Genomic DNA, 72089 nt, shown 5'->3' with positions numbered 1-72089 from the left:
TCGCTTGGGCTGGCGAGATGCAGACGTTGGGATCGGTGGCTACTACGCTGTGTCGGCTGCAGCGCGGCGGCAGGAGCTTAGCGGGCCCGATCTGGGCCCGGCTGGGCAGGGGGGTCCGGTGTGCTCCTGCTCCTGCGTCCGGTCTGCTACTGCTTATGTCATTGGAGGTTGTCCCCTCCCTCGTGGCCGCAGTACTATCGGTCCCTATCGTCGGTGGCCTCGTTTGATTCGGCCGGTGTCGTGGAATTGTCACGGCAGATATCCTAGTGTGAGGACTTAGTCGTGAGGCCAACGCATCTATGTGGTAGATTGAGAGGGGTTGATCGGAATCGAGAGACGCAACACAAGACAAGGATTTAGACAGCTTCGGGGCCCGGGAAACATTATCCGGTAACAACCCTACATGTTGTTTGTGGCTAGGTCTCATTATGATGTGAGGGAGTCGCCGGTAAATCGGCTCTTTGTGTCTAGCCCTAGAGATTGTCTCTTCTTGCTTATTGCTTGTCCCTTTTGGTGAGCCCTACCCCTCCTTATATAAGTTGAAGGGGCGGGTTACATATGGAGTCCTATTAGGATTAGGTCTAGTCTACCTTCTAATACAAACCGGATACAAGTCCGGGTCTTAACTCTTTGTAAGGTAAATATTCTTCACGCCTTTTCTCTTAAACCGGCCCGCCATTAATATAAACCGGCCCGCCATTAATATAAACCGGCCTTCTAGGCCTTGGGCCTTATCATCCGTCTGTCCCGCCCGCCGGGTTACCAATGAGTTATAATGTTCAGGCAGGTTGCTTGTAAACCGTCTGGTCAGGGCGGGTCCCAGTGAATCACCAAGTGTCAACCGGGTCTTAATTAAACCGCCAAGTCCGGCCGGGTCATACCGCGGGGTATATCCCCGACAGCCGGCCTCGCAGCGTCTGTGGTGGAGATATGACGGTGGTGTCCTCGTGACTGTGGTGGCGCATGTTGGTGGGCGGTTTGCACGGTGGAGTCGCCGGTTGGTCCTGGATTGTGGGTATGAGGGGTAGGGCGAAATTCCTCTCAGGTTTGCCAGGCACCGACGCGGTGACGCCTGCGGGCGCCATCAACCTTCTTGAAGGGCGTTGGGGGTACCTCTCCTCCGCTTTCCTCCGTGTACCGGGAGAAATCCTAGGATTCGTCCAGGCAGTAGCAGCGTCGTCGTCGTCGCAGTCCTTCTTGAAGGTGTTGCTTGGTGAAGGAAATATGCCCTAGAGGCAATAATAAAGTTATTATTTATTTCCTTATATCATGATAAATGTTTATTATTCATGCTAGAATTGTATTAACCAGAAACATAATACATGTGTGAATACATAGACAAACAGAGTGTCACTAGTATGCCTTACTTGACTAGCTCGTTGATCAAAGATGGTTATGTTTCCTAACCATAGACATGAGTTGTCATTTGATTAACGGGATCACATCATTAGGAGAATGATGTGATTGACTTGACCCATTCCGTTAGCTTAGCACTTGATCGTTTAGTTTGTTGCTATTGCTTTCTTCATGACTTATACATGTTCCTATGATTATGAGATTATGCAACTCCCGTTTACGGGAGGAACACTTTGTGTGCTACCAAATGTCACAACGTAACTGGGTGATTATAAAGGTGCTCTACAGGTGTCTCCGAAGGTACTTGTTGGGTTGGCGTATTTCGAGATTAGGATTTATCACTCCGATTATCGGAGAGGTATCTCTGGGTTTTGATGTACTGAAGGTTGTTCGGTGTCCCGGATGTGATCACGGACATGACGAGGAGTCTCGAAATGGTTGAGACATAAAGATTGATATATTGGAAGCCTATATTTGGATATCGGAAACGTTCCGGGTGAAATCGGGATTTTACCGGAGTACCGGGGGGTTACCGGAACCCCCCCGGGGGTTATTGGGCCTACATGGGCCCTAAGGGAGAAGAGGAGTTCCGGCCAGGGCAGGCCGCGCGCCCCTCCCCCCTAGTCCGAATAGGACAAGGAAGGGGGGGCGGCGCCCCCCTTTCCTCTTTCTCCCTTCCCCCTTCCTTTTCCAACTAGGCAAGAGGGGGGAGTCCTACTCCCAGTGGGAGCAGGACTCCTCCAGGCGCACCCCTTGGGGCGGCCGCACCTCTCCCTCTCCCTCCTTTATATACGGGGCAAGGGGGCACCCCATGACACACAAGTTGATCTTCATGATCGTTCCTTAGCCGTGTGCGGTGCCCCTTCCACCATATTCCACCTCGGTCATATCGTAGCGGTGCTTAGGCGAAGCCCTGTGTCGGTAGAACATCATGACCGTCATCACGCCGTCGTGCTGACGAAACTCTCCCTCAACACTTTGTTGGATCGGAGCTCGAGGGACGTCACTGAGTTGAACGTGTGCAGAACTCGGAGGTGCCGTACGTTCGGTACTTGGATCGGTCAGATCGGGAAGACGTACGACTACTTCCTCTATGTTGTGTCAACGCTTCCATTGCCGGTCTACGAGGGTACGTAGACAACACTCTCCCCTCTCGTTGCTATGCATCACCATGATCTTTCATGTGCGTAGGAAATTTTTGAAATTACTACGTGCCCAACTGTGGCATCCGAGCCTGGTTTTATGCGTTGATGTAATATGCACGAGTAGAACACAAGTGAGTTGTGGGCGATATAAGTCATACTGCTTACCAGCATGTCACACTTTGGTTCGGCGGTATTGTTGGATGAAGCGGCCCGGACCAACATTACGCGTACGCTTACACGAGACTGGTTCTACCGACGTGCTTTACACACAGGTGGCTGGCGGGTGTCAGTTTCTCCAATTTTAGTTGAACCGAGTGTGGCTACGCCCGGTCCTTGTGAAGGTTAAAACAGCACCAACTTGACAAACTATCGTTGTTGTTTTGATGCGTAGGTAAGAACGGTTCTTGCTAAGCCCGTAGCAGCCACGTAAAACTTGCAACAACAAAGTAGAGGACGTCTAACTTGTTTTTGCAGGGCATGTTGTGATGTGATATGGTCAAGACATGTTGAGATATAAGTTGTTGTATGAGATGATCATGTTTTGTTGAAGTTATCGGCAACTGGCAAAAGCCTTATGGTTATCTCTCTATTGCATAAGATGCAAGCGCCAAATAATTGCTTTACTTTATCGCTATGCGATAGCAATAGTTGCAAGAGCAATAGTTAGCGAGACGACCATGTGACGACACATTGATATAGATCAAGATGATGGAGACCATGGTGTCATGCCGGTGACGATGGAGATCATGACGATGCTTTGGAGATGGAGATCAAAGGCACAAGATGATGATGGCCATATCATGTCACATATTATGATTGCATGTGATGTTTATCTTTTATACATCTTATTTTGCTTAGTTCGACGATAGCTTTATAAGATGATCTCTCACTAATTATCAAGGTACAAGTGTTCTCCCTGAGTATGCACCGTTGCGAAAGTTCTTCGTGCTGAGACACCACGTGATGATCGGGTGTGATAGGCTCTACATTCAAATACAACGGGTGCAAAACAGTTGCACACGCAGAATAATCAGGTTAAACTTGACGAACCTAGCATATAACAGATATGGCCTCGGAACACAGAGACCGAATGGTCGAGCGTGAATCATATAGTAGATATGATCAACATAGTGATGTTCACCATTGAAACTACTCCATCTCACGTGATGATCGGACATGGTTTAGTTGATTTGGATCACGTGATCACTTAGAGGATTAGACGGATATCTTTCTAAGTGGGAGTTCTTAAGTAATATGATTAATTGAACTTTAATTTATCATGAACTTAGTCCTGGTAGTATTAGCATATCTATGTTGTAGATCAATATCTCGTTATGTTGCTCCCAGTTTATTGTGTTCCTAGAGAAAAATTATGTTGAAAAATGTTAGTAGCAATGATGCGGATTGGATCCGTGATCTGAGGATTATCCTCATTGCTGCACAGAAGAATTATGTCTTTGATGCACCTCTAGGTGACAGACCTATTGCAGGAGTAGAGGCAGACGTTATGAACGTTTGGCTAGCTCAATATGATGAGTACTTGATAGTTTAGTGCACCATGCTTAACGGCTTAGAATCGGGACTTCAAAGATGTTTTGAATGTCATGGACCATATGAGATGTTCCAGGAGTTGAAGTTAATATTTCAAGCAAATACCCGAGTTGAGAGATATGAAGTCTCCAACAAGTTCTATAGCTAAAAAGGTGGAGGAGAATAGCTCAAGTAGTGAGCATGTGCTCAGATTGTCTGGGTATTACAATCGCTTAAATCAAGTGGGAGTTAATCTTCCAGATAAGATAGTGATTGACAGAATTCTCTAGTCACCATCACCAAGTTAGTAGAACTTCATGATGAACTATGATATGCAAGGGATAACGGAATCGATTCCCAAGCTCTTCGTAATGCTGAAATCAACGAAGGTAGAAATCAAGAAAAATATCAAGTGTTGATGGTAGACAAGACCACTAGTTTCAAGAAAAGGGCAAATGGAAGAAGGGGAACTTCAAGAAGAATGGCAAGCAAGTTGCTGCTCAAGTAAAGAAGCCCAAGTCTGGTCCTAAGCCTGAGACTAAGTGCTTCTATTGCAAAGGGAGTGGTCACTGGAAGCGGAACTCCCCAAGTATTTGGCAGATAAGAAGGATGGCAAAGTGAACAAAGGTATATTTGATATACAGATTATTGATGTGTATTTTACTAGTGTTCGTAGCAACCCCTTGGTATTTGATGCTGGTTCAGTTGCTAAGAGTCATAACTCAAAACGGGAGTTGCAAAATGAACATAGACTAGTTAAGGGTGAAGTGACGATGTGTGTTGGAAGTGGTTTCAAGATTGATATGATCATCATCGCACACTTCCTATACTTTTGGGATTAGTGTTGAACCTAAATAAGTGTTATTTGGTGTTTGCGTTGAGCATGAATATGATTTGATCATGTTTATTGCAATACGGTTATTCATTTAAGTAAGAGAATAAATTGTTGTTCTGTTTACATGAATAAAACCTTATATGGTTACACACCCAATGAAAATGGTTTGTTGGATCTCGATCGTAGTGATACACATATTCATAATATTGAAACCAAAAGATGCAAAGTTAATAATGATAGTGTAACTTATTTGTGGCACTGCCGTTTAGGTCATATTGGTGTAAAGCGCATGAAGAAAATCCATGCTGATGGGCTTTTGGAATCAGTTGATGCTTGTGAACCATGCCTCATGGGCAAGATGACTAAGACTCCATTCTCCAGAACAATGGAGCGAGCAACAGATTTGTTGGAAATCATACATGCTGATGTATGTGGTCCGATGAATATTGAGGCTCGCGGCAGGTATCATTATTTTCTGATCTTCACAGATGATTTGAGCAGATATGAGTATATCTACTTGATGAAACACAAGTCTGAAACATTTGAAAAGTTCAAAGAATTTCAGAGTGAAGTGGAGAATCATTGTAACAAAAATAAAAGTTTCTACGATATGATCGCAAAAGTAAAATATTTGAGTTACGAGTTTGGCCTTCAGTTAAAAACAATGTGAAATAGTTTCACTACTCACGCCACCTAGAACACCACAGTGTAATGGTTTGTCCGAACGTCATAACCATACTTTATTAGATATGGTGCGATCTATGATGTCTCTTACCAATCTACCACTATCGTTTTGGGGTTATGCATTAGAGACAGCTGCATTCACGTTAAATAGGGCACCATCTAAATCCGTTGAGATGACACCGTATGAACTGTGGTTTGTGAGAAACCTAAGATGTCGTTTCTTAAAGTTTGGGACTGCGATGCTTATGTGAAAAAGTTTCAACATGATAAGCTCGAACCCAAATCGGAGAAGTGAATCTTCATAGGATACCCAAAAGAAAATGTTGGGTATACCTTCTATCACAGATCCGAAGGCAAGACTTTTGTTGCTAAATTCAGAGTTTTTCTAGAGAAGGAGTTTCTCTCGAAAGAAGTGAGTGGGAGGAAAGTAGAACTTGATGAGGTAACTATACCTGCTCCCTTATTGGAAAGTAGTTCATCACAGAAAACGGTTTCTGTGACACCTACACCAATTAGTGAGGAAGTTAATGATGATGATCATGAAACTTTAGATCAAGTTGTTACTGAACCTCGTAGGTCAACCAGAGTAAGATCCGCACCAGAGTGGTATGGTAATCCTGTTCTAGAGGTCATATTAGTTGACCATGATGAACCTACGAACTATGAGGAAGCGATGATGAGCCCAGATTCACGAAATGGCTTGAGGCCATGAAATCTGAGATGAGATCCATGTATGAGAACAAAGTATGGACTTTGATTGACTTGCCCATTGATCGGCGAGCCATTGAGATTAAATGGATCTTCAAGAGGAAGACGGACGCTGATAGTAGTGTTACTATCTACAAAGCTAGAATTGTCGCAAAGAGGTTTTCGACAAGTTCAAGGTGTTGACCACGATGAGAATTTCTCACTCGTATCTATGCTTAAGTCTGTCCGAATCATGTTAGCAATTGCCGCATTTTATGAAATCTAGCAAATGGATAAACAAAACTGCATTCCTTAATAGGATTTATTAAAGAAGAGTTGTATATGATACAACCAGAAGGTTTTGTCAATCCTAAAGGTACTAAGAAAATATGCAAGCTCCAGCGATCCATGTATGGATTGGTGCAAGCATCTCGGAGTTGGAATATACGCTTTGATAAGTTGATCAAAGCATATAGTTTTATACAGACTTGCGGTGAAGCCTGTATTTACAAGAAAGTGAGTGGGAGCACTACAACATTTAAGTATATGTATGACATATTGTTGATCGGATGATGTAGAATTATTCTGCAAAGCATAAAGGAATGTTTGAAAGAGTTTTTTTCAAAGAAAGACCTCGGTGAAGCTGCTTACATATTGAGCATCAAGATCTATAGAGATAGATCAAGACGCTTGATAAGTTTTTCAATGAGTACATACCTTGACAAGATTTTGAAGTAGTTCAAAATGGAACAGTCAAAAAGGAGTTCTTACCTGTGTTACAAGGTGTGAAGTTGAGTAAGACTCAAAACCCGACCACGGCAGAAGATAGAGAGAGAATGAAAGTCATTCCCTATGCCTCAGCCATAGGTTCTATAAAGTATGCCATGCTGTGTACCAGACCTATTGTATACCCTCCCCTGAGTTTGGCAAGGTAGTACAATAATGATCTAGGAGTAGATCACTGGACATTGGTCAAAATTATCCTTAGTGGAATAAGGATATGTTTCTCGATTATGGAGGTGACAAAAGGTTCGTCGTAAAGGGTTACGTCGATGCAAGTTTTGACACTGATCCAGATGACTCTAAGTCTCAGTCTGGATACATATTGAAAGTGGGAGCAATTAGCTAGAGTAGCTCCGTGCAGAGCATTGTTGACATAGAAATTTGCAAAATACGTACGGATCTGAATGTGGCAGACCCGTTGACTAAACTTCCCTCACAAGCAAAACATGATCACACCTTAGTACTCTTTGGGTATTAATCACGTAGAGATGTGAACTAGATTATTGACTCTAGTAAACCCTTTGGGTGTTGGTCACATGACGATGTGAACTATGGGTGTTAATCACATGGTGATGTGAACTATTGATGTTAAATCACATGGCGATGTGAACTAGATTATTGACTCTAGTGCAAGTGGGAGACTGAAGGAAACATGCCCTAGAGGCAATAATAAAGTTATTATTTATTTCCTTATATCATGATAAATGTTTATTATTCATGCTAGAATTGTATTAACCGGAAACATAATACATGTGTGAATACATAGACAAACAGAGTGTCACTAGTATGCCTCTACTTGACTAGCTCGTTGATCAAAGATGGTTATGTTTCCTAACCATAGACATGAGTTGTCATTTGATTAACAGGATCACATCATTAGGAGAATGATGTGATTGACTTGACCCATTCCGTTAGCTTAGCACTTGATCGTTTAGTTTGTTGCTATTGCTTTCTTCATGACTTATACATGTTCCTATGACTATGAGATTATGCAACTCATGTTTACCGGAGGAACACTTTGTGTGCTACCAAACTTCACAACGTAACTGGGTGATTATAAAGGTGCTCTACAGGTGTCTCTGAAGGTACTTGTTGGGTTGGCATATTTCGAGATTAGGATTTGTCACTCCGATTGTCGGAGAGGTATCTCTGGGCCCTCTCGGTAATGCACATCACTTAAGCCTTGCAAGCATTGCAACTAATGAGTTAGTTGCGGGATGATGTATTACAGAATGAGTAAAGAGACTTGACCGGTAACGAGATTGAACTAGGTATTGAGATACCAATGATCGAATCTCGGGCAAGTAACATACCGATAACAAAGGGAACAACGTATATTGTTATGCGGTCTGACCGATAAAGATCTTCGTAGAATATGTAGGAGCCAATATGAGCATCCAGGTTCCGCTATTGGTTATTGACCGGAGACGTGTCTCGGTCATGTCTACATAGTTCTCGAACCCGTAGGGTCTGCACGCTTAAAGTTCGGTGATGATCATAATTAGGGCTTTTGTGTTTTGATGTACCGAAGGTTGTTTGGTGTCCCGGATGTGATCACGGACATGACGAGGAGTCTCGAAATGGTCGAGACATAAAGATTGATATATTGAAAGCCTATATTTGGATATCGAAAACGTTCCGGGTGAAATCAGGATTTTACCGGAGTACCGGGGGGTTACCCCCCCAGGGGTTATTGGGCCTACATGGGCCCTAAGGGAGAAGAGGAGGGCCGGCCAGGGCAGGCCGCGTGCCCCCTCCCCTCCTAGTCCGAATAGGACAAGGAAGGGGGGGCGGCGCCCCCCTTTTCTCTTTCTCCCTTCCCCCTTCCTTTTCCAACAAGGCAAGAGGGGGGAGTCCTACTCCCGGTGGGAGTAGGACTCTGTCGGTGTCAAAACCGGCGGATCTCGGGTAGGGGGTCCCGAACTGTGCGTCTAGGCTGGATGGTAACAGGAGGCAAGGGACACGAAGTTTTACCCAGATTCGGGCCCTCTTGATGGAGGTAAAACCCTACGTCCTGCTTCATTAATATTGATGATATGGGTAGTACTGAAGGAAATATGCCCTAGAGGCAATAATAAATTTATTATTTATTTCCTTATATCATGATAAATGTTTATTATTCATGCTAGAATTGTATTAACCGGAAACATAATACATGTGTGAATACATAGACAAACTTAGTGTCACTAGTATGCCTCTACTTGACTAGCTCGTTAATCAAAGATGGTTATGTTTCCTAACCATGAACAATGAGTTGTTATTTGATGAACGGGATCACATCATTAAGAGAATGATCTGATTGACATGACCCATTCCATTAGCTTAGCACCCGATCGTTTAGTATGTTGCTATTGCTTTCTTCATGACTTATACATGTTCCTATAACTATGAGATTATGCAACTCCCGTTTATCGGAGGAACACTTTGGGTGCTACCAAACGTCACAACGTAACTGGGTGATTATAAAGGAGCATTACAGGTGTCTCCAAAGGTACATGTTGGGTTGGCGTATTTCGAGATTAGGATTTGTCACTCTGATTGTCGGAGAGGTATCTCTGGGCCCTCTCGGTAATGCACATCACTTAAGCCTTGCAAGCATTGCAACTAAATGAGTTAGTTGCGGGATGATGTATTACAGAACGAGTAAAGAGACTTGCCGGTAACGAGATTGAACTAGGTATAGGAATACCGACGATCGAATCTCGGGCAAGTAACATACCGATGACAAAGGGAACAACGTATGTTGTTATGCGGTCTGACCGATAAAGATCTTCGTAGAATATGTAGGAGCCAATATGGGCATCCAGGTCCCACTATTGGTTATTGACCGGAGACGTGTCTCGGTCATGTATACATTGTTCTCGAACCCGTAGGGTCCGCACGCTTAAGGTTACGATGACAGTTATATTATGAGTTTACATGTTTTGATGTACCGAAGGAGTTCGGAGTCCCGGATGAGATCGGGGACATGACGAGGAGTCTCGAAATGGTCGAGACGTAAAGATTCATATATTGGATGATATGGTTAGGCCAAGGGGTCTAGCCCATGAGGCTTTAGGTCGGTGCAAAAGGAGTTTTGCGGAGGCCAGGGGGCCAAACGCCGGAGACCCTGGCGTCTGGCCCTGGGCCAGACGCCAAGGATTGTGGCGTTTGGTCCTGGAGTCCGAGTGGGACTCTTGCCTTTCGGGCAAAACCGACTTTGAGGAGGCTTTTGCTCCAAGTTTTGACCCCGGGGCTCAACATATAAATAGAGGGGCAGGGCTAGCACCAAAGACACAACAAGTTGATCCACGTGATCTATTCCTTAGCCGTGTGCGGTGCCCCCAGCCACCATAATCCTCGATAATATTGTAGCGGAGTTTAGGCGAAGCCCTGCTGCTGTAGTACATCAAGATCTTCACCACGCCGTCGTGCTGACGGAACTCTTCCCCGACACTTTGCTGGATCGGAGTCCGGGGATCGTCATCGAGCTGAATGTGTGCTCGAACTCGGAGGTGCCGTAGTTTCGGTGCTTGATCGGTCGGATCGGGAAGACGTACGACTACTTCCTCTACGTTGCGTCAACGCTTCCGCAGTCGGTCTGCGTGGGTACGTAGACAACACTCTTCCCTCTCGTTGCTATGCATCACATGATCTTGCGTGTGCGTAGGAATTTTTTTGAAATTACTACGAAACCCAACAGTGGCATCCGAGCCTAGGTTATTTATGTTGATGTTATATGCATGAGTAGAACACAAGTGAGTTGTGGGCGATATAAGTCATACTGCCTACAAGCATGTCATACCTTTGTTCGGCGGCATTGTTGGACGAGACGACCCGGACCAACATTACGCGTACGCTTACGCGAGACTGGTTTCCCCGACGTGCTTTGCACATAGGTGGCTTGCGGGCGAATGTCTCTCCAACTTTAGTTGAACCGAGTATGGCTACGCCCGGTCCTTGCGTAGGTTAAAACGGAGTCTATTTGACAAACTATCGTTGTGGTTTTGATGCGTAGGTGAGATTGGTTCTTACTTAAGCCCGTAGCAGCCACGTAAAACTTGCAACAACAAAGTAGAGGACGTCTAACTTGTTTTTGCAGGGCATGTTGTGATGTGATATGGCCAAGACATGATGCTAAAATTTTATTGTATGAGATGATCATGTTTTGTAACCGATTTATCGGCAACTGGCAGGAGCCATATGGTTGTCGCTTTATTGTATGCAATGAAATCGCGATGTAATGCTTTACTTTATTACTAAGCGGCAGTGATAGTCGTGGAAGCATAAGATTGGCGAGACGACAACGATGCTACGATGGAGATCAAGGTGTCGCGCCGGCGACGATGGTGATCATGACAGTGCTTCGGAGATGAAGATCACAGGCACAAGATGATGATGGCCATATCATATCACTTATATTGATTGCATGTGATGTTTATCTTTTATGCATCTTATCTTGCTTTGATTGACGGTAGCATTATAAGATGCTCTCACTAATTATCAAGAAGTGTTCTCCCTGAGTATGCACCGTTGCCAAAGTTCGTCGTGCCCAGACACCACGTGATGATCGGGTGTGATAAGCTCTACGTCCATCTACAACGGGTGCAAGCCAGTTTTGCACACGCAGAATACTCGGGTTATACTTGACGAGCCTAGCATATGCAGATATGGCCTCGGAACACGGAGACCGAAAGGTCGAGCGTGAATCAAATAGTAGATATGATCAACATAGTGATGTTCACCAATGAAACTACACCATCTCACGTGATGATCAGACATGGTTTAGTTGATTTGGATCACGTGATCACTTAGAGGATTAGAGGGATGTCTATCTAAGTGGGAGTTCTTAAGTAATATGATTAATTGAACTTAAATTTATCATGAACTTAGTCCTGGTAGTATTTTGCAAATTATGTTGTAGATCAATAGCTCGCGTTGTAGCTTCCCTGTGTTTATTTTGATATGTTCCTAGAGAAAATTGTGTTGAAAGATGTTAGTAGCAATGATGCGGATTGGATCCGTGATCTGAGGTTTATCCTCATTGCTGCACAGAAGAATTATGTCCTTGATGCACTGCTAGGTGACAGACCTATTGCAGGAGCAGATGCAGACGTTATGAACGTTTGGCTAGCTCAATATGATGACTACTTGATAGTTTAGTGCACCATGCTTAATGGCTTAGAATCGGGACTTCAAAGACATTTTGAACGTCATGGAGCATATGAGATGTTCCAGGAGTTGAAGTTAATATTTCATGCAAATACCCGAATTGAGAGATATGAAGTCTCCAACAAGTTCTATAGCTAAAAGATGGAGGAGAATCGCTCAACTAGTGAGCATATGCTCAGATTGTCTGAGTACTACAATCGCTTGAATCAAGTGGGTGTTAATCTTCCAGATAAGATAGTGATTGACAGAATTCTCTAGTCAACATCACCAAGTTAGTAGAAACTTCGTGATGAACTATGATATGCAAGGGATAACGGAAACGATTCCCAAACTCTTCGTAATGCAGAAATTGACGAAGGTAGAAATCGAGAAAAACATCAAGTGTTGATGGTAGACAAGACCACTAGTTTCAAGAAAAGGGCAGAGGGAAGAAAAGGAACTTCAAGAAGAACGGCAAGCAAGTTGCTGCTCAAGTGAAGAATCCCAAGTCTGGTCCTAAGCCTGAGACTAAGTGTTTCTACTGCAAAGGGACTGGTCACTGGAAGCGGAACTACCCCAAGTGATTGGCAGATAAGAAGGATGGCAAAGTGAACATAAGTATATTTGATATACATGTTATTGATGTGTACTTTACTAGTGTTTATAGCAACCCCTCAGTATTTGATACTAGTTCAGTTGCTAAGATTAGTAACTCGAAACGGGAGTTGCAGAATAAATAGAGACTAGTTAAGGGTGAAGTGACGATGTGTGTTGGAAGTGGTTCGAAGATTGATATGATCATCATCGCACACTCCCTATACTTTCGGGATTAGTGTTGAACCTGAATAAGTGTTATTTGGTGTTTGCGTTGAGCATGAATATGATTTGATCATGTTTATTGTAATACGGTTATTCATTTAAGTAAGAGAATAAATTGTTGTTCTGTTTACATGAATAAAACCTTATATGGTTAAACACCCAATGAAAATAGTTTGTTGGATCTCGATCGTAGTGATACACATAATCATAATATTGAAACCAAAAGATGCAAAGTTAATAATGATAGTGCAACTTATTTGTGGCACTGCAGTTTAGGTCATATTGGTGTAAAGCGCATGAAGAAACTCCATGCTGATGGAATTTTGGAATCACTTGATTATGAATCACTTGATGCTTGCGAACCATGCCTCATGGGCAAGATGACTAAGACTCCGTTCTCCGGAGCGAGCAACTGACTTATTGGAAATAATACATACTGATGTATGCGGTCCGATGAGTGTTAAGGCTCATGGCAAGTATCGTTATTTTCTGATCTTCATAGATGATTTGAGCAGATATGAGTATATCTAATTGATGAAACATAAGTCTGAAACATTTGAAAAGTTCAAAGAATGTCAGAGTGAAGTGGAAAATCATCGTGACAAGAAAATAAAGTTTCTACGATCTGATCACGGAGACAAATATTTGAGTTACGAGTTTGGTCTTCAATTAAAACAAATGTGGAATAGTTTCACAAACTCATGCCACATGGAACACCACAGCATAATGGTGTGTCCGAACGTCATAACCGTACTTTATTGGATATAGTGCAATCTATGATGTCTCTTACTGATCTACCACTATCGTTTTGGGGTTATGCATTAGAGACAGCTGCATTCACGTTAAATAGGGCACCATCTATGTCCGTTGAGACGACACAATCTGAACTGTGGTTTGGCAAGAAACCAAAGTTGTCGTTTCTTAAAGTTTGGGACTGCGACGCTTATGTGAAAAAGTTTCAACATGATAAGCTCGAACCCAAATCGGAGAAGTAAATCTTCATAGGATATCCAAAGGAAACTATTGGATACACCTTCTATCACAGATCCGAAGGCAAGACTTTTGTTGCTAAATTCGGAAACTTTCTAGAGAAGGAGTTTCTCTCGAAAGAAGTGAGTGGGAGGAAAGTAAAAAAACTTGATAAGGTAATTGTACCTTCTCCCTTATTGGAAAGTAGTTCATCACAGAAATCTGTTCCTGTGACTACTACACCAATTAGTGAGGAAGCTAATGATGATGATCATGTAACTTCAGATCAAGTTACTACCGAATCTCGCAGGTAAACCAGAGTGAGATCCGCACCAGAGTGGTACGGTGATCCTGTTCTGGAAGTCATGTTACTAGACCATGACAAACTTGCGAACTATGAGGAAGCGATGATGAGCCCAGATTCTGCAAAAATGGCTTGAGGCCATGAAATCTGAGATGGGATCCATGTATGAGAACAAAGTATAGACTTTGGTTGACTTGCCCGATGATCGGCAGGCCATAGAAAATAAATGGATTTTCAAGAGGAAGACGGACGCTGATAGTAGTGTTACTATCTACAAAGCTAGAATTGTCGCAAAAGGTTTTCGACAAGTTCAAGGCGTTGACTACGATGAGATTTTCTCACTCGTATCTATGCTTAAGTCTGTCCGAATCATGTTAGCAATTGTCGCATTTTATGAAATCTGGCAAATGGATAAACAAAACTGCATTCCTTAATGGATTTACTAAAGAAGAGTTGTATACGATGCAACCAGAAGGTTTTGTTGATCCAAAGGGAGCTAACAAAGTGTGCAAGCTCCAGCGATCCATTTATGGACTGGTGCAAGCCTCTCGGAGTTGGAATAAATGTTTTGATAGTGTGATCAAAGCATTTGGTTTTATACAGACTTTTGGAGAAGCCTGTATTTACAAGAAAGTGAGTGGGAGCACTACAGCATTTCTGATAAGTATATGTGTATGACATATTGTTAATCGGAAATAATGTAGAATTATTCTGCAAAGCATAAAGGAGTGTTTGAAAGGAATTTTTCAAAGAAAACCTCGGTGAAGCTGCTTACATATTAAGCATCAAAATCTATAGAGATAGATCAAGACACTTGATAAGTTTTTTCAATGAGTACATACCTTGACAATATTTTGAAGTAAGTTCAAAAATGGAACAGTCAAAGAAATAGTTCTTGGCTGTGTTACAAGGTATGAAATTGAGTAAGACTCAAAGCCCGACCACGGCAGAAGATAGAAAGAGAATGAAAGTCATTCCCTATGCCTTGGCCATAGGTTCTATAAAGTATGTCATGCTGTATACCAGATCTATTATATACCCTGCACTGATTTGGCAAGGGAGTACAATAGTGATCTAGGAGTAGATCGCTGGACAGCAGTCAGAATTATCCTTAGTGAAATAAGGATATGTTTCTCGATTATGGACGTGACAAAAGGTTCATCGTAAAAAGTTACGTCGATGCAAGTTTTGACACGGATCTGGATGACTCTAAGTCTCGATCTAGATACATATTGCAAGTGGGAGCAATTAGCTAAAGTAGCTCCATGCAGAGCATTGTAGACATAGAAAATTGCAAAATACATAACGGATCTGAATGTGAAAGACCGTTCACTAAGATTCTCTCACAAGCAAAACATGATCACACCTTAGTACTCTTTGGGTGTTAATCACATAGCGATGTGAACTAGATTACCGAATCTAGTAAACCCTTTGGGTATTGGTCACATGGCAATGTGAACTATGGGTGTTAATCACATGATGATGTGAACTATCGATGTTAATCACATGATGATGTGATCTAGATTATTGACTCTAGTGCAAGTGGGAGACTGAAGGAAATATGCCCTAGAGGCAATAGTAAAGTTATTATTTATTTCCTTATATCATGATAAATGTTTATTATTCATGCTAGAATTGTATTAACCGGAAACATAATACATGTGTGAATACATAGACAAACTTAGTGTCACTAGTATGCCTCTACTTGACTAGCTCGTTAATCAAAGATGGTTATGTTTCCTAACCATGAACAATGAGTTGTTATTTGATTAACGGGATCACATCATTAAGAGAATGATCTGATTAACATGACCCATTCCATTAGCTTAGCACCCGATCGTTTAGTATGTTGCTATTGCTTTCTTCATGACTTATACATGTTCCTATAACTATGAGATTATGCAACTCCCGTTTGCCGGAGGAACACTTTGTGTGCTACCAAACGTCACAATGTAACTGGGTGATTATAAAGGAGCTCTACAGGTGTCTCCAAAGGTAAATGTTGGGTTGGCGTATTTCGAGATTAGGATTTGTCACTCCGATTGTCGGAGAGGTATCTCTGGGCCCTCTCGGTAATGCACATCACCTAAGCCCTGCAAGCATTACAACTAATGAGTTAGTTGCGAGATGATGTATTAGAGAACGAGTAAAGAGACTTGCCAGTAACGAGATTGAACTAGGTATTTGGAATACCGACGATCGAATCTCGGGCAAGTAACATACCGATGACAAAGGGAACAACGTATGTTGTTATACAGTCTGACCGATAAAGATCTTCGTAGAATATGTAGGAGCCAATATGGGCATCCAGGTCCCGCTGTTGGTTATTGACCGGAGACATGTCTCGGTCATGTCTACATTGTTGTTAAACCCGTAGGGTCCGCACGCTTAAGGTTACGATGACAGTTATATTATGAGTTTATGCATTTTGATGTACCGAAGGTTGTTCGGAGTCCCGGATGTGATCACAGACATGACGAGGAGTCTCGAAATGGCCGAGACATAAAGATTGATATATTGGAAGCCTATGTTTGGATATCAGAAGTGTTCCGGGTGAAATCGGGATTTTACCGGAGTACCGGGAGGTTACCGGAACCCCCCGGGGAGCTACATGGGCCTTTATGGGCCTTGTGGAAAAGAGAAGAGCCAGCCCATAGTGGGCCACGCGCCCCTCCCCTCCCTTTGTCCGAATTGGACAAGGAGAGGGGGCCGGCCCCTCTCTCTCTTTTCCCCCCTCCGCGAGTCCTATTCCAACTAGGATTGGGGGGGGGGGGAATCCTACTCCCAGAGGGAGTAGGACTCTCCTGGCGCACCCTATGTGGCCGGACGGCCTCCCCCCTTTGGTCCTTTATATACTGAGGCAGGGGCACCCTACAGACACACAAGTTGATCCACGTGATCATATTCTTAACCGTGTGCGGTGCCCCTTCCACCATAATCCTCGATAATATTGTAGCGGAGTTTAGGCGAAGCCCTGCTACAGTAGTACATCAAGATCGTCACCATGCCGTCGTGCTGACGGAACTCTTCCCCGACACTTTGCTGGATCGGAGTCCGGGGATCGTCATCGAGCTGAACGTGTGCTAGAACTCGGAGGTGCCGTAGTTTTGGTGCTTGATCGGTCGGATCATGAAGACGTACGACTACATCAACCAAACGCTTCCGTTGTCGATCTACTAGGTATATAGATCACACTCTCCCCTCTCATTGCTATGCATCACCATGATCTTGCGTGTGCGTAGGAAATTTTTGAAATTACTACGTTCCCCAACAGTGGCATCCGAGCCTAGGTTTTATATGTTGATGTTATTTGCACGAGTAGAACACAAGTGAGTTGTGGGCGATATAAGTCATACTGCTTACCAGCATGTCATACTTTGGTTCGGCGGTATTGTTGGATGAAGCGGCCCAGACCGACATTACGCGTACGCTTACGCGAGACCGGTTCTCCCGACGTGCTTTGCACAGAGGTGGCTTGTGGGTGATAGTTTCTCCAACTTTAGTTGAATCGAGTGTGGCTACGCCCGGTCCTTGCGAAGGTTAAAAGAGCACCAACTTGAAAAACTATCGTTGTGGTTTTGATGCGTAGGTGAGATTGGTTCTTGCTTAAGCCCGTAGCAGCCACGTAAAACTTGCAACAACAAAGTAGAGGACGTCTAACTTGTTTTTGCAGGGCATGTTGTGATGTGATATGGTCAAGACATGATGCTAAATTTTACTGTATGAGACGATCATGTTTTGTAACCGAGTTATCGGCAACTGGCAGGAGCCATATGGTTGTCGCTTTATTGTATGCAATGCAATCGCGCTGTAATGCTTTACTTTATCACTAAGCGGTAGCGATAGTCGTGGAAGCATAAGATTGGCAAGACGACAACGATGCTATGATGAAGATCAAGGTGTCGAGCCGGTGACGATGGTGATCATGACGGTGCTTCGAAGATGGAGATCGCAAGCACAAGATGATGATGGCCATATCATATCACTTATATTGATTGCATGTGATGTTTATCTTTTTATGCATCTTATCTTGCTTTGATTGACGGTAGCATTATAAGATGATCTCTCACTAAATTATCAAGAAGTGTTCTCCCTGAGTATGCGCCGTTGCCAAAGTTCGTCGTGCCCAGACACCACGTGATGATCGGGTGTGATAAGCTCTACGTCCATCTACAACGGGTGCAAGCCAGTTTTGCACACGCAGAATACTCGGGTTATACTTGACGAGCCTAGCATATGCAGATATGGCCTCGGAACACGGAGACCGAAAGGTCGAGCGTGAATCATATAGTAGATATGATCAACATAACGATGTTCACCATTGAAAACTACTCCATATCACATGATGATCGGTTATGGTTTAGTTGATTTGGATCACGTGATCACTTAGAGGATTAGAGGGATGTCTGTCTAAGTGGGAGTTCTTTAAGTAATTTGACTAATTGAACTTAAATTTATCATGAACTTAGTACCTGATAGTATATTGCTTATGTATGTTTGATTGTAGATAGATGGCCCGTGCTGTTGTTCCGTTGAATTTTAATGCGTTCCTTGAGAAAGCAAAGTTGAAAGATGATGGTAGCAATTACACGGACTGGGTCCGTAACTTGAGGATTATCCTCATTGCTGCAAAGAAGAATTACGTCCTGCAAGCACCGCTGGGTGCCAGGCCTGCTGCTGGAGCAACACCAGATGTTATGAACGTCTGGCAGAGCAAAGCTGATGACTACTCGATAGTTCAGTGTGCCATGCTTTACGGCTTAGAATCGGGACTTCAACGACGTTTTGAACGTCATGGAGCATATGAGATGTTCCAGGAGTTGAAGTTAATATTTCAAGCAAATGCCCGGATTGAGAGATATGAAGTCTCCAATAAGTTCTATAGCTGCAAGATGGAGGAGAACAGTTCTGTCAGTGAGCATATACTCAAAATGTCTGGGTATAATAATCACTTGATTCAATTGGGAGTTAATCTTCCAGATGATTGCGTCATTGACAGAATTCTCCAACCACTGCCACCAAGCTACAGGAGCTTCGTGATGAACTATAATATGCAAGGGATGAATAAGACTATTCCCGAGCTCTTCGCAATGCTGAAAGCTGCGGAGGTAGAAATCAAGAAGGAGCATCAAGTGTTGATGGTCAACAAGACCACTAGTTTCAAGAAAAATGGCAAAGGGAAGAAGAAGGGGAACTTCAAAAAGAACGGCAAGCAAGTTGCTACTCAAGAGAAGAAACCCAAGTCTGGACCTAAGCCTGAAACTGAGTGCTTCTACTGCAAGCAGACTGGTCACTGGAAGTGGAACTACCCCAAGTATTTGGCGGATAAGAAGGATGGCAAGGTGAACAAAGGTATATGTGATATACATGTTATTGATGTGTACCTTACTAGAGCTCGCAGTAGCACCTGGGTATTTGATACTGGTTCTGTTGCTAATATTTGCAACTCGAAACAGGGACTACGGATTAAGCGAACACTGGCAAAGGACGAGGTGACGTTGCGCGTGGGAAATGGTTCCAAAGTCGATGTGATCGCGGTCGGCACGCTACCTCTACACCTACCTTCGGGATTAGTATTAGACCTAAATAATTGTTATTTGGTGCCAGCGTTGAGCATGAACATTATATCTGGATCTTGTTTGATGCGAGACGGTTATTCATTTAAATCAGAGAATAATGGTTGTTCTATTTATATGAGTAATATCTTTTATGGTCATGCACCTTTGAAGAGTGGTCTATTTTTTAATGAATCTCGATAGTAGTAACACACATATTCATAATGTTGAAGCCAAAAGATGCAGAGTTGATAATGATAGTGCAACTTATTTGTGGCACTGCCGTTTAGGTCATATCGGTATAAAGCGCATGAAGAAACTCCATACTGATGGACTTTTGGAACCACTTGATTATGAATCACTTGGTACTTGCGAACCGTGCCTCTTGGGCAAGATGACTAAAACACCGTTCTCCGGTACTATGGAGAGAGCAACAGATTTGTTGGAAATCATACATACAGATGTATGTGGTCCGATGAATATTGAGGCTCGTGGCGGATATCGTTATTTTCTCACCTTCACGGATGACTTAAGCGGATATGGGTATATCTACTTAATGAAACACAAGTCTGAAACATTTGAAAATTTCAAAGAATTTCAGAGTGAAGTTGAAAATCATCGTAACAAGAAAATAAAGTTTCTACGATCTGATCGTGGAGGAGAATATTTGAGTTACGAGTTTGGTGTACATTTGAAACAATGCGGAATAGTTTCGCAACTCACGCCACCCGGAACACCACAGCATAATGGTGTGTCCAAACGTCGTAATCGTACTTTACTAGATATGGTGCGATCTATGATGTCTCTTACTAATTTACCGCTATCGTTTTGGGGTTATGCTTTAGAGATGGCCGCATTCACATTAAATAGGGCACCATCAAAATCCGTTGAGACGACGCCTTATGAACTATGGTTTGGCAAGAAACCAAAGTTGTCATTTCTTAAAGTTTGGGGCTGCGATGCTTATGTGAAAATACTTCAACCTGATAAGCTCGAACCCAAATCGGAGAAATGTGTCTTCATAGGATACCCAAAGGAGACTGTTGGGTACACCTTCTATCACAGATCCGAAGGCAAGACATTCATTGCTAAGAATGGATCCTTTCTAGAGAAGGAGTTTCTCTCGAAATAAGTGAGTGGGAGGAAAGTAGAACTTGACGAGGTAACTGTACCTGCTCCCTTATTGGAAAGTAGTACATCACAGAAACCTGTTTTTGCGACACCTACACCGATTAGTGAGGAAGCTAATGATAATAATCATGAAACTTCAGAACAAGATACTACTGAACCTCGTAGATCAACCAGAGTAAGATCCGCACCAGAGTGGTACAGTAATCCTGTTCTGGAAGTCATGCTACTAGATCATGATGAACCTACGAACTATGAAGAAGCGATGGTGAGCCCAGATTCCGCAAAATGGCTTGAAGCCATGAAATCTGAGATGGGATCCATGTATGAGAACAAAGTCTGGACTTTGGTTGACTTGCCCGATGATCGGCGAGAAATTGAGAATAAATGGATCTTCAAGAAGAAGACTGACGCCGACGGTAATATTACTGTCTACAAAGCTCGACTTGTCGCAAAAGGTTTTCGGCAAGTTCAAGGGATTGACTACGATGAGACCTTCTCACCCGTAGCGATGCTTAAGTCTGTCCGAATCATGTTAGCAATTGCCGCATTTTATGATTATGAAATTTGGCAGATGGATGTCAAAACTGCATTCCTGAATGGATTTCTGGAAGAAGAGTTGTATATGATGCAACCGGAAGGTTTTGTCGATCCAAAGGGAGCTAACAAAGTGTGCAAGCTCCAGCGATCCATTTATGGACTGGTGCAAGCCTCTCGGAGTTGGAATAAACGCTTTGATAGTGTGATCAAAGCATTTGGTTTTATACAGACTTTCGGAGAAGCCTGTATTTACAAGAAAGTGAGTGGGAGCTCTGTAGCATTTCTGATATTATATGTAGATGACATATTACTGATTGGAAATGATATAGAATTTCTGGATAGCATAAAGGGATACTTGAATAAGAGTTTTTCAATGAAAGACCTCGGTGAAGCTGCTTACATATTAGGAATAAAGATCTATAGAGATAGATCAAGACACTTAATTGGACTTTCACAAAGCACATACCTTGACAAGATTTTGAAGAAGTTCAAAATGAATCAAGCAAAGAAAGGGTTCTTGCCTGTGTTACAAGGTGTGAAGTTGAGTCAGACTCAATGCCCGACCACTACAGAAGATAGAGAGAAAATGAAAGATGTTCCCTATGCTTCAGCCATAGGATCTATCATGTATGCAATGCTGTGTACCAGACCTGATGTGTGCCTTGCTATAAGTCTAGCAGGGAGCTACCAAAGTAATCCAGGAGTGGGTCACTGGACAGCGGTCAAGAACATCCTGAAGTACCTGAAAAGGACTAAGGATATGTTTCTCGTATATGGAGGTGACAAAGAGCTCATCGTAAACGGTTACATTGATGCAAACGTTGACACTAATCCGGACGATTCTAAATCGCAAACCGGATACGTGTTTACATAAAACGGTGGAGCTATCAGTTGGTGCAGTTCTAAACAAAGCGTTGTGGCGGGATCTACATGTGAAGCGGAGTACATAGCTGCTTCGGAAGCAGCAAACGAAGGAGTCTGGATGAAGGAGTTCATATCCGATCTAGGTGTCATACCTAGTGCATCGGGTCCAATGAAAATCTTTTGTGACAATACTGGTGCAATTGCCTTGGAAAAGGAATCCAGATTTCACAAGAGAACCAAGCACATCAAGAGACGCTTCAATTCCATCCGGGATCTAGTCCAGGTGGGAGACATAGAGATTTGCAAGATACATACGGATCTGAATATTGCAGACCCGTTGACTAAGCCTCTTCCACGAGCAAAACATGATCAGCACCAAGGCTCCATGGGTGTTAGAATCATTACTGTGTAATCTAGATTATTGACTCTAGTGCAAGTGGGAGACTGAAGGAAATATGCCCTAGAGGCAATAATAAAGTTATTATTTATTTCCTTATAATCATGATAAATGTTTATTGTTCATGCTAGAATTGTATTAACCGGAAACATAATACATGTGTGAATACATAGACAAACAAAGTGTCACTAGTATGCCTCTACTTGACTAGCTCGTTAATCAAAGATGGTTATGTTTCCTAACCATGAACAAGTGGTTGTTATTTGATTAACGGGATCACATCATTAAGTGAATGATCTGATTGACATGACCCATTCCATTAGCTTAGCACCCGATCGTTTAGTATGTTGCTATTGCTTTCTTCATGACTTATACATGTTCCTATAACTATGAGATTATGCAACTCCCGTTTATCGGAGGAACACTTTGGGTGCTACCAAACGTCACAACGTAACTGGGTGATTATAAAGGAGCATTACAGGTGTCTCCAAAGGTAGATGTTGGGTTGGCGTATTTCGAGATTAGGATTTGTCACTACGATTGTCGGAGAGGTATCTCTGGGTTTTGATGTACTGAAGGTTGTTCGGTGTCCCGGATGTGATCACGGACATGACGAGGAGTCTCGAAGGAACTATTGATGTTAAATCACATGGCGATGTGAACTAGATTATTGACTCTAGTGCAAGTGGGAGACTGAAGGAAACATGCCCTAGAGGCAATAATAAAGTTATTATTTATTTCCTTATATCATGATAATTGTTTATTATTCATGCTAGAATTGTATTAACCGGAAACATAATACATGTGTGAATACATAGACAAACAGAGTGTCACTAGTATGCCTTACTTAACTAGCTCGTTGATCAAAGATGGTTATGTTTCCTAACCATAGACATGAGTTGTCATTTGATTAACGGGATCACATCATTAGGAGAATGATGTGATTGACTTGACCCATTCCGTTAGCTTAGCACTTGATCGTTTAGTTTGTTGCTATTGCTTTCTTCATGACTTATACATGTTCCTATGATTATGAGATTATGCAACTCCCGTTTACTGGAGGAACACTTTGTGTGCTACCAAACGTCACAACGTAACTGGGTGATTATAAAGGAGCTCTACAGGTGTCTCCAAAGGTAAATGTTGGGTTGGCGTATTTCGAGATTAGGATTTGTCACTCCGATTGTCGGAGAGGTATCTCTGGGCCCTCTCGGTAATGCACATCACTTAAGCCTTGCAAGCATTACAACTAATGAGTTAGTTGCGGGATGATGTATTACAGAACGAGTAAAGAGACTTGCCAGTAACGGGATTGAACTAGGTATTTGGAATACCGACGATCGAATCTCGGGCAAGTAACATACCGATGACAAAGGGAACAACGTATGTTGTTATATGGTCTGACCGATAAAGATCTTCGTAGAATATGTAGGAGCCAATATGGGCATCCAGGTCCCGCTGTTGGTTATTGACCGGAGACATGTCTCGGTCATGTCTACATTGTTCTCGAACCCGTAGGGTCCGCACGCTTAAGGTTACAATGATAGTTATATTATGAGTTTATGCATTTTGATGTGCCGAAGGTTGTTCGGAGTCCCGGATGTGATCACGGACATGACGAGGAGTCTCGAAATGGTCGAGACATAAAGATTGATATATTGGAAGCCTATGTTTGGATATCGGAAGTGTTCCGGGTGAAATCGGGATTTTACCGGAGTACCGGGAGGTTACCGGAACCCCCCCGGGGAGCTAGATGGGCCTTTATGGGCCTTGGTGGAATAGAGAAGAGGCAGCCCATAGTGGGCCGCGCGCCCCTCCCCTCCCTTGGTCCGAATTGGACAAGGAGAGGGGGCCGGCCCCTCTCTCTCTTTTCCCCCCTCCGCAAGTCCTACTCCAACTAGGATTGGAGGGGGGGGAATCCTACTCCCAGAGGGAGTAGGACTCTCCTGGCGTGCCCTATGTGGCCGGCCGGCCTCCGCCCCTTTGGTCCTTTATATACTGAGGCAGGGGCACCCTAAGACACACAAGTTGATCCATGTGATCATATTCTTAACCGTGTGCGGTGCCCCCTTCCACCATAATCCTCGATAATATTGTAGTGGAGTTTAGGCGAAGCCCTGCTGCAGTAGTACATCAAGATCGTCACCATGCCGTCGTGCTGACGGAACTCTTCCCCGACACTTTGCTGGATCGGAGTCCGGGGATCGTCATCGAGCTGAACGTGTGCTAGAACTCGGAGGTGCCGTAGTTTCGGTGCTTGATCGGTCGGATCGTGAAGACGTACGACTACATCAACCAAACGCTTCCGTTGTCGATCTAGTAGGTATGTAGATCACACTCTCCCCTCTCGTTGCTATGCATCACCATGATCTTGCGTGTGCGTAGGAAATTTTTGAAATTACTACGTTCCCCAACATAAGGATCCACCTTTTCACCTACGCCTTCTTCCTCCTTTGCCTATCCATTTTCGCGCACTCGAGCTCCAGCGCCCAAGTCCGCACTCCCCACCTCAACCTTCTCCAGCCATGTTCGGAGCGGGAGGCAAGTGGATGGTCTCCTCCGTCACGGAGGGACACATCAAAAAACTGAGGAAGGCCAGATACTTGTCTAACGACATCACGTACCGGCTTCCCGAAGAGGGGCAGCTCCTCCCCACCCCAAGGCCCCATGAGAGGGTAGTGTTCCTTTCCCACTTCCTCCGCGGACTGGGCTTTCCTATCCACCCATTCGTCCGGGGACTCATGTTCTACTACGGCCTGGATTTCCATGATCTGGCCCCAAACTTCATCCTCAACATCTCGGCATTTATCGTCGTGTGCGAGGCTTTCCTCCGCATCCGCCCCCATTTCGGCCTATGGCTCAAGACTTTCAATGTCAAACTGAAGGTGGTGCGTGGCAACCAGGCGGAGTGCGGAGGCGCCATGGTGGGCAAGATGCCCAATGTCTTATGGCTTGAGGGCTCCTTTGTGGAGACCCTGAAGGGGTGGCAATCGGGGTGGTTTTACATCACCGAGCCGCGCGACCCTGACTGGGTCGTAGCCCCCGAGTTCCGGTCCGCACCCCCAACGCGGCTCACGTCCTGGAAAGAGACGGGCCTGTCGTGGGGCAGCAAAGGAGAGGTGACTGGACTGCAAACATGCATCCAAACCCTGGTGAACAAGCAGCTCAAGCTTGTCAACGTAGTCCAGGTTATGCTCATCCGCCGGATCCTCCCGTGTCAACAACGGGCCTTCAATCTGTGGGAGTTCAACCCGGCACAGCACCGAACTCTGAGCAGGCTCTTCGACACGACGTACGAAGATGCCTGGAAGGTGCTTTTCAAGGGCGCCGAGGCTCCCGCATCCGCTACCGAGGATCGCGGATTCAGCGCGTAGCGTCATGCTAGCGCGGTAAGTTGTTTGTACCTTTTACAGGGTATTAGTTTTTCATAGTTTAACTCTATGCGGGATCTAAGCTCCCTTACCTTTGACACGATTGGCAGGCGAAGTCCGGACAGATCGACTTTCCGGCTCCTTTGCCCGAAGACCCAGCCGATGCCCACTTGGCGAAGCTGCTGGTTCCAGCACCCTATGTGGTGCCGAAGAAGAAGGCCACGAAGAAGGCCACGGGGACTCGAAAAAGTGCCCGGCGCCAGGAGGTGTTGGGTTCATCATCCGACGGCTTCAAGGCGCATTCCTCTCGTGGAGACGAGGAGGAGGAAGAAGAGACCTCTCCCCCTCCAGCGGGGGGAGAGAAGAAAAGGGAGGCCGCCCTCACTGGGGAGGCCGAAGGGTCCAAGAAGGGGAAAACCCTTCCTCCGGACTACTCCACCAACGCCGACGACGGCGAAGAGGAGTGGCCGCTCAGGGCCAAGCCCCTGGCGAAATCGTAAGTATCCGGATACCAGAGTAATTCATAGTATTCCTTTATTGCACAGCTTTCCCTTATGTCGAATATGATTATGTAGCCCACCCAAAGACCGGCTCGACGCGTCGTCGAGCGGTTCACTGGACTCGTCGGATGTGAATTCGCTTCCGACGGCTACCTCCCCCCGCCCTACGAACGACGCCGAAGTGTTGTCCCAATAGGTTCCAAGCCAGGAGGAGGTGGTCCTGGAGGCGCCGCAAGGCGACCTCCCGGACTCCAGGAGTAAAGGGGATAAAACCCCTCAGGGCTCCAAGTCCGGCTCTAGGCCGGACACCGCTCCGGAACCTTCAAAGGTTCCAGAGTCCGGCGGGAGACCTCCTTCCAAGAGGAGCAAGCCCACCGTGCCAGTGACCCCCGTCCAACCGGAGGCGCCGAACAATCTGTTGGAGGTGCTCAAGGGCGCCTCCATCGACGAGGAGCACCGCACCATTATGAGTGCGGTGGTCCAGAAGGTTCAGTCCGCCAAGAGCGGACTGACTGAAGCTTGTGCTAACCTTTTAATAGGCTTTGAGGTAAGTAAAGAATGTGTAAATAATATTACCGCATAGACAGTAGCCCCTGATGCTCTGCTTGGCATTCGGGAAGAAAAGCCGAATAGAGGATCAAATAAATTTCGCAGGAGTCTAACAAAAAGGAGTCAATATGCGTATGCAGGCTTCTTTGCTGGCGTCTGCCGCACTGACTGCGAAAGTGGACACGCTAAAGCAGAACCTCGAGCAGTCCGAGCAAGAGCTCGGGCGTGCCAAGAAGCAGCTCGAGGACAAGGAAGGTAAGAAATACCTTGTTTAAATATATATAAAAAAGTCCAAGTGCAAAAAATGACAGGATTATCGTGGCTATTGTAGGGGCCACGTCTGAGGTGGCGACCCTTAAGCAAGCGCTGTTCGAGGCCGAGAAGAGGGCGGCCACGGAGTGCACCGAGCGGGAGAAGTATGAGGCCCAGGTTGGCAAGGTGCGGCAAGAGCTCTAGGCTCTTATGAAAAAACATGAGAGTTTGGAGTTTGACTCAAAGACGCGAGCGTCCGAGCTCGCGGTGGCTATTGAAAATGCCAAGTCTGCCAAGGCCGAATCCCAGAAGACCCTCCAGGAGTTGGATGCGGTGAAAAAGATAGCAGCGGGTAAGGCATTCTTTATGCAAAGCAAACACATAAACGTGAGTTACTTGTTACTTACCCGAATCCGGAGCTCTCCAGGAGCATTCGCAGATCTTCCCCGTAATGTGTCCGATGCCGCCGCATTCTATCGAGCCAAGGAGGACAGCTCGACAGAGAAGGTGTTCTGGTCTCAGTATGTTGAGGCCGGACACCCCATGCCCCTGAGCGACTAGCTGAAGCAACTGGTCGAGCTCCACAAGGCGGCCGAATAGGCCATGAAGGGCCTCATAGTTCGGCTGTGGCCTGGAGAGGCTCTGCCTGGGAGCTATTTCAGGCTGGTGTGGCGGCTGGTGGGGGCCTGTCCAAGGCTCGAAGTCATCAAGCGCTCTGTCTGCATTGAAGGTGCCCGTAGGGCCCTTGCCCATGCTAAGGTGCACTGGGGCAAGCTGGATGCTGAGAAGCTTGTGAAGGACGGGCCACCGCCGGGGAAAGAGCATCCCAAGCCTGAGAATTATTATAAGGATGTTCTGAAGGGTGCCCGCCTTATGGCGGACGAATGTTCCAGGGATGTAATTTTTGAGTAAAACTCGCTCGTTTTGTCCTGTGCTTCATATGCGCTAAGCAATGCTGTTGGAATTTAAAATATTACCTTCTGTGCGGCTGTTTATCAATTCTGAGAGATGGCGAGTTGTCGGTTTCTGCCCCCGTGCCGCTACTGCTGGGGTGTTTGGGGATAAACCTGAGCGCTCTTTTCCCCATGTTTGGGTCCTTCGAGGGAGGCGCTCAGCACAACGAACAAGGCAATCGGACTATAATGCGTGAACACTCTGACTTAGCCATAGAATTCTATAATTTTAAATTTCGGCGAAGCCGCTGGTATTCGGAAGACCGAGTTCGGGGCGCTATCCACGCCTTGGCCGGACAGAGCCGACTCCTCGCTCTAAGCGGCATAAGTCTTTAGGGACTCGAAAAACCTCTCGAAAAGCGACCAGCTCTCGTTTCATCATGACAGTCAGTTTTAGCTTTCTCTACTGAGGTGCTCGACCCAGCTCAACTGGGGCACAATCGCAGTAGTTCTCCTAGTGCTATCTTAGCCGACATAGCGGAACGTAAGGCACCAAAACATAGGAGCCGGGCAAACCCAACTATTGACCCAAGACATGATTCGGAGCCGATGCATATAATGCTATAAGTTCGGGGTGCCGCACTTGTTAAAGTGTTCGGACTTCTCACACCATATTGAGGGGTACTAAAGCCCCTGGCGTATTTTGGCCGTACCAAAGTATATGGGTGCAACATGTCGTTAAGGAACATTTTAGAACAGTATAACCGCACCTAAACCGAGCTCTCTTACGTCTCCAGTGATTTCGGCCGTCAGATTTCACGTTGAGATTGTTTGTGGCCGTCAGATCTAAGTTTCAGCTGCCGTTTCCGCGACCTGGCCGGGCTGTCCTAAAGGGGCTGCTACTCTCGCGGCCCTTTTCATGGCCTGTGGTTGATTGGGCTTTATTGGGCTGCTGCTGCTGCTGCTGACCCGCTTGACTCGTACGAAAAACGCTAATAAAAAAACTGTTCGTGATCCAGGCTAGGCGCTCCATACAGACAGGATGAGGCGACGCGGTCCGCTTCTATCCAGCCGATGCGCGCGTGGGAATCGATCCGGCGCGGAAGGGAGGCGAGGCGCGCGACGGCGCGAGGGGTCCGGCTCGGGAGGAAGGCAAGGATGCGGACATCGATGGGGCAGCGATCCCCACTCGCCGCCTATGAATCCTGGCTTTGAAGGGAGGCGAGGATGCAGTCATCGAAGGGGCAGCGATCCCCACTCGCCGCCAATAAATCCTGCTCTCGGACGGCGGCGTCATGGGGCACTCTCAGACCGGTGCAGCCATGGGGGTGGTCTCAACTGCCAGGGGATGGATCGTTGGCACTTGACAGCAAGAAAGTAGAGAAACCAGAAACCGAGTGATAGATAGGAGGTACGATCAATTTTACTTTCCACCTCCTCTTCACATACATCCAACCAAGACCCCGTTAGTTTTAGTTTTCGGCTGATCAATTGTAGTCACGAGGCCTCTCGATCCATCAGTTTGGCCATTTGTAATTGGCAAACTCTGATCCGTGTCTGTATCTGCTTGCTACATGCGCGCATGTTCTTGCCACTCTAGAGTCCATGCTCACTCTTGTTTGTTCGTACTGCTTGCTTGCTTGCAGGTCAGCAGGTGGCTATATAGACTTCGCTACTGTGGTCATGTTGGGCATCAGTTTGTCGTGTGAGTGGTGGAGATGATGGGAGGAGGGGTGACGATGATGGATCGGCAGAGAAAAGGATTCAGGAATACTTCCCCATGGCTTTTCTGCTGGTACATATCATTCCATTCCCTTTGTCTTTGATGTTCTGTACTTTCTGCTGATTTGGATTTCTATTTTGCACATGGATCAGGGAGTATAACGACTCAACGCTGTCAGTGCCCTTATGTTAAAAATTCCTATACATGTTGATCCACGTATGGCTGGCTAGGATTGAACTTTGGTTCTTTTTTTTAAGGAGAACACTTTGGTCATTTTTTTTACTGTTTTCTACTGTACAGTCTTTGCTTTTTAAGTGATGTTGATCCGATATATTTTGAGAATATCACATGGGTATTAGTTATCTGACTGCTAAGTTTAAATTGCTGCCTTTGAGTTCTTTATTTGCATACGAGTATAATATTTTTGGTCGAGGTGAGGTGATTATAAAATGTCAGAGGATATGGCATTATTACTATCAATACTCAATTGATTCTTCTTTTCCTATGAATTTGACAAAGTAAGGTGAAGGCTTCGAATTTTAGTGTCTATATTTACTCATATCTTTTCTTTGTAGACTTGGTTAGATCTATATTTCGGCAACTCATTTCTTCTATTTCTATGTCAGAAACTCAGTTTCTTCATGGTAAATTATGGCTTGCTTATCCACACAAGATTCTCACTGATCAACTCTTTTGCATGCCACCACATTCAGGTTAATTTTTCTACTTAATCGTTTACTTAACCTGTTACCCTACGTCATTGTGACGCCCGGATAATTAGGCTACAGTAATCCCACGTTAACGATGCCACGTCATTTTGATTACTGTTAGTAATCTCGCGTTAGTTCGAAACCGATTCAAATTCAAAATCAAAATCAAGCAAACAATAAAAGTTTTTCAAATATTAAAACTAAAATGTTCAATAAATAGTAGATAAATCAGAGGCTATGATAAAATTGTAAACAACATTATTGAAATTTGATAAGTGACTTAAACAACCTCAAACAGTGGCTGAAAACATTATTTACTAAACTTTTTATTAATAAAAAATAAATATGAAATGATAATTACCCCAAACTAGTTTTTGGTGGTAGGATATATTGTGTTGTGAATTTTGGGCCAACTCTCATATTTTACAAAACTCATTTGGTGCCCAAACAATTAGCCAAAACAGAAAAGGAAATAAATAAAAGAAAAGAAAATACAAAAAAAAGAAAGAGAAAACCCCCTGCCCCCGGGCTTCGGCCCAGCAAGACAAGGCCCAACCGGCCAGCCCACCCCCACTCACCTTATCCCCACCACCTACCGAACCCTATCCCCATCTCTCCCACTCCCCCCCTCGATCCCCCACTTCCCTCGCTCCCCTCCCCCGTCTGGATCGGGGCAACCGCGCCCCCGACCCGCCAACGCCGATGCCGCACGCCACCTCGCCGGCGCCCCGGTGACCACTGCCGTCGCCGGACCTTCCGTGCCTCTCCCTTGCGAGATCGGCCCGCTCGTCGCGCCTCCCGCGTCGCCCATCGCCCCTGGACAACGCCGCCACCACCAAGACGCAGTCGACTGCCGGAGCACCACCAGCCACATCGCCGGACCGCCCCGAGCCCGGAACCGCTCGGCCCCAACGCCGGCACCTCCCCCGAACGGCGCCGCCCTCCGCCGCCCTCATCGCCGGCGACGCTGCCGCCACCTCCCCGAGCCCATTGCCTTCCCCCTGCAGCTCCCCTGTGAGGATCCACCCCCCTATCCTCCTTCCCCTCCTCCCGTGCGCCACGGCCTCGTCCGCGCTCCGACCCTGCTCCGCCCTGGACGCGTCGCCCCGTGCCCGTGCGCGGCCTCGCCGTGTTTGCCCGCCACCATGTGTGGCTGTGCCCGCGCCGCGCCTGAGCCCCGTCCCTGCTCGCTACCACTGCCGCCTCCTACTGCTACCGCCTCCGAGCGCAGCTAGTCACGCCCGTCGCCCTGCACCCATTGTCGCCGCTCCTCCGGAACTGCTACTACAGCTGGCGCCGCCACGCAGCCCCGGCTCCGGCCGCCGCCGTCTCTCGACGGCCCCTGCTGCTCCGGCCACGGCCTTCCCCAGCCCCCGCACCCGGGTGGGTTTGGCCACGCTGGGCGCCCACACCCACCGCCCGATAGCCCAGTGCCCACTGTGGCCTTCGGGCCCTTGACAGATGGGGCCCACGCCCCTGTATTGTTAAAAAAAATTAAAAGGAATTATGATAAAAATATTAGTTAATTAATTAATTAAAATAATTAATTAACTTAACTAACCCTATTTAGTTAACTAATTAACTCTAATTAAACCTGCTAATTAAAAGTTAACATATAATTAGTTTTCAGCCAATGACATGTGGGACCTGCCTGTCAGTTTGACTAAGTCAACTAACTGGTTGATTGATGACATCACGCTGACCTCATGCTGACATCATAATGGCATTTTTTAATTAAATTAATTCTGTTAGTTCTAAAAATGAATTAGAAACTTTGAAAATTAATATTAAATAATCCGTAACTCGGATGAAAATACTTTGTACATGAAAGTTGCTCAGAACGACGAGACGAATCCGGATACGCATCTCGTTCGTCCGCTACACATCGCTAGCATAGCAAACACGCAACTTTCCCCCTCCGGTTCATCTGTCCGAAAACACGAAACACCGGGAATACTTTCCCGGATGTTTCCCCCCTTCGCCGGTATCACCTATCCCTGCGTTAGATCACCTCTAGCACCACGTTTGTCATGTTATGATTTGATTGCTCTGTTATTTATTGTGTTCCCCCTCCGTTACTTCTTTCCGGTAGACTACGAGACCGACGCCGCTGATGCCCCGGTCGACTACGGTGTTGACGGCTCCTCCTTCTTGTCTGAGCAACCAGGCAAGCCCCCCCCATGATCACCAGATATCGCCTACTCTCCTCTATACTGCTTGCATTAGAGTAGTGTAGCATGTTACTGCTTTCCGTTATTCCTATCCTGATGCATAGCCTGTCCTTGCCACTACTGTTGTTAGCATTACCTGCTATCCAACTGCTTAGTATAGGATGCTAGTATTCCATCAGTGGCCCTACACTCTTGTCCGTCTGCCATGCTATACTACTGGGTCGTGATCACTTCGGGAGGTGATCACGGGCATATGCTATATACTTTACACAGTTACCTTACCTGTGATACTGTTCGGAGATGGGGGCTGAAGGGGCAGGTGGCTCCATCCAGGTAGTGGTGGGTCTAGGTTCCCGACGGCCCCCGGCTGTTACTTGTGGCGGAGCGACAGGGCAGGTTGAGACCACCTAGGAGAGAGGTGGGCCTGGCCCTGATGGGCGTTCGCGGATACTCAACACGCTTAACGAGATCTGGGTATTTGATCTGAGTTTGGCCATTTGGTCTATACGCACTAACCATCTACGCGGGAGTAGTTATGGGTATCCCGGCGTCGTGGTATCAGCCGAAGCACTTCGTGACGCCAGCGACTGAGCGGCGCGCGCCGGGTTGGACCGCGTAACGTGACTTCCTTTGTAATGGAGGTTGCCAGGTCTCCTCTCCGGCCGCGTACGCAACGTGCAGGTGTGCTATGGGCGATGGGCCCAGACCCCTGTGCGCTTAGGTTTAGACCGGCGTGCTGGCCTCTCTGTTGTGCCTAGGTAGGGCTGCGACGTGTTGATCTTTCGCGGCCGGTCATGACCCCGAAAAGTGTGTCCGGCCAAATGGGATCAAGCGTGTTGGGGTATGTGGTGCACCCCTGCAGGGAAGTTAATCTATTCGAATAGCCGTGATCTTCGGTAACAGGACGACTTGGAGTTGTACCTTGACCTTATGACAACTAGAACCGGATACTTAATAAAACACACCCTTCCAAGTGCCAGATACAACCGGTGATCGCTCTCTCACAGGGCGACGAGGGGAGGATCATCGGTTAGGATTATGCTATGCGATGCTACTTGGAGGACTTCAGTCTACTCTCTTCTACATGATGCAAGACGGAGGCTGCCAGAAGCGTAGTCTTCGAAAGGACTAGTTATCCCCCTCTTATTCTGGCATTCTGCAGTTCAGTCCACATATGATACCCTTATTCCATTTGATACCCATGCATATGTAGTGTAGCTCCTTGCTTGCGAGTACTTTGGATGAGTACTCACGGTTGCTTTCTCCCCCTTTTCCCCCTACCCCTTCTACCTGGTTGTCGCAACCAGATGTTGGAGCCCAGGAGCCAGACGCCACCTTCGACGACGACTCCTACTACACCGGAGGTGCCTACTACTACGTGCTGTCCGCTGACGACGACCAGGAGTAGTTAGGAGGATCCCAGGCAGGATGCCTGCGCCTCTTTCGATCTGTATCCCAGTTTGTGCTAGCCTTCTTAAGGCAAACTTGTTTAACTTATGTCTGTTCTCAGATATTGCTGCTTCCGCTGACTCGTCTATGATCGAGCTCTTGTATTCGAGCCCTCGAGGCCCCTGGCTTGTAATATGATGCTTGTATGACTTATTTTATTTGTAGAGTTGTGTTGTGATATCTTCCCGTGAGTCCCTGATCTTGATCGTACACGTTTGCGTGTATGATTAGTGTACGATTAAATCGGGGGCGTCATAGTCATGAATTATCTACATAGAGAATATATATTTAATTTTCTTCTACCTCTTGAATGTTTCCAAATATTGCTCATAGAAAATTTTAAAATCAGTGTCTACATGTGATTAATTCATCTCATTTATAAGTTTGTTCAAGGACATATGTTATATTTTTTCATTTCTCCAGCAGTTATTCTCAAAAGAAAAATGTTTTCTTGGTATAGCCGAGAGTTTGGTCATGTCTCCTATTTGTACTATTTTATTTTTAGCATATCAGTTTAATATACTAATATTGACAACAAGAATGCTCACGATGATTTAAATTTCATAGTACTATAAATCCATATCTTCTGCCAATAGGTGAGTAAGTTCCACTAATTCAGATTATAACTTGTTGTTTTCTAAAGCCTGCTCCTATACAATTCTAATTTGGAAATAAGATGGGGGTCATGCATGGGTGGTTTTGGGCTTCAACTGAGAATTTGTCCAGGCTTTCTGGTTTTGGTGTCACATTATCAAGGCCATCCAACGATCTACCTTTCAAACAAGAAGAGCAATCACCAGGGGAGCTATTATTGTATCTATGTTCAAACCTGGAGTCGCCAGAGGTTTGATTTCCAAGTATAATTAATATACATAGAACATAAATCTGTAGAAGAAGGATATCATTTATGGACCTGTATCTTGTATTTAGTCAATCCTCACCATAGTCTTTGACCTACAATTCGTTAAAGGATGTACATGCATGCATATATATACACCGAGTATAAACATAGGGAATTCCGGGAATTCCCACTAATAAAATTGCTTCCCTCTGGAGTGGTGGAAAATAAGCTCATGTGCTAGAGAAAGAGTTATGATCCAGGGCTTGAGAAGGTAGTCATTTTGTATATATTGTCTTACCAGTAATGCAGTCATGTTTGTTATTGTAGTAAATAATCATTTTGATAAATAGCTTTTTTATTGGCTTTAGTTATCTATGATATCTTCAATTCAAGAGGAAGTTCTCTATATTAGTACAAATTTTGAAATTTTGCATCATAAGCCACAACATGAAATGAATTGCCATATTAAAAACGAAATCATAATCTTTAATGGCCATAATCACATTTTGCTGTATCACCGAGATACAACACCACTCTCAATTTTGTAAAATGATGAATATTTTTTAAACTCGTGAACATATTTGAAACCGTGGTCATTTTTCAAATTTGATCATTTTCAAAAATCAAGAATATTTTTTGAATTCATGAATATTTTATACTATTCGCAAATATGTTTTAAAAATTGTGAACATTAAAAAACGTTTCTTGAATTGGTGAACTTTTCTTGAATGGATGAACACTGTTTTGGAAATTGGTGGGTTATTTTTTGAAATTGACGAACATTTTTTTATTTAACGAACATTTTGTGAAATGCATAATCTCTTTTGAATCAGCAAACATTTTATGCATGAATACACTATTTTGCAAGTCACAGATAATTTTTTAATTTTTAGGATATTTGTTCATTCATGAACATTTTTTGAATTTGCTAAATTTTGTTCAATTTCATTAACATTTTTTCATATATGACCTTTTGAAAAAATCATGAACATTTTTTGATTTCTCAAACATTTTTGTTCAAAGTTTCGAACATTTTTTGAATATGAAAACAGTTTTTTAATAAAATCGTGAACATTTTTCAAATACACAAACATTTTATGATTTATAAAAATATATTTCAGAATTCCCATTTATTTTAATTTGGGAACTTTTTTGAAGTCCGAAATTATTTAAAGTGGAAAGAAAGAAAGCAGAAAAAACAAAATTAAAAAACAGGCCGCCCGGACATGGACCGGCCCAAACGGTCGCGCTGCGTCTTCTCCCGACGCGCAAAGCACGGTATAGGAGGATTGCCCTCTGTGAACCGTTTTTTACCACTTATAGAAAAATGGCCCATGTGTTGTAACGGGTGCATAAATATATTAACTGGTTATCATCAATGTTGTAAACATATATTTTTAGTGTCCATATGCACAACACATCATATTGTTGATTTTTTCTTTTAAAAAAAATCACTCTTCTTCGTGTGGCCATGGAGGCATGGCGGATCCCACCGCCAATGACACATCCGTCTAAATATAATATACTTGTATATTCATCTTTTGTGAATCTTAACATCACAAACTGAAACATTTGGGCATTTGATTTTGGTGAGTACATCCAAGTTGTACAAAACCGTTCATAATTTAGGAAGGATTAAGTAGAGACATGGCATAAAGAATATGCGTGTTACACATACTAAAAAACAATTTACCACTCTTTTTTTGCGACATATGTTTTGGGAATTTACCACTCATATCATCAGTCTTTCCTATATATTATAATATCTTCACGCCACGGTCCTTCTTCCTTCCTTATATCTTTCTCACTTATGGAAGGGATACTCCTTTTTTTTTGTTGCTTCCAATATAAGCCGTGTAGTAGATGCCTTCCATGCCTTCATATTTCCTTCCTGTATTAATCCGTGCATGCCCACTCCTTCCCATATTATAATCTCTTTGTGCCACGGTCCATCTTCCTTCATTATATCTCTTTCTCACTCATTAATTTCTGATGGCCTCAGGCAACCCGACTCCAGCTTTTCTTTTGTTAACCAGCTTATTTTGCAGTCAACTCGTGAACCTATAAAAACTGGTTGGACTTGGTATAGATAAGCGATGTGGTACTATTTAATTTGTTGAAGAACCTAAAGTTTGATAGAGTCGAGTAAGCTAGCTCAGTTGGATTTCCCTCTTGGCGCTAGACTGGAGGTCGGCAGATCGATCCCGTGTGTGTACATATTTTTTCGTGGGATATGTCTTTTTAACTCCACGTGGCCCATGTTGGTAATAGACAAAAAAAGGCCCACTTAGGCATAGGTAGGCGTCAAGCGAGGGCAAGAGAGGTGCACGTACGAAACGGTTTTAGTACCACCTCGAGTATATATTTTAAATTCAAACTGAAAGCGTAAAATCACGGGGGAAAAGCGTATTGTGACGGTGAACCCACGGAGTCAATCCATGCTTTATTATTAGGGAAAGATTTAACATGAAGAGTATTTGGCTCCACATATTTCTATCAATCATTAACATTATAGTGTCAAAATGGACAGGGCGCAGCAACGCGCGCCATCAATGATCTAGTATATTTGTAAAAAAAAGAGTAATGCAAAAATAGACAAAATCTATACATTGTTTATTAAAAAGGGCTGCGATCAAAGCAGAACGATACAAATAATGCGATAAGCAAAAGGTTGGACTATTTAACATGTCCGTTCCAGGGGCAGGCTGCGGAATGGTATGCGAAACAGGTATACTGCTCGTGATAGAGACCACCTGGGAGTTCCGTAATGCGGCATGGCTTATCTGCTTCCCTGGTTCTTGCATCGTTTGTGCGGCAATTGAACTGCCGAACAGGCCTTCCGAAGAATGGAGTCCTGAAAGTAAGAGAAAATTAACAAATCGGCAACCCCTGGTGCGGTTTAAGCCGTGTTTCGGGCGTGCCGTGATGGTGCCCTCCCCCTGTACCCATGGTATTTCTAAAGCGTAGTTACGTACGGGAAGCACTGGTGTCGCATTTTTGCGAGGGCTGGGGTTGGGGCCGCATTGCTACGCCTGCTCGGAACGTGCCAGGCGGTCTTGTTGTAGGTTACTCCGGGCGCGCTTGACGGTGTCCGGACGTTTAATGGCCGGACTGGAGAACTGCCTGGAGAGGCTGCTTTGTACTTCCGCTGCAAGGGCCGCCATGTGCTCCTCCGTTCGGAGGGAGCGTTCGGTGTTTTCATTGACCGTAATTACTCCTCGAGGGCCTGACATCTTAAGCTTAAGGTATGCGTAGTGCGGTACCGCATTGCACTTGGCGAATGCGGTTCGCCCGAGCAGTGCGTGATAGCCACTGCGGAATGGGACATGTCGAAGATTAACTCCTCGCTTCGGAAATTATCCGGAGATCCGAAGACCACTTCAAGTGTGACTGAACCTGTACAGTTGGCCTCTACACCTGGTATTACGCCTTTAAAGATCGTTTTGGTGGGCTTGATCCTCGAGGGATCTATGCCCATTTTCCGCACTGTATCCTGGTAAAGCAGGTTCAGGCTGCTGCCGCCGTCCATAAGGACTCTAGTGAGATGAAATCCGCCAATAATTGGGTCTAGAACCAATGCGGCGAATCCGCCATGACGGGTGCTAGTGGGATGGTCCCTTCGATCAAAGGTGATTGGGCAGGAGGACCATGGGTTGAACTTTGGGGCGGCTGGCTCTACCGCGTATACGTCCCTTAACGCGCGCTTCCGCTCCCTCTTGGGGATGTGGGTTGCGTATATCATGTTCACCATCCGCACTTGTGGGGGAAAACCCTTCTGTCCACTGTTGTTCGGCGGCCGGGGCTCTTTGTCGTCATTGCTATGCAGCCCCTTGTCTTTATTTTCGGCATTTAACTTGCTTGCCTGCTTGAACACCCAACAATCCCTGTTGATGTGATTGGTCGGCTTTTCGGGGGTATCATGTATCTGGCATAAGCGGTCGAGTATTCGGTCCAAACTGGACGGGCCCCTAGGATTCCTTTTGAATGGCTTTTTCCGCTGACCGGATTTATAGCCTCTGAATCCGGCATTAACTGCCGTATCCTCAGCATTGTCGCCGTTAATGCGGCGCTTCTGCTTGTTGCGACGCGACCTGCCACTACTGTCCCTGGTATCCGAATTACCAGGGTTCTTGGTCATATTGTTGCTACGAGCAAGCCAGCTGTCTTCTCCCACGCAAAAGCGGGTCATGAGTATCGTGAGTGCTGCCATAGATTTTGGCTTTTCCTGTCCAAGGTGCCGGGCAAGCCACTCATCACGGATATTGTGCTTGAAGGCTGCTAGGGCCTCTGCGTCCGGACAGTCGACTATTTAATTTTTATTTGTTAGGAACCGTGTCCAGAATTGCCTGGTTGATTCCTCTGGCTGCTGAATTACGTGGCTTAGGTCATCGGCGTCTGGTGGTCGCACATAAGTTCCCTGGAAATTGTCGAGGAATGCGGCTTCCAGGTCCTCCCAACAACTGATTGATCCTGCTGGCAAGTTGTTAAGCCAATGCCGAGCTGGTCCTTTAAACTTGAGTGGGAGGTATTTGATGGCGTGGAGATCATCGCCGCGGGCCATGTGGATATGAAGGAGATAATCCTCGATCCATACCGCAGGATCTGTTGTGCCATCATATGATTCGATGTTTACGGGTTTGAAACCCTTGGGGATTTGATGATCCATTACTTCGTATGTGAAGCATAGTGGGTGTGCGGCGCCTCTGTACTGGGCTACATCACGACGTAGCTCCAATGAGCTTTGTCTACTGTGTTCGGCCCTACCGGATTTTTGTCCGGCGTGACGGTTATCGTCTCGAGTCGTGGGGCGCCCACGCGATCTGTAGATCGATCTTGTTTGCCTTGCCTTGTCCTCCAACATATCTCGCAGGTCTGGCGCATTTTCCCGTGCCTTGGTACGGGGTGCGGCTTGAGTGGAGGGCCGAGAGGCCTCTCTGTCGCAGCCACGAGGTGGCCGGTCGGCCGTATCAAGTGCTGATGATGTAGGTTTAAGTGCTTCCTCCTCTAATCGGGGTAGCAACCTGCGCTTTGGGTAGCTCTTGGAGGGGCGTTCGAGTTTATGCTCTTCGGCCGCAAGGACTTCAGTCCATATGTCGACTAGCAAATCTTGATCAGCTCTAAGCTGTTGTTGTTTTTTCTTGAGGCTTCTTGTCGTGGCCATAAGCCTGCGTTGAAAACGCTCTTGCTCGACGAGATCCTCTGGCACGACGAATTCGTCGTCGTCGAGGCTTGCCTCGTCTTCGGAGGGAGGCATATAATTATCGTCCTCGACCTCTCTGTCTGCCGCTCTCTCATGAGGGCTGGCTTCTCCATCCTCCTGTGCTGAATCTTGCTGGAGCGGGTTTTCTTCGGCACTCTCTGGAGTATTATTATCTCCCGTGCTGGAATCATCATATTTGCTTTGGCGGGATTTTGAGCGGCGCTGCTGACGCCGGCGCTGTTTCTTGGAGGGGTCATCCTCCGCTGTTCCATCGCCATCTCCTTCTTTTGGGGCGTCCACCATGTATATGTCATATGACGAGGTGGCTTTCCAGGGCCCAATAGGCGCTGATTCTTCATCGTCTCCTGCATCGGCGTCCATACCGTCGATGTCTTCGGAGTCGAAGTCGAGCATGTCGGTTAAATCGTCGACAGTGGCTACAAAGTGGGTGGTGGGTGGGCTTTGAATTTCTTCATCGTCCGTATCCCAACCTTGCTGACCGTAGTCCAGCCAGGGCTCTCCTAATAAAGAGAGAGACTTTAGTGTCTTTAGAATATCGCCGAAAGACGAGTGCTGAAAGATGTCCGCGGCAGTAAACTCCATGATCGGCGCCCAATCAGATTCGATCGGCAGGGGCGCGGAGGGTTCGGAGTCCGGTTCCTTGGAGTCACGAGTCTCGCGAAGTGCGGGGCTGGTGTTCGGCTCGGTCGCTGTTGGGATCGCAGCCCCGAGGCGGCGTCCAACCACCCATCCTCGATCGGCGCAGTTGGCTCCGAATTAAGGGTCGAAGCCGATGCGGGCGCGGCCTCCAGGGCACTGTTCGGCGGCAGAGCTAGATCATGCTCGTCGTGATAGTGTGGCACGCTCGGCAGTGGCTCGAATCCGTCGAAGATCAAGTCCCCGCGGATGTCAGCCGTGTAGTTTAAACTTCCAAATCTGACCTGACGGCCAGGGGCATAGCTTTTGATCTGCTCCAGATGGCCAAGTGAATTGGCCCGCAGTGCGAAGCCGCCGAAGACGAAGATCTGTCCGGGTTAGGAAGGTCTCACCCTGGACTGCATCGCTATTGATGATCGTAGGAGCCATCAAGCCTAACGGCGACGACACAGAGGAACTCTCAATGAAAGCACCAATGTCGGTGTCAAAACCGGCAGATCTCGGGTAGGGGGGTCCCGAACTGTGCGTCTAGGCCGGATGGTAACAGGAGGCAAGGGACACGAAGTTTTACCCAGGTTCGGACCCTCTTGATGGAGGTAAAACCCTACGTCCTGCTTGATTAATATTGATGATATGGGTAGTACAAGAGTAGATCTACCACGAGATCGGAGAGGCTAAACCCTAGAAGCTAGCCTATGGTATGATTGTTGTTCTGTATGTTGTCCTACGGACTAAAACCCTCCGGTTTATAGACACCGGAGAGGGTTAGGGTTACACAAAGTCGGTTACAATGGTAGGAGATCTACATATCCATATCGCCAAGCTTGTCTTCCACGCCAAGGAAAGTCCCTTCCGGACACGGGACGGAGTCTTCAATCTTGTATCTTCATAGTCCAGGAGTCCGGCTGAAGGTATAGTCCGGCCCTCCGGACACCCCCTAATCCAGGACTCTCTCAGACTCCTCCAGGCGCACCCCTTGGGCCGGCCGCACCTCCCCCTCTCCCTCCTTTATATACGGGGGCAAGGGGGCACCCCATGACACACAAGTTGATCTTCGTGATCGTTCCTTAGTCGTGTGCGGTGCCCCCTTCCACCATATTCCACCTCGGTCATATCGTAGCGGTGCTTAGGCGAAGCCCTGCGTCGGTAGAACATCATCATCGTCATCACGCCGTCGTGCTGACGAAACTCTCCCTCAACACTTTGCTGGATCGGAGCTCGAGGGACGTCACCGAGTTGAATGTGTGCAGAACTCGGAGGTGCCGTACGTTCGGTACTTGGATCGGTCAGATCGGGAAGACGTACGACTACTTCCTCTACGTTGTGTCAACGCTTCCATTGCCGGTCTACGAGGGTACGTAAACAACACTCTCCCCTCTCGTTGCTATGCATCGCCATGATCTTGCATGTGCGTAGGAAATTTTTTAAATTACTACGTGCCCAACACTTGGTACACGGCGACTCGATGGCATTGGAGCGTGGCGGATGTATCCGGTGTGCGCAGCGGTTGTGGGATACTACAACTTTCGTTGATCCAGTGCTACTGACATTTCTTTCTCTTATTTTTTTTCTTGTTGTTCTTTTGAGCGTGATTGTGCTGTTTGCCCCAGCGTTGGACTTCTCGTTGTATCTGGTGGTTGCTATATTAATATAGCGGGGTGAAAGCCTATTTCATCTTACTGGTGATGGCTCTAAGAGCATCTCCAACAGACACGCACGGCGTGCTAAAAACAGAATACAACGCCGGGTGATCCAGCTTTTGCGTGCGGCGATGTGCTGGCTCCAGCGGCCGCCACAAAATAAAGCGTGCCCGAGACACTCCAGCGGGCACGCTATATTTCTTGTTTTTGTACTATGATTCGATAGACATTTGGCTCCGATAATACAAATGATAATAGTTCGTCACACAACCTCCTCTTACGATATATAGATAGTGCATAGATAGTTCATAGCCTCCTACTACAATAGATAGATAAAACGAAAAACTACTACTACTCGCCATCCTCCGACTTGGACTCTGCCGCGGTGATGTCCTCCTTCGACGTCTAAATGTAGGCGTCAAGAAACCGCTCGTCGTTGGAGTCCCAGGACGACGCATCTCCTAGCGTGATGTTGAATTTAGCGACCGCCTTCCGCGTTTGCCTGTCCTCGCGATAGGCAGCTCGCTCCTCCATCCTCTCCTCCCTCTCCGCCCTCCTCTCGATGAAGAACTATTGCTCGTTGATGACGTTTTGCGGGAAGCGTTGGCGCCACAGCGCCATGGCTTCCTCGTCCATCTCGGCTAGGCTGAGACGGCGCTCCCGCCTCCGGTTCTCGCGACGATCCTCGTCGGTGATAAACCGCGGGGGAGGCGCCAACTCCTGCGCCCGCTCCCGCGTCACCACGTCCAGGAAGTTCATGTCCCAACGGGACCGCCGGAGGCGCCACGCCGTAGCGTCGTACCCGCTGGCGCCCTCCTGAACGGTGTCGAAGGTTCCGAGGCCGAGGCGCACGTTGCCGGACCGAATCTCGACGGAGTAGGTGCCGGAAGGACGCACGTGGACACCGCGGTAGCCCGAAGCTCCCCGGTGGCGTGGCGGCATGGTGACGCGGTGGTGGCGTGTCGGCGGCAAGGAGAGAAAGCGGTAGAAGGAGCGAGGAGAGAACGGCAAAGGGCACTGCATTTTATAGGTGTGCCGGACACAGTGTGCCAAATCTAGCGCGCGAGCTCCTGTTTTTTCCCCGCGTGTGCAATCGTTTCCCGTCTTCGCTGGAGCGCGCAGAACCGTCCCCCGCGTGTGTTTTTTGCAGCCACTGTTGGAGATGCTCAAAGACAATTCCGATAACCTGACCGTTCGTAGTATGGTGGCTGGACATGGTCAGATCACTTCGTAAGGGCAACTCCAGTAATAAGTACCTGCTCTGCATAGTCGACAATTTTACAATATGGATCGAGGCTAAGCCAATTGCCACACAAGTTGTCGAGCTGGTTATCAAATTCCTATCCGGTCTAATTCACCATTACGGCATGTCCCACAGTGTCATCACGAATAATGGCTCCAACTTCATGGCGGACATGGTCTAGGACATGTACATTGAACCTGTAGAGTAGTGGGCAGGTCGAACCTGCCCTGCGGGAAGATATCAGATGATACCATGTGGCATCAAGCCAAGGTTGATCAGATGCTTAGAAAAGGCTGACAAGAAGTGGGTCGAGGAGCTGAACTCTGTCCTATAGTGACAGGATGCTTGCTCAACATACTATAGTGGACAACAACCAACAAGCAGAACTAATGCAAACCACACAACAACTCATCACAATAATATAAGATATGTTGTGTCATCAACAACACATACATGAAACCAACCTGAATTTAAGGTTCATCAGTCACACACCACACACATTGGGTTGACGCGCACCAATGCGCACAAATCCTCTTATTTCAAACAGTGTCATCAAACCAAGACAAACCAACTGGGCTGTGAATCCACACCCAAGACGTGGAAAGCCGGCGCTCCAAGTAGCAGCACAAGACACCAATCCAATCCATCATATACCAAGATGAAGGCAGCTTGGTGAAAAAGAAACACACCATTTATTCTCCGTGCAAGCAGCAGCGGCGGCACAAACACACTTAATTTGGAAACACACATGCAGCTGGAGAAACACTCTGGACCAGGACTTGTAGCAACAACAAAATTGATGCTTCGCCTAACCCAACCTCCTTGCATTGCACCAGAGAGCAACACACGCCAGAGCAGCGCATCGGCGGATTACCTGAGAAATGAAGAACGAAAACATTAGTGTTTGGTTAATGAACATTTGTCATAAAAAAATTCTTACCTATCTAGTATAAGAAACTAATGTGCGACGGACCTTAGATAGGAGCCCCTTGGGAGGGTCTTCTTGTAGTAGGCCGAGTGGTGCGTTTCGAAGAGCGACGGGTCATGTCCGGCATCCAGGCCATCCCACTCGAGGCTGTCCCACAAGTCCTTCTCGCAGTCCACAACCGGCTTAGAGCCTTCACGCGCTACAGCCGGAAGGCGCCTGAGACCCCAGCAGTCCCTGATGCCGACCGTCTGCAACGCAGGTGCAGTCAATCTGGCCTCACATATCTGCTCCAGCTTGTGAAGATGGTGTAGCTTGATGTACTTCAGGTTGTTGAATGTGACACCAGATGTTATTTCCTCATCCTCAGGGAACTCGTGGTCCGTTGGGAAAACATGCCAGAGGTTACTGCAGTACGCGATCTGGAGGGTCTCCAGGCTGGGCAAGGTGCAGCAAATGGGGAAGGCGAACACCAGCCTGGGGCAATTGTAAAGGTATATGTGCTGTAGCTGTTGGTGATAAGTAGCACTAGGCCAGATGCAATAGGCCACCAGGAGATTCGACGCGGAAAACGTCTTCATACCATATCCGCCCCGGGAAGAAAACAAGGAGTGTAGCCTGGGGCATCTCTCAACATGACACCATTCTAGTCTGCTCCAATGTACTCCTGGGAAAGCAGTGATGGAGGAATTGTCATGCACATGCAATGACTGAACATGGAGCGCGAAAGCTCTGAAATTTTCACTGCCCTCCATACTCCCTAAATTGTAGCTTCCTTCACCAATCTCGATATGCAGATCGAAAGTTTGAACCTGGCGACAGTACCACACTAAGGACAAGCAAGTTACATCTTCAGCAAGGGGGATATCATCATATGGTAACAGCGACCTTGTTGCAACCAAATTATCCTCTTGGCTAGAGCCAATACCTTGGATACTTCTAGTGATATTGGCTTGGCTATGGCTTGTACAAGAGATAAGGAGGTAGAACTTGAAGTGACCTCCTAGCCTTGTATAGATTCCATCAAGGGCCGACCAAATGAACCTTCCATCTGAAAATGCAATACATGCCTGAAAGCCAAATGATCTCTGTCCTTCACAACAGATCATTGATCTTTTCTCCCCATGCGTGTCCACATGTAGAACTTCCAATCTCTGACACCACTTCCATCTTAGACAACGGAGATGCTCACAGCCCAGTAGGAATAGCTTCTTGAGTTTCGGGAAATCTATTATAGTGAAATGGAGGTCAAGTGATTTAATGGCTGTACCAGAGAGGTCCAGTTCCTCCAGATTGGGCAATCCACGAAGGAATATGTTTTGCAATCTTCCACAACCATGTAGGGAGATCTTGGTCACCTTGGCTGTTTTAATTGGAGCTATATGAGCTTTGAGGCGCATGTCCTCTTGGGGCAGATGTACAGGATGTGCCCAATTCTCTGCGGGACAGTAAGCATCGAAGCTAAAGCTTTCAAGTAGTGGTGGTGCTGCTTCCATGGCCAGTGCAACATGCTCCAAGTTGGAACAACCATCAAGAGAAAGCATCTTCAAGGTTTTTGCCGATGACAACGTCGGCAGTGATTCCATGTGAGTGTTGCCGGATAAGTCAAGAAGCTCCAAGTTCATCATATCTACAAAAGAGCAACTGTCCACCGTAACCACATCTGAAGATCTGGTTACCCGGAGCTTGTGAAGCTTCTGTAGCTTTTTCCAACTATGACTCATAGTCTTCCACGAGATCCCCTTTGTATTTAGCTCCCTGAGATTGGCCATCGATTCAATAATCTGAGGCCACAAACCATAAGCTGTGAAATGCAAGTCAAACACCAACAGGTTCGAAAAACTTTGCCATCCACTTTGCTCCTTCTTCCGGCCTGTGTTTGCACACCGGTCAAGCCAAAGGAATCTTAGGTTGTGGCAGCACCCGAAAGAAGGGGATGCAAAATCGAAGCTGCAGTTGCAGAGTTTTAGCACACGGAGGCTGCCGCTAGCTACTTGAAACAAATCATTACGTACATGTACTGGACCATCTCCCTGACATGTTAAAAAATATGATGATGCACTGCCAGGAACATTAGAGATGTCTTTTGCTCTTAGTTTGCTAGAGGTGACTGAATGCCATCCCTTATAGGATTTTTTCCGTTCACCCAAATAGAATGACTTAACTAACATTGCATCATGATCAGTAGAATTGGCCAACCGCGGTATCAGTCCATACAATGCATTGCCAATCTCCCAACTGTTTTCCTCACCAAGGATTCCATCACATATCCAGTAGTTGCAAGCATGAGTAGCCCAACCATAGTCAACATCAGTAGAGTTTTCAGGTATTTGTGCTGTCAGGAACAATGTGTACAAGAAGCAATCCAAAACTATTTCTGGGTTGATGCCATCCATACCAATGTCACCAATCACTCCAACAGCATCTTCATGCAATACACGATGAATCATTGTCTTTTGATTTTCATTTATATCTTCAGTGTCATCGATAGAAATATAAATATTAACACAAGTGGGCATCAACTTGACTTTATCGCTCTCAATGGCCTCAAATCTTTTACCATTCGTCCATAACAGTTTACCTTTACCAAAAAGTGGAATTCCAAATTGCACCAGATCAATATCTTCAACTCCACCATAATTAAATATTATCAAAAATCTTTCATTTCTTAGACACTCATTAATCATACTTTTTATACTTGCAATTTCTTCTCTAGAACTGCTGTCAACCCCCTTGAAATCATCTTCTTCATCCTGCTTATCAATTATGTGCATTACATGGTGAAGGTTTAACTCCTCAACGATTACCCTCTGCAAGGTCCTTCTGTTTTTCCAGGAGGAGCAGTCCGCATGGACAATTCTGGTAAAATGCTTTCTCGTTTCAGAATCATCACATACTTCAGATTTTAGGACTTTGGCTATACTCGTTAGAACAGCAGTTAATCCCAGATCCTCAAAGACACACCGACGAAGGGCAAATGCTTTAGTTTGCCCTTCTACAGTGCCATCACTTCCACGCAGAAGATCAATTAGTTGTTTGACAACATCATCAAAGTCCTTTACATCCTGTAATAATCAATGGCTGTCATGGATGGCTGCCAGAGTACACAGATTGGTACCCTAACTGTTTCAAATTTGAACTGAAACCACACCAATAATTGTGGAGCGGAGAGTAGCTATTTTCATACAAATAAATTAAATCAACACACGACACAATCTTAATTATAAGACTACTGAAGTGATGCCTCCAACTTGCAAGTTTCGATAGACTGGAATTACATAGCCGTCATATAGTAATCTAGGCCTGGTTTAGAATATTATTCTATAACCTATACATCTGAGTGTATATGTCAAACTGAACATGTGTACATTACCAAGTGTACTCCTCGACGAATGATTTTTATTTGAGTTTACTGTCGAGTTGTGTCTCAGATGAGTTCTCCTGCCGGTGCCTCTAGCTTCCTTATATATATTTTTTCCTTGAAGGGAAAGACACAATATTCTCTTAAATAATAATCTCTGACGTACTCGACTAAGCGCCCGGTTCTTTAGTGGTTTCTCCCATAAGTTCCCCTCCGTTCCCGCGATCTTATGGGAGTAATTAGTAAAAAGAACTGAGTGTAACACTACTCTAGAACTGGTAACCCGTGGAACACTACCATTGGCGTGTGGCACTTTTGACCACCCACTGATAAGTGGGGCTGCCTTACCGAGAACCTGAAGGTTAAAAACAAATGCCTGCTGAGCAAATGGCTGCATAGGTTATCAGTAGAGACTGATGGTACGTGGGCACAGATTTTGCGCAGCAAATATTGAGTAAGACCTAAAGATTCGTCATTTTGGAAGGGGCTAATGAGAACAAAAGAAACCTTCTTTCATAGAGCAAAATTCGTTGTTGGTAATGGTACGACAACAAGATTTGGGAGGACACGTGGTTTGGGGAGACGCCGCTAGCCTTACAGTATCCCTCCTTGTATAGTATTGCACAACGTAAGGACGATTACGTAGCTACAATATTACAAGCGGTCCCATTAAATATCCAATTCAGGAGGTCCTTAGTCAGGGAGTGTTGGAATTCTGGTTACACCTTGTGCGGAGGTTGATGGATGTTCAACTCTCTGACCAGGCTATTTTTTTTCCAGTGGAAGTTAAATGGAAGCGGGTGTTTCCGGTCAATTCTATGTGCTTGGCCCAATCCCAAGATCGATTCATATTTGGAAAATTAAGGTTCCGTTGCGAATTAAAATTTTCATGTGGTTTTTCCACAAGCAAGTCATCCTTACCAAAGATAATTTGCTTCGGCGAAAATGGGTAGGAAGTGCACGTTGTTGTTTTTGTGACCAAGATGAAATAATGCAATACCTTTTTATTGATTGCCCTCTCGCGAAATTTCTTTGACGTACCATTCATATAGCCTTCAATATTACTCCTCCAGACAGTATTGACACGTTATTTGGGACGTGGCTAACTGGAGTAGACCCAGTTATTGCGACATGTATTCGGATAGAAATATGTGCATTACTGTGAGCTATATGGAACTGTAGGATTGATATGATCTTTAATAGACAAAAAAAATTGAATTTCTTGCAGGTCATCTTAAGAGCTAAGGCATGGATCCGTACGTGGCCGTTACTCACTCCCACGGACTCCAGGGAGCATTTGGCTACTGGGTGCGACCGTTGGGAGATGTTAGCGCGAGGTATCTTCAACCGGTTTGAATGGCGATCCAATAATAGGATAGGTGTTTAGTGATCTCGTCCCGTTTATATGCCGGTTGTGGCTTTATGTTCTTTTTTATATCTTGTTTTCTTTTACTCAGTTTGCAAGCTATGCTGGATTGCAGACTTTGTATTTTCTTGACACCTTTTAATAATATGGCAGCATGCATCTGTCAGATGTCGAGGCTGGGGTGATCCTTCTTCTCTAAAAAAAGATGCATCACATGCCCCGTCACTCTTACCCAAGGTACCAGTAGCGGCATAGTGATGCACCCGCCATCGGTAATCGCCAGCCACGAGTAAGTCGGCTCCAAATATTAGTGGTGAGCCCACCACTTATAAAAAATACTAGCAAAAGAGTCCGTGCGTTGCAACGGGAGAGAAAACATAACACACGCTATTAACTGAACAACCATCACTCAAGACCACAATAGGTCCACCTCCTTTATTTTTGCGAGGCATTATATTTGTGTTGGCGCTTATCCTCCTTCTCACCCTCGCCAGTGATGGCCTCGGTGTTCACACAAAATAACAAAAAACGTGTGTTGAATATGGTTAATCCTAAGACGTCTCTCTCCCTCTCTCCTCCCCCCCCCTCTCTCTCTCTCACTCTCGTGATAAGAAATCTGTTGTTTTCCCCTGCGGTATTTTTCAGAGGTATGCATGTGTAGTTATCGATGTTTTCTTTTCCCTATATGGTTATAGTGGGGTGTTTATTTGCAATCTGGATCGCCGCCGGTATGAAAAAAAATGGATCTTGCGCTATAAATTATAAGTTTGCTTTCATAACAATATTTTCAAAATATTTAACAGGTAAAATTAACATCATATTTAGATTCCACACATTTTTCAAATAAAATTTCATATATAATATGTTAAAATCAAAGTCACGGTTTAAAAGATACAGATAATTTAGAAAATCATTTGGTTTGACTCAAATATATTCCAAAATAATATTTAAAATACTTAGCAGGTAAAAATAATCTCATATTCATATTCTACATATTTTTCTAATCAAATTTCATATATAACATGTCCAAATCGGAGTTACGGTTTAAAAGATATGGATGATTTTAAAAAGCATTTGTTTGACTTAAATATGATCCGCAGATAAATTACCTAAAACATCAGCGGGGGTTTCGAAAAATGTAAAATAACGGTTCGGGTGTGACTTAAATTCGGATGGCGGGTTGATTTCAAGAAAAGACAGGGACTTTGTGTAAAATACGAAAATAACAATTCATTTTAACTTAAAACAGAACTGCGAGTTGAATTCTCTGAAATAGAGGGACTTTTCTGAGAAATGCCATGACAGACGAAAGAAACCCGATTTGCGTTATTATTAGGTAAAGATAAAGACTAGTGTTAGGTGTTTTTCAAGGCTCGGCACTGGTAATCCTGCCCGAGTAATTGAGCCCAAAGCTTACTATTGAATATTGATTGAGCTCATTCTTCTTCCCCCTCCTACTCTTCTCAAATCCCTCACCTTAGCTGCTTAGGCGGCGAGGGTTCCAACCTACCTCCGGCGATTTTCGACGGAGTCCACATAAATCCTGCCCGCCGCCGCCGGCGTCGAGGAGTCACCTTATCACCAGCACCTGCAAGGAGAGCCAGCATGGCGGAACCACCGCAGACGGGCGAGATTTTGGATGCGCAAGGAGTTTAGGAGGAAGGGAAGGTAGATGGGGAAGGTCTTGAGGGCTTGGATGGAGCAAGGGGAAGCAATCTATCAGAACATCGTCCGCCGGTAGCAGGTGCGGAGACGGCGGACAATCAAAATCAGGTAGACGAAAATCAGATCAAGGAGTAAGAGGATGATTGGATGGTGTACGGTCCAGAACCGGATCTGGAGGACCAATTTGTTGGGATGCATCTGCAAGGAGAAAGGGGGAAGACTTGGATTTCTCAGAAGAAGTGGATGAATTGATAAAGGAAGTTCGCTGGTTGGGGCTGTTCAGAGTTCATACAACTCGGCCTTTTGGTCATCCAGGAGGCAAGGTGTTGATGGTGAAGAGCAACAGGAAGAGGACATGATGACGGAGGCGGCCTCCTGGGAGGAGGACCGCTGAACCCAATGAATGCATTATGTTGGAACTGTCGCGGTTTGGGCAACCCCGCGATAGTTCGTGAAGTCCGTGAACTCACGGCAAAATTTGCCCCAGCCGTGCTATGCTTAGTTGAAACACAATTACAAAGTGTTTGTGCCGAGATATTAGCTCAATGTTTTGGTTATGATAGATCTTTTGCTGTTAGTAGCTCCGAAAGGAGTGGTGGTCTTGTAATATTTTAGAATGATTCAATAAAGTTGGAAGTTAAGGGCTACTAAAGATACCATATTGATGCACATATAGAGGACCTGGGACCTCGTCCGTGGAGACCTGTGTCTACGGGGAAGCACAAGTGGTGAAAAGGTATAACACATGGGATACATTGTGTTCTATTGCAGGTGCATCAGACCTACAATATCAAAGAGAAGAGATTATTTTTGGGGACAAAAATACTAAATACTTTCAGCAGCGGGCATCTATGAGGAGGAGAAAAAATCGTCTAGCAGCATTGACCAAACCAGACGAACAAACTACAGAAGTTGTTGTTGAGATGGAAGCTATGGCGACGGAACTTTTACGAGTTGTATACGTCGGAAGGAAGCACAAATATGCAAGAGGTTGTAGATGCGGTTCCAACAAAGGTAATTAATGACATGTGAACTATGCTCGATGCTCCATACACTATTGGAATCAGCAGATTTGCCGTCTGCCCACTAGCGGACGGCAAAGTTAGGCTTTGCCATCATCCACCAGAAAGCGGACGACAAAGAGGCAGCGGACAGCAAAGGTAGGCTTTGCCATCAACCATCCTTCTTTGCCGTCCGCTAGCAGACGTCAAAGAGGATGGATGGCGGGCTAACGAGAACGACCTAACGGTCACTTTCTTTGCCGTCGGCTAGCGGACGGCAAGACAGCAAAGAAAATGGCCGTTTTAATGGCCATTTTCCCCGGCCCCACCCCACTAGGTACGCTCTTTGTCGTGTGCTAGCAGACTGCAAAGAGATGTGCCCTAGCAGAAAATGGGCCGCGCCCGCCCCACCCCCCTCTCTCTCCCGGCCCTCACCACCTATGCCGCCGCCCCCGACCGGCGGCCCGCCCCGCCGCCTATTCCCGGCTCGCCGCCCCGGCGCCAGCCCTGCCCCCGCCGCCCCAACGCCCGCCCTGCCCCGGCGGCTCGCCGCGTCCTCCACCACCGCAGGAGCCAAGGTGATTTTTAGTTTGTTTTTTTCACTGTTATTTGTGTTTAGGTTTAGGTGTAGGTGTTATTAATAGGTTTAGGTTAGTGGTAGGTTTAGGTTTAGATAATTAGAAGAAGAAAACATTTTAAAAGAAGAAGAATAAGTAGAAGCCAGTGGGTCCCGTCGGTCATCGAGGGGATAGATGGTGGAGCCAGTGGGTCCAGACGCCCATGCCGAGAATCCCCCGGTCTGAGTGCTGACCTGTCGAACGTGCGTTGCCATACCAGAGGGCGCCCGGGGATGAACGTGTTAGGGGGTTCCTCGACGTCGATGGAACACTAAATAGCAAGTATCGTCGGTGCGAGATACATGTGGTCGTCTGTGTTGAACACTACATCCACGTCCCACAAGTGACGCCGGCGTCCGGCGTCCGGCGTCCCGCAACAACGGTTCTCAGGGTCGATGGCGGTCGAACACCTTTGCGAATTTGTCTTGCAGCCTCTGCGATGACGATTAAAAGCCAAGTGTTGAAACTTGAAACACCCAAACTGACTCAAGTCGGTTTGGTTGTTTGAAGTTTCAAAACTTGGCTTTAATCCTCATCGCAGAGGCTGCCAGACAAATTCGCCAAGGTGTTCGACCGTCATCAGCCCCCAGAACTATTGCGTCACTTGTGAGATGTGGATCTAGTGTTCAACACTGAGCGCCACATGTATCTCACACCGATGATACTTGCTATTTAGGGTTTCATCGACGCCGAGGAACCCCCTAACCCGCTCGTCCTGTTGTAAATATTTAGTTAGGTTGACAGAAAAACAATATTGCTATGTTACTCATCTTTCGATTTAAATGTGCAGTTTTTTCGTCGCTGCGAGGGTCTAGTGTTCGACGAGCTACGCCCCTGCGTTCATGGGTGAGCACAAATGACATCTCCTCCTCGCCCCTTCATTTGCTCTGTTCCAGTCTTCGTGCCGATGAAACTTGCTAGTTATAGATGTTTTCAATCATCAGTATGCATGACCACTATGTGTCTCCCGTTCGAAAGAGTTACATCTATAAATATGCATGCATTTGCATATTTATAACCGTGATTCTTTCGAATTGTCTAATGTTATCCATGGACAGCCCGAGTATGTGTAGATTGGGTTCGTTTTCCCATATGCTCTACTCCGGATCCGATGCAGAATTTCGTTAGTGCCTTCCTGTTGTTCTCCGGGTACACATCCTCTCTGCTTATTGCCGAGACGTGTATCAGGAGAATAGCAAGGAGGTGCTGCCGAAATTTTGCGTCGGATCCGGAGCAGAGCATGGGAAAACGAACCCAATCTACACATACCCGGGTGGGATTAAGACCTATCTTTACCTATTAACGTCTAGATTGCATGGACGTAATAAAAGTGACAAACTCCATTAACTGATGAATATATACATATATATATATATATATATATATATATATATTTCTTATGTGTCCAGTAGCTAGGCAAGATGAGCGATCGTGCGTGGATGTACACCAGTCACACTAGTCAGAAAGACATGACCATTGAATGGTTAACAAAATTTCAAGGGGTTTCTGAGAGCCGCATTTGCAAATGGCCAGAGGACAACATGGTGCCCCTGTGTCGGGTGCAACAATTGGCACAAGAGGATAGAGGATGAAATGGGCAAACACCTGCAGAAGAGGGGTTTTACGCCAGATTGTATGGTGTGGACATTTCATGGCAAGTCTGCCCAATGTGCCAGAGCTGAGGTGCTTCGTCGTTGCACCGACGAGCATGGTACCGGGATGCAAGACATGGTGCAAGACTTTGATGATGCTCGGGACTCGGACGATGAGATGGAGGAATCTACAATGGCCTTCAATGAAATGTTGGAGTCTTCAAAACGTCCTCTCCACGAGCACACTGAGCTTTGTCAGCTGGATGCCATCTCACAAATAATGGCTCTGAAGGCTCAATTCAACTTGGGCAGAGAATGCTACGACGCAATGATGACAGTATTTGGACGTTTTCTACCCAAAGCCCATGTACTACCTTCAAACCTATACCAGTCAGACAAAATCCTCCGTGCTCTTAAGATGCCCTATGAGAAGATACATGCCTATGAGAAAGAATGTGCCTTATTTAGGCTTCAATATGCAGACTTGAACTATTGTTCCATTTACAAGTCATCCGGGTATGTTGTGGTAGACAACGGTATGGGTGAGAAGACGCAGACCAAAATCCCCGTTAATGTTCTTTGGTATATGCCAATTGTACCAAGACTTCAACGTCTTTTCATGGTCGAAGAGACGGCCAGACAGATGACATGGCATAAAATGGGCAAAAGAACCCAACTAGATGCAGATGGGAAGCTGATGATGGTGCACACATCGGACGGTGAAGCATGGAAGCGCTTCGATGCATTACATGATGACAAAGCGACAGATCCGAGGCATCCTCGAGTCGCCATCAGCACGGATGGGTTCAGTGTGTTTGGTCTGACGGCAGCCCAATATAGTTGTTGGCCCGTATTTGTCTTTCCACTCAATCTCCCCCCGGATAGATTATGCAAAGAAAGAACATTTTCCCGACATTGATAATTCTAGGGCCCAACTATCCGGGGAAGAATATGAATGTGTACATGCATCCGCTGAAGGACGAATTACAAGAAGCCTGGGATAACGGGTTCAGGACATACGACGCCTTTAGCAAATGGAACTTCATAATGCGTGCCTGGTACATGTACTCGACGCATGACTTGCCGGCGTACGTGCTATTCGTTGGCTGGTGTGTGCATGGAAGGTTCTCGTGCCCCACATTCAAGGGAGCTCTTGAGTTTCGTTGGCTTCAGGCCGGTAGCAAGTTGTCTTGATTTGACATGCATAGACAGTTCCTGGATCCTCACCATAAGTTCAGGAAAGACAAGAATAAGTTCATCATAGGTAGAGTTGTCAAAAACTCTGCACCACCTGCGTTGACAGGCCAAGAGACCTTGGATCAGTTAAACGCTCTTGAGCCAGATCCAGAGCGTCCAGGGTATTTCAAGGGGTATAATTCGAAACACGCCTGGACTCACAAGAGACATGCTTGTGGGATCTGCCTTACTTCAAAGACCTACTTTGCCCACACAACATCGACATGATGCACACTGAAAAGAATATCGCTGAGGCACTTTTTGGTACACCGTTTGGCATAGAGGGGAAGTCAAAGGATAATACTAAGGCTGGAGTCAATCTGGAGGCGCTATGTGATAGACCGTTACAAAACATGAAAGAACCGAAAGGAAAGCAGAACTGGATGAAGCCAAAGGCATGGTTCAATCTTGGAAGGCCAGCTATGAGGAAAATTATCTTGTGGGTGCAAAAGCAGTTGATCTTCCCCGATGGGTATGCAGCGAATCTAAAGAGGGGAGCGAGTCTTGATAAATTGAAGATATTTGGTCTCAAGAGTCATGATTGGCACATATGGATTGAGCGGGTAATGCCGGTGATATTGTGTGGCTTCATCCCTGAGGATGAATGGCTAGTATTGGCAGAGCTGAGCTATTTCTTCCGTGTTCTTTGTGCGAAAGAACTATCACCTGGCCTGCTAGAAGAAATGGAAGAGTTGGCGCCAGAGTTGACCTGCAAGTTAGAGAAGATCTTTCCACCGGGCTTCTTTAATTCAATGCATCACTTGATTTTGCATCTCCCAACCGAGGCATGATTGGGGGGGGGGGGCGTGCAAAATCGTTGGTGCTACACAACTGAGAGGATGCAGAAGGCGCTACGAGCAAAATGTAAAAATAAACGTAGAATTGAAGCATCGATGGCTGAGGCATTCATTACTGAGGAGGCGGCAAACTTCATGACAGCACACTACGAAGCCAAAAATCGTCATTTGCATAATTTGAAGCCTCGGTACAATGCTGACGACCCTAAAAAGGGTGGATCCAACCTCAGCCTATTCAAAGGGGGTCTCGCACCAGCCGGTGCTTCTAATTCCTTAACGTTGGATTTCGAAGAATGGTAGATCATTTCATTGCATATCTTCACCAACCTAGCAGAAGTGCGACCGTACATCGAGTAAGTTCGTGGTACATTGTTTCGCAACTTCTAATTCCTTTGAACTGCTCTTATTCCCGGGTAAATTTGATACAGTCGATACGTCGACAAATTCTCGTATGGAGCGGTGATCCAAAAGGATTCCGTCGAAGAGTATGAGCTTCTGGCAAAGCATGGAGGCGGCTATCCCGGTTTCATCTCTTGGTTCAAACAAACGGTGATTTCCGTTAGACCATTTCATTTCTTCGTCTAATTTTTGGCTAATGCAACAATCCCTTTTGTATTAAACTTGTAGGCTAATTCAGAGTTTATGGATGCCAAATTGAGACAAGTCGCTAATGGTTTTGACTTTAAGGTCCGTTCATTTGACAAATACAACATCAACGGGTATCGCTTTCGTACCTATGGCAAAGACCTATCTATGGCCGACCGAAAGTCTACAAATTGTTGTGTCTCTGCTATCGACAAAGGAGATACCGAGTATTATGGAAGAGTTGAAGCAATTTATGAACTTCAATTCTATGGTGCAAACCCACCAAACGTCGTAGTCTTAAAATGTTATTGGTTCCAGCCGAAGGAGACTAGAAGGACTCATGAACATATAGGGCTAGTGAAAATCAAACAAAGCACCCGTTTGGATGTTCCCGATGTCTATATTATGGCTCAACAGGCAACTCAAGTTTTCTATCTACCGTGGGCCTGTCAAAGTGATCCAAATGTTAATGGTTGGGATGTCGTTTATGAAGTACTGCCACGTGTTAGACCACCTCCCCCCAATGAAGAGGATTATGAACCTCACATTAACCCAGACACATATGAAGGAGAATTCTTCCAAGAAACACGTCTTTCCAAAAAAACGTTTCAAGAACCGCTCTAGTTCACCCCAGAACATTCAAGTAGACAGCGATAGTGAACCCGACTTCACCCCTGAGCCGAAACAAGAAGAGCCTAACTAGAAGAGGTTATTGCTGCGGATGACCTGTCAATGCTTGACCGATTATGTAAAGGTGGCCTTTCACATGATGATGCATTTATTAATAATGATGATGAGCACTTCATTACTGATAGTGATGATGATGATGCATTTATTGATCCCAGAGCATTTATTGAACCCGATGATCCAGATTATTATTAGGTATTCAAATTTTTATGTTGTACTTGATTTATATAGTTACTTGTATGATTTATATAGTTACTTGTATAATTTTCTTACTTTGTATGATTGTTTCTTATACATAGTGCCATGGTCTTGATGTCCGTCCCCGTCGGCCCTCGCCCACTTTATGATTCGGATGTGGTAAATTCTCTTTTATAACTATTTGTTGCATTTCGTTTTTATGACAAGTATGGCCATCAAGTTGACATAGAGATATTTTAATCTAGGAGGTATGTGAACCAGAATTTGAAACTAACCCTCTTTGTCGAGAAGTTGAATTTAGTTGAAAAAGAAAATGAGTATTTGAAAGAAAAAATTAAAAGAATTGAAAAAGAGAAGATGACATTGGAGTTGTATGTTGCCGATGTCATCGATGATCACAAGATGAAGATGAATGCAATGCGCTTGAAGATGGATGCAATGCACCTGAAGCTTAAGAAGATTAGAAAATATGCCATTGATAATGAGGCTTGATAGAATTATGCCGTTGAATCAATTGTTACCTTAGTTGCAATCTTCATCGCATTTGTTGTGATGAGGGTAAGTTTTCTCTAGTGTTTTGCTTAACAAATGCATACTTATCTTATTTTCCTCCTAAATGGCATAATTACCTAAGTTAGATAAAAATGAGCTTTACTTATGTAAGTTGTCTCAAAATGGCATCATCACCTAGGTTACTGCAAAAAAGACCTATACTTACCTTATTTTTCTCCAAATTGACATAATAAGCTTAGTTGACCTATACTTTACCTAGGATAGCTATAAAATGACCTATGCTTAGCATTTTTTTCCTCCTTCATGACTTAATATGCTTAGTTAGCTAAAAAATGGCATAACTACCTAGGATAGCTTAATCATGATCTATACTTAGCTTACCTAGTTCATTTATGACATAATTAGCTTACTTAGGTCAAAAAATGGCATAACTACCTAGGTTAGCTAAAAAATGACCTATACTTAGCTTCTTCGGTTCATTTATGACATACTTAGCATACTTAGGTAAAAAATGGCATGATAATCTTTGTTACCTCCAAAATGACATAGACTTAGATTATTTTCCACGAAAATGACATAATAACCTGCTTGTTCTTCTTCTTCTTCTTCTAGCCAGTCTTCTTCTTCTTCTTCTTCTTCTTCTTCTTCTAGCTAGTCTTATTCTTCTTCTTCTTCTTCTTCTTCTTCTTCTAGCTAGTCTTCTTCTTCTAGTATTCTTCTAACTTTCTTCTTTCCCAATTTTTAGATTTGCTTTCGATGAGGAAGCTTGCGTTGATGGAGTCTATTCTTCTCCTTGTGCTTCATTTTTGTTTTGATTTTGTAGGATGAACAATGTGAAACTTGCTACCTATATATGTATGTATGGATGAAACCATTGTATGCTTGTTGTTGGATATGTTGGCTAGCTATATATGTTGCATATGGACTTTTGATTTGGTATGTATATGTGTTGGATGATCATATCCATATGGCAGGGATATGATTTGGTATGTATATGCGTTGTTATGCCTGTTGAAAGTATTCTCAAATGTATATATGTATATATATACATGTGAAATTATGTGAAATTGAATGAATTTAAGAAAAAAACAGAAAAACAGGGGTTGAGCTTTGCCATCAGCCAGCAGACAGCAAAGCTGTCACGTGGCAGCTACCTGTGCAACCTGGGGTGCACTGGGCTGGCCCATTTGGCAGCTTTGTCGTCCGTTAGCAGACAACAAAGACCTTGGCATCTTTGCCGTCCGCCAGCAGACGGCATAGCTTGCCACGTGGCAGCTACCGGGGGGCATCTGGGCTGGCATATTTGTGCACTTTGCTGTCCGCTGGCAGATGACAAAGATGCACAGGTCTTTGTCGTCTGCCATTAGACGGCAAAGCACGCTGTTAACCCCCAAACGGACCTAGCATGCCACGTGTGTCATCCATGCTCTTTGCCGTCTGCTGGCTAACAGCAAAGACCATTTCATCTTTGCCGTCCGCCAGCAGACGGCAAAGTGCCCTTTGCCATAGCTTATTCAGCCGGACCTGTTGCCGCCTGCTGGCTGACGGCAAAGGCCTTTGCCGTCAGCCATGGCAGACGGCAAAGTGCCTGATTCCTGTAGTGATATATAGAAGGTGAAGTAAAGACATGTTTGTACCAAATGTTTCCTACAAAGGCCCCGGGACCTGATGGTTTCCCCACACATTTTTTTCCAAAAACATTGGAGTATTTGTGGAGCCGAGGTGATAAAGGTTGTTCTGAAAATAGTCGAAGGCCAGGAGAGCGCAGAAAGTATTAACCAGACCATCTTTGTATTGAGTCCTAAGGTAAAAAAAACCCGTCTCTGCTATCACAATTCCGCCCGATCAGTTTGTGTAACGTGCTTTACAAGATAGCTTTGAAAGTTATTGCTAACCGTCTGAAGGTAGTGCATCTTGAGATCATTTCAGAAGAACAATCGGCTTTTGTTCCAGGCCGACAAATCATGGATAGTATTATTGTTGCATATAAATGTTTACACTTCATGAAACGTTAAAGAGCAGCGCAACACCGTCATTGTGCTCTAAAGTTGGACATGATGAAAGCATATGATAGGGTGAAGTGGGAATACTTGAGAGCTATTATGTTGGGTTTTTTGCAGAGATGGGTGGAGATAGTAATGAACCTTGTCAGCTCGGTTTCTTTTTCTGTCTTTTTTAATGGGAAGAAGTTGGATCAGTTTAGACCAAGCAGATGTATCCGTTAGGGAGATCCGATCTCCCCTTACCTGTTTTTGTTGGCAGCAGAGGGTCTTTTAGGCCTGTTAAAAGATTTGAGTGGGTCGTCTCAACTGGGTGGAATACAAGTGGCGCTCATGGCACCACCCGTTAATTACCTTCTTTTCGCAGATGATAGCCTGCTATTCTTCAGAGCCACCGGTAGAGGGGCGATTGAGGTATAAAACCTTTTGGATAGATATTGTGAAGATTCATGACAAAGAATAAAATCTTTAAAATCATCGATCTTTTTCAGCAAGGGGTGGCTTGTTAATATCAAAGAAGAGATCAAATGGATATTGAATGTGCCAAACGAGACCTTGAATGAAATGTACCTGTGTATGCCATCAGACATAGGTACTTCAAAATTTGGCGCTTTCAAATACTTAAAGGATAGACCGAGGAGTAAGGTGAAGGGATGGATAGAGAAATCTTTATCATTTGCAGGCAAAGAGGTGTTGGTAAAGTCTGTAGCACAAGCAGTGTCGGTGTTTTCTATGTCTTGTTCCAAACTCCCAAGAGGCCTCTGTGAACACCTCAACAAGTTAATCAGACAATTTTGGTGGAGAAGTAAGGAAGGAAAGAGGAAACCGACATGGGTGTCTTGGCAGTCTATGACCCAGCCAAAACATATGGGAGGGCTTGGGTTCCGTGATTTCAAACTCTTCAATTTAGCCTTGTTAGCCAAGCAGTCTTGGAGACTTTTGCAGCAGCCTGAATCCTTGGGTGCGCAGATTTTGACTGCTGAGCTGGGTAGCTGACCATCCCAGGTTTGGCGCCTTGTCCTGGAAGGGCGTGATGTACTGTGCCAAGGTTTGATAAAGTGGATAGGTGACGGAACAGCGACAAGGATCTGGGCAGAAAATTGGATCCCAAGAAAGGCAACAACGAGACCTATTGCCTGTCTAGCGGTCAACCCACCACTATGGTCAGTGAACTAATTGATAGAAATAATGCAACATGGAAGAGGGAGGTTCTGGATCAATGCTTCGTGGCGGCTGATTCCAATGTAATTCTGGGAATTCCGCTATGCACACGTCGGATGACTGATTTCTGGGCTTGGAATTTGAGCGGAACGACGTTTTCTCAGTGCGATCAGCTTACCGCATGTTGGTGGAAACAAAGAGTCGAAGAGCAAGCTGGCTTGAAGGGACTGCGGGGACTTTTGATTTTGAGACAGAAGCTAATCTTGGACTACTCTTTGGTCGGTCCAAGTGTGTGGGAAGATTCGAAACTTCTTGTGGAGACTAGCGAAACACTCGATCCCCACTAAGAATGTATGACATAAACAAAACATGTCCGATGGGGACAAGTGTCAGTTATGTGGGATGCAAGATTCGTGGAGGCATTCTCTTATGGACTGTACTATCGCTCGGTGTGTCTAGGCGTTGGGCGATAATGATGTGGCTGATTATGTCCAAGCATCAACGAACCCTAATGCAAGGTAGTGGCTATTCGCATTACTTGATGACCTGCCACATACGAGCATGATTAAACTTATAGTCACGATGTGGGAAATATGGGCGGCTCAACGTAAAGCAATACATGAAGGGATCCTTCAAAGTGCACATGCAACTCATGGTTTTGTTGAAAGTTTTATTTCTGAACTTAATGCCCTTCAGGTGTCGGTGACTGAGAAGCGAGGAGTGCATGAACTACCAGCGCAAAGGGGTCCAAACATATGGAAAGCTCCACCCCTGGGAGTGGCAAAACTTCATGTTGACGGGGGTCTCTCACAGAATGGGGGAAGGGGAGCAGCCGCAGCAATTTGCAGAGACCATATATGACAGTTCTTGGGCTCATCAGCTATGACTTTTGAAGATATAAGTGATCCACCTACGTTGGAGGCGCTTGCTTGCCGCGAAGCTCTAGCCCTAGTGGTTGATTTATCTTTGAATCAAGTCATCATTGCATGTGATTGCAAAACTGTAGTGGGGGAGATAAAGGAAGGAACTAAAGGAGCTTATAGCGCTATCATAAAGGAGATTATCGAGTGATCAAAGGCCTTCATCAGCTGCGTGTTCATTTTTGAAGGACGTCATTTAAATTTTGATGCACATAATTTAGCTAAATTTCCATCTTCTTTAGATGTTGGGTGGCATTTGTGGCTGGGGAGTCCCATGACCCTTTTGTTATTCCTGTAAACCGTACTCCAGACTAATAAAGTTGGTTTACCACTCAAAAAAATATCCCTCACCTGAGGCATCTGCAATGCGATGTTCTGAATCTGATTCAAGCTCAATTAGTTTGGCTGCACCGCCCGTGATAGCCGAATCTGGTGAAAACGACTTTTTGAATGCAAGAAGGGTTGCGTTGTTGCTTTGGGTGTGTAAAACCAAACTGAAAACCAAAACAAACAAAAAACCAAACCAAACTGAAATTTGGGTTTTTTCAGGTTTTGATGTTAGTTTCAGTATTAAAACCTAGCGTAGCGTGTATGTTACTGGTGTAAGTTACTCTCCACTATAGCTAGTCTTATGGGCAACAGAGGTGAACCGCTTCGCCAACAAATCGCCAGCGGCAAACAATTGCATCAATGGTCATTCCATCATGCACTATACAAGTCAGTTTCCAATTATATTATTTCTATGACATGCATTAAAATTTTATTAGTTAAATTTAAGGTCAAAATTTAGAGTAAATAGCAAAAACCTACCACATTACGGGCTAGGGTTACAAAAAACTATCATTTTTGTTAATTTCACAAAATGCTACCACAAATTTGGTTCGCTGTTCCAAAAAACCCAAATAATCATGTGGTTTAGAATTAATCCGGTTGATGATAGGTCAGGCCCGCTCCTAACCAAACCATTTTTTGATTCTCTGTTTGACCGTTAGCTTACAACCGAGGCCCACATGTAAGCCATCTCTTCTTTCTCTCATCTCCCTCTTCTTACCTTTATTTCTCTGTCCCGAGCCAGCCGGCTTTGCCGCAGCCGAGCAGAACCAAGACCGGAGCAGGCGAGCAGCCACTGCCGGCATCACTTCCCCCACCGGGAACTTCTCCTCCGTGCTGCCAGCCACCGCGTGGTGGCCACCTCCCACCCCTCCTGATCCTGCCACTGACGCCGACGAGGCCGCGTGCGGCGGGTGGTGCACCGGTAGCCGCCACTGTGTGAAGCTCTGCGACGCCGAGCTAGACGAAGATGAACCACCTACTTCTGACGATGCCACTACACTAGCGACGGCGACGGCACCCCCGAAGCCACAGCGGCCTCCACCAGCGCCAGCGACGCGGACGCGTCATCGCACGGTGTGGCCGACCCACCACCGCCGCTCTTCACCCCACCATTCGCCGCCGCGCCATTGTTGTGGGTCGTGAACGTGGGGCTGAGTGCGGGGTGCGTGAAGATGCTGCAGGAGAAGAGCCCCCGCGGCATCGCGTTGAGCTTCGCCCCCACGCCGCCGGTCCCGCTCGGCATCTCCCGGTGCGCGTGGCCTGTCACTTGCTGCTGCCGCCCCGTCATGGTCAGCCATGAGCAACAGAACAGCAGGAGGAGCGGGAGCCACTGCGTGCAAGAGCAGGAGCAGCGGCTCCGCCTTGTGCAGCAGCCGGAACACCCTCGAGCTCCGCCTCCAGAGCAAGGCCGGACGGCGTGCATAGGGTCCCTTCGTCGGCTCCGGCGACGAGCTCACCGGTGAGGACCCGATTGCCTTTTTAATAAAATTACAGGGATCCAATTACTTTTTTTAGGACGCCGATAAGGAGAAACAGCCCACACTCACGTGTGGGCAAAAAAAGTAATGCCCACACACCTTTTTTTTCCCCTTTCGATCCCTCTCCCACGCGTGTGTGTGGACGAAATAGATAACGCCCACACGCCCCGTATGTCAGGCCTCGTACCTCGTGGTCCCGCACGCCCGCGTGACAGTCACCGCATGTCCCGCAGTTGCCATGGTCCAGACCCTCGTCCATGTTCGTTTAACTGCAGTTGCCATGTCGCTGAACTTCGGTTGCCATGTCGGACAACTACAGTTGCCATGGTTGCTCAACTGCAGTTGCCATGTATGGTCTGATCTACTGCAGTTGCCATGATTTTCAAAATTTTAGGAGTTGTCACCCACTAAACACTAGGCAGTTGCCATGTAGCACTACAAGAAGGCATTGCAAAAAAACATGTTCGGGTAAAAGAGAGAGTTGCCATGTGCTCACAAGCACGCTAGGGCAGTTGCCATGTAAAAAAAAGAGTTGCCATCTGCTTACGTGTACGCTACGGCAGTTGCCATGTACCATGCAAAAACACATGGCAACTCGGGTGAAAAGAGTTGTCATCTGCTTACAAGCAAAGCTAGGGCAGTTGCCATATACCTGCAGAAACACATGGCAACTGCCAACTTTGGGTGTGGGCTAGGAGACGGGTGTGTGGGCGAAGTGATAAACGCCCACACACCAGCCCCCTCTGCGTGCGTGAAACTAGTGTGTGGGCGAATTGCTAAACGCCCACACACCAGCCCCCTCTGCGTGCGTGAAACTAGTGTGTGGGCGAATTGCTAAACGCCCACACACCAGCCCCCTGTGTGGTGAAAAAAGGACGTGTGGGCGACCGAATGAATGCCCACACACCAGTTTAGTCCTACGTGGCACACAAAAACTGTTAGAACGCGTCAAGATCCATGCAGAATTGGTTGGACGAGGATTTATGCGTGTGGGCAAGTTGCCAGACGCCCACACATGTAGGCGTTAACATTTTCGTTTTTTTATAGGGACATGAATGCCTTTCAAAAATATGTGGGGCTCACGTGTCATAAGCTGTTAACGGTTAAAGATAACGGTCAACCTAATGATTGGACCCATGTTGTCATAATTCCCTTAAAACTTAACGGTTCAGTCACTGGGTTTTTTGGAATAGCCAACCAAAATAGTGGTAGTGTTTCGAAAATTATAAAAAGTGATAGTTTTTCGTAACACTAGGCCGTAATATGGTAGTTTGTAACTATTTACTCTAAATTTGACATAGAATACAAAGGGGACCAATAAACAGGACGGATGTAGTAGTAATAAAATTGACCAAGGAGCGCAATATGCTCAACCGAGTGCCGCACCCGCACGTGCTGCCCTTTAGCGCCAGTGGTCATCCACCAGATGCAAGTTCTTTTTTTGGGGTTCCACCAGATGTAAGTTATCTGAACTTCTCGGTGGAATTTCTTGTTCTCTACCTTATCTGTTTATACTGTATCTTGAATCTGAGTCTTCTATCCGCAGACTTTTTTGTTTCTCGATTCTATGCCTCCCCTCCCGAGAAAGGCCCAATTCCCGATATGCTTCTAGAGGACGCGGATGTCCACGGCGAGGGTTCTGAGATCGGGGAAGAAGAGGCGGTCATGGAATCAGAGTGAATCCAGGGCGGCATGGATTTGAACGACAATGACGTGACGGTGGTCCTGCCACCGGGTGCCTCGATCCAGAAACGGAAATAGGTCAACGGGGCTTTCAGCTCCGAGAATTCGCAGTTGACACAAGTTGCGTGAGTTGGCCGGGGAGACCAGCCGCGGGTGCCTCCTTTGCATCCCGGTGGACTGGCCGATCACAGGTGTGGCATTGAGATCAATGGGGGCAGGGGTGGAGCCAGGATTTAGACATAAGGGGGGGGGGGGTTGGAGGGGGAGGGGGGAGAAAGATAACAATCGTTTCAGAGACACAACACTAAAATATAGTCTCAACAGTAGAATTAATATGAATGGAAACATATGTTTAGTAATAACATGAGATTAAATTATCATGTAGAATAGGTTGCTCCTCAAGTGGATTTGAATTCTCGGTAATATTTGAGCTCGAAGCAATTGAGCTTGTAAATGAATCTATTTTCCATGAAATAATAAACAAGTAAAATTAGATATCTAAATTACAATCTTAACTAATTAGTAAATTAAATAATTTATTTGAAACGAATTGTACTGATTCACATGGATTACTATACACCATTGGTGTACCTTGATTCCTTGGAAATCGATCTGTTGATGTGTGACGTCAATGTTGCAGACCAGTACTCGTGATCTCTCTCTCTCTCATAGATTCAATTGCCCCGGCTTTGGGAGTGTATTGCCTTCCGTGCCCCAACCACAACGATGAAAGCAGCGAGAAGCGACGCCGCGATGGAGCGACGGCGCAAAACGGACGGAGCGAGCAGACCTAGAAGCCACGAACGTAATCATTGGAAGGATAGGGAATTAACTACTCGAACTAATGGCTGGATGTAATCCTATTTTACTGACACCTATACCTAGCGATCAAGCGATCCTTTGGGCCTTTGGGCTGGGAAGTTGGCATGCTAGGCCATTAGCGCTAAACAGACATATAACTATGACAGATCAGCCACCGTATACCTGTAGAAACTAACGAAACCTAATAGGGGGGGCGAGGCGATGGGGGGTGTCTGACCCCTGCTCGCACCCCCCTGTCTCCGCCCCTAAATGGGGGCACCACGGGGAAAGCCAGCACGTAGTCACCCATTTTTGGCGAGCCGTCCCAAGGCAACGTGGAGAAACAGGCCCTGTCCAGGTCGTATCCGTGAAGGAACGCGTACATTGACAACGTTGTTGACATGCGCGGCGACTCGTGAAGCCTAGGAGGGCGGGCCGCGGCGGTGGCAACAGCGAGAAGGGCCGGGTCGTGGAACCCTAGCAAGAGTAGGGCATCTTGTGCGGCCTTGCCGATGGTGCCGGTGTCCACAGCGGTGGCCTGAGCGGCAGTGGCAGCGGCGACGTCTCCTTTTTCCTTGTCCCTCTTCCTCCGGATGGCACGCTTTCACGTCTAGACCGCTCTCTCCTCTTGGGCGATCCCCTTTTTCGGCTTCTTCTGGGCCATGGCGCAGGAGGCCATGATGAGGATGGGGACGGCGGGGTTGGGCACGTTGGCCATATGGTCGGATGGCGGAAGGGTTTTGGGAAAGAATGGTGGGAATATATTTTTGATGTGCCACAGACGGACGGGTCAGGGAAGAACAAGGGAAGGGTGCTCGTGGACACAAACTTGACCCAAATTTGAGCCGAAAATGGGTCAAAGCGGACATCCGTCTGTTTGCATCGGTGCGTTGAACCGTGTTTTTTGTCCATGCAGACCCAAATGGACGCAGGCGTACGAAATGCGTCCATGTGTTAGAGTTGCCCTACGGTCTTGTTGGGCAAGGGAAAGAAAATGTGTTTCTTCGATGATGTCTAGTATGGTAATTGCAGTTTTGCAATTATTCTCACGGGTCTGCGTATTTACTAGCTACTTCATCATTTTGAATATATATACTCATGTACTGTTTCTGCGACTTTTTAAAGTGAACCACATGAACAAATTACAAGCGAGTTCATAGTTTTAGTATATTTTGAAAATACTCTCGTGTTTGTACATATAAAAAGTATGTTAAAAAATTATTTACTCTACCAAAAAATTAGTATATAAATATTATGTAAGTATTCCCTCTTTAAACACACAAACATAAATCAATCAATGGACTTGGTGAGGTTAGTTTAGGAGAAGAGATACCAACCAGTCTGAGGTCAGTTGATCGTTTGGACATGTTGAACTTCTTGAAAGAAAACTAATACCAGCATAAGGGACCAGGACAAACATATATCTAACCCATCAGCCGTGGATCTCTCCACACCCTACAAAACCCTGAACTTGTAGGTGAAAACTAAATCAAATCTTGAACTTTCAATCCCTGAAATCAGCACGCCAAACTCTCTATCCCGGTCTATTTTGATGCTTGAGAGGATTTAGGTGGTATTCACAGAATTGGGCCGGCCTATTAGTATAGATGCTTGCGCTGCTCTGGTTTTTTTGTTTTTTTGTTTGTTTTCTCTATGGGTTTTCATCAGTTTTTTCTTTATTATACTTTGTTTTCTCTGGTTTTTCTTTCTTCGTTAAACTTTTTTTTCTTTTTTGATTTTCTGAATATTGTTTATTTTTTTGCTTTTATTTTGTTTCTTTACAGGTAATTTGTTTTCTTTTTCACACAAGTCTAATTATTCTCAGTGCCTAATGTACATTTTTAACGCAGACATGAAATATTTTTTGATACACTTTCGACATTTTTCAAATACGTTACATACATTTTTTAAATACATGTTTTAAATACTTTTTTGAATACACGGTAATATTATTTCATATACACGTTTATCATTTTCTTAACGACAATAAAAAATTATAAACTACACGAACATTTTTTTACATTGTTACACATTTTGAAAAGTGTATACACGTTTTTCAAACACATGTCACATATAGTCTTTTAAGGGTATGACACATTTTTCTACATCACGCAAACTTTTTTTTTACATTGCATACACTTTTGTTAAAATGTCACAAGCACATTTTTTGAATTTTTTTGAATCACCCGAATATTATTCTACATTGTACATTTTTATGCCACATACATTAATCTAAATTCGTGATATTTTTTAGATGTCACAAACATTTTCTTTACACATTTGTTTAGGTTTCAAAACTTGTTCCCACTTTTATAATTTTTAAAACCTGTTCGCACCTTCAATTTTTCTTCAGGTTTCAAAAATGTTTATATTTCAAAAAGTATTTGCTTTTTCAAAAAATAGTTATTTCCTTAAAGTATTCAGAATTTTCATAAGTTCTCACATTTTATAAAATGCTCTGACATTTCCAAAATTGTTTATGTTTTGCATATTTTTTCCCTAAAAAATGTTTTCAAAGTTCAACGCTTCGGTGTTTGCTTAAATATATCGGGCCTGCTATTATATCACCCAAATTTGAGCCGAAAATGGGTCGAAGCGGACAAAAAAGCGGACATCGATGCGTTGAGCCGTGTTTTTTGTCTACACGGACCCAAATGGACGCGGGCGTATGAAATGCGTCCACGTGTTAGAGTTGCCCTATGATCTTGTTGGGCAAGGGAAAGAAAATGTGTCTCTTCGATGATGTCTACTCCCTCTGTTCCGAATTACTTGTTGCGGGTATGGATGTATCTAGATGTATTTTAGTTATAGATACATCCATTTCTGCGACGAGTAATTTGGAACGGAGGGAGTAGTATGGTAATTGTCGTTTTGCAATTATTCTCACGGATCTGCATATTCTGAATATATATACTCATGTACTGTTTCTGCGACTTTTTAAAGTGAACCACACGAACAAATTACAAGCGAGTTCATAGTTTTAGTATATTTTGAAAATACTATCGTGTTTGTACATATAAAAAGTATGTTAAAAAATTATTTACTCTACCAGAAAATTAGTATATAAATACTTTTTGAGTGTTCCCTCTTTAAACACACAAATATAAATCAATCAATGGAGTTGGTGAGGTTAGTTTAGGAGAAGAGGTACCAACCAGTCCGAGCTCAGTTGATTGTTTGGACATGTTGAACTTCTTGACAGAAAACTAATACCAGCATAAGAAGACCAGAACAAACATATATCTAACCCATCGGCCGCAGATTTCTGCACTCCCTAGAAAACCAAGATGCTTAAATCCCTCATAATACGCTATGCTATGAAAGTCTATGACAAGACAAGATTGTAGACTATATATGTTTGCACAAGAAGCAACTGCAGTACCTGTACAAGCGTCAAGGGTGAACAGAGTCGAGGATGAGCTTCAGAGCAGCTGCCGAGAAAATAAGAATTGTCTCCAAGAATTCCAGTCCCAGGTGCAAGGGCGAGGCCAAGATATAGATCACTCTTGGATCATTTTGGTTTGAACAGAAGAAAACTTCACTCTTTTTTATTTTGGGTAGAGCTCTGGAACAGAATGCACACTGCAAAGAGATGGAGCAGAGGTGTATGCTTCAGAAAGATATGGGTGTTGCAATGGCAATGGCACACTCTAGCTGCATTTGGCATCTATATTGCTGGTTGCTGCTTTCCTTTTGCCAAAGCATTGATGCATGCATGCGTGGTTCCTTGCTTGCACTTGCAGGTAATGTATGTTGGTGCTGGTCCACTCCGTGGTCCTTTTTCTTTTCTTCTTTTTGTTTTTCAGAGCAGGACCTGTCCATTCGCCTTTGTTCAGGCATCAGGGACGTGCATAACTTCAGACACTAATTGGGCACTACATATATAGGCTAAATGAAAAGGAAATGGAAATTAAAAGAACATATACTACTACCTCCACCTCTTTTACAGTTCCTTGTTTTAGCGCACTCTGTGCTAATTAGCCTGATTTAAGATTAATTAGGTTCCACATCATAATAAAACAGCTTTTGTGGTGTCAAGTCTTTGCCACATTCGCTAAATGTGCAAACATTCAACCAGTCAAATTTAGTACTGTTTGATGTTTTTGTATGTTGCTTGGTCATTTCTCCAGCTAATTTATGGGGAGAAGTTTCCTTGTTGACCATTAAGTAGTGCAGTGCTTACGTGCTAATTTTCTCGAGAGCCTGCTGATATGACAAGTGCATTTATAAGTGAGAGTCCCGCTTCGGTACAACCCTCCTCCAAAACGTATAAAGGGCAATATAGTCTTTTCATTCATCGTATCCATTTTCGTATGCATGTTCCGTTGCACGCCGTACGAGGAGCCCAATTCTGTGCTAACACCCACAAGGTCGGCCCATTAATATATTTTTTAATATTCAAAAATAGATGCAGGTAGTGAGATTGGCACTCATTACCACATTGTATTCATACAGTGCCACTAACCAACCAGGAGACCTGATACTACTAGCATACAGACAGCAACTTTTGTTATTCTTATGCTAAATAACTCGTGAACAACCTATGTACCCATGCGTTCTACAAATGTTTCTCGGCCGCAGCCGTGCCCTCAGACGTGGCGTAAACAAAAAAGGCAACACCTTGTTTTCTTTTTCTGGTTTTGTCTAGCCAACTTTCTACTGTTTTTTTTCTCGATCTCCTTCTCTTTTTTTTCATTTCCATTTTCTTTTCCTTTCTAAAATTAACGAATTTTTTCTAAAATCCTGAATTTTTCATAAATTCGTGAACTGTGTTTCACGTCCGTGTCTAATTTCTTAAACTTGTGAACTTTTTCTCAAATCACTATTTTTTTCAAATACATGAACGATTTTCAGATCCACGAACCTGTCTCAAATTTTACAAACTTTTTCTAAAACCTGTGATTTTTTCCAAAAACTCGTGCGAACAATCTATGTCCGAGCGAGAGGAAAGACGAAAGAGAAGAAAATAGCCATTTCCTCCCAGCTACCTGCAAAATTTGGGTATATTTTATTAAAGTCCACGAGTACATCATATACAACATAGGGTTTCGGTTATGTTGGAAGAGTCCGTCCCATAGCATTTTTTTACATATTCAACAAATGGACCCAAATTTTTCCCACTGAATACTATCATCATGGCAAGCGTCCATGCCATATTTCATCCATTTTCTAGATTTCATGCAATTTCTATAGTTTTCTATGTGAAAAATCCCTAAAATACTGACCGGACGTGACACAACATGTG

At 45.2% G+C, this 72089-nt stretch overlaps 2 protein-coding genes and 1 long non-coding RNA gene across 5 annotated transcripts; 1 reads left to right on the top strand and 2 right to left on the bottom strand.

Moving 5' to 3' along the window:
- Positions 1-29333: 29333 nt before the first annotated feature.
- LOC125523493 (uncharacterized) lies at positions 29334-30474 on the top strand. Its single transcript, XR_007290249.2, has 3 exons — positions 29334-29702; positions 29938-30086; positions 30167-30474. It is a non-coding gene; the product is annotated as an uncharacterized LOC125523493 (long non-coding RNA).
- A 12778-nt stretch (positions 30475-43252) lies between these two features.
- LOC147961931 (ethylene-responsive transcription factor 13-like) lies at positions 43253-43624 on the bottom strand. Its single transcript, XM_087533993.1, has one exon. It carries the CDS (start codon positions 43622-43624, stop codon positions 43253-43255), a length of 372 nt encoding a protein of 123 aa, XP_087390119.1.
- A 705-nt stretch (positions 43625-44329) lies between these two features.
- LOC125525683 (uncharacterized) lies at positions 44330-70534 on the bottom strand. 3 transcript variants are annotated; one of them, XM_048690684.2, is made up of 4 exons: positions 70227-70534; positions 70000-70118; positions 44899-47915; positions 44330-44799 (listed from the first exon to the last, which is right to left on the bottom strand). In XM_048690684.2, exons 2-4 carry the CDS (start codon positions 70027-70029, stop codon positions 44796-44798), a joined length of 3051 nt encoding a protein of 1016 aa, XP_048546641.1. In that variant the 5' UTR covers positions 70030-70118; positions 70227-70534; the 3' UTR covers positions 44330-44795. The 3 variants fall into 3 exon arrangements, with proteins under 3 accessions (XP_048546641.1, XP_087393190.1, XP_087393191.1); XM_087537064.1 differs by lacking the exon at positions 44330-44799 and having other exon boundaries at positions 44883-47915; XM_087537065.1 differs by lacking the exons at positions 44330-44799; positions 70000-70118 and having other exon boundaries at positions 44883-47915; positions 70227-70355.
- Positions 70535-72089: the final 1555 nt, after the last annotated feature.

The sequence above is a fragment of the Triticum urartu genome, chromosome 7A (assembly GCF_056163025.1).
Source record: "Triticum urartu cultivar PI428250 chromosome 7A, HENAU_Tu73, whole genome shotgun sequence".
In the NCBI taxonomy this organism is placed as follows: Eukaryota; Viridiplantae; Streptophyta; class Magnoliopsida; order Poales; family Poaceae; genus Triticum; species Triticum urartu.
The sequence above is the reverse complement of the archived record's forward strand: the minus strand, read 5'-3'. Positions and strand labels throughout refer to the sequence as shown.

What these genes read in the sequence shown, in the direction of transcription:
- LOC147961931 (XM_087533993.1), bottom strand. Translation starts at nt 43,624, where the DNA reads ATGCCGCCACGCCACCGGGGAGCTTCGGGCTACCGCGGTGTCCACGTG.
- LOC125525683 (XM_087537064.1), bottom strand. Translation starts at nt 70,029, where the DNA reads ATGTCCAAACAATCAACTGAGCTCGGACTG. An exon ending in AATCAACTGAGCTCGGACTG is followed by an intron (nt 47,916 to 69,999) that starts GTTGGTACCTCT and finishes TGATTATTACAG; the next exon opens with GATGTAAAGGACTTTGATGA.